We start from the raw sequence: 51,336 nt of genomic DNA, 5'->3' as shown, positions 1-51,336 counted from the left end.
AAAAAAGCACAAGAAATGGGAATAATGAAATGACCCCAAAGTCTCATGTTAGGCAATAACTTCAATCCTCTTTCCCTCTGAATATTTCATCAGCAAAGGCATCATGTGAGGAAGCTGTTACTGTCTTGAATTTCTGCCTCCTGTATTCCTCAAAGCAAATGAGCAGTGAAGTAGACAAGAGACCATAATTCCCATAGTCAAGGTAAGAGAAAGAAGAAAGAAACCCAAATAATTGACAAACTGGGTAAGACTGCACGTTCCAGTGAAAGAGAAATCAAGGCTTGAGGCAGATCAGTCTTTGTGTTTTTGTTTCACTTAGTACTAATCCCACTAAGTGGCATAGTGATGACTGAGTTTCTGGGCTATGGTTCTAAGATTTAAAATACTTATTTGTAGTGGTTTTCCCTGTGACTGTTTGTATCTTGGTCATTTGTACAATGAAGAGAAATGCTGTCCCAACAACATAGACCCTTGTCATAATGTCAGGAGCCTTAGGCAAGATGAGAAAAGGTCAGTCAGAAAAGGAAATAGCATCTATTATTGGACAAGGGCCAGATGTGTCAATGGGAAAATTGAATAAGACATTGCCATGGTGCCAAATCCTTCCCTTGGCTAATCTCATGTGAAGACATTGATTTCAAGTGCACGGGAATGAAGTGCAAAATGCAGCCATTTAGAGTTGCTTTATCCATCATTATCTCAGACTTCATGATGAGGCTTGTAAGCTTGGTGTAGGCATTAAACCAGTCCCTATCATTTCTATTCTACCACTTTCCTTGATTTCTTACTGGTTTAGCTGAATAATCTGGGTAGGAGCTCTCTTAGTATACCTGCTCTGTTAAGCAACAACCCGGTGCGAATGCCTCTAGGTTTACTGATTTCCCCACTCCCTAAAAATAAGATGATAAATACTACATTTGAGACCTGTCTTTATTTAGTATTTTGTTTGTTTATATTCTGGCAGAATATTCACATAAAGGGCCCCACAACGTGGAAGAAACTGCTGTATTGCATTTTGAACGCATGGTATTGATTGCCAGAGAATCAGTTAAATTGCAGTATGGATAATGATTGGCACTGGCCTTAACCCTTTTGGCTAAAATTGCTTGTTTGTCATCCTGGCTCATGGAAGAGATAAACAATTGCTTGCTGATGATCTAACGGATCAACTGCGAGTATCATTTGGCATGTCAGATGAGAGCTGATTTAATGAGCTGCAGTTCCTGCCAATTACCTGGGAACAAATCCCTCCACAAGCTATTCTGAACATCATCAAAATGTTTAACCAAATTCTCACTTGTGGCAGGTAAGATGATTGGGTGTTTGATTAGTCAACATGCTGTCGATATTATCTGGCATGCATTTGTCCTGTCTACTTATCCAATCACCTTCATTCTTTAACAATGACAAATTATAATATGTAGCCATCCAATTCTTTATTTTAAATTACTCTGTTTAGTATGTGTACTAACTGTAAAGCAGAAACATCCCATGTGTGTAGGTTTGTGAATTGCAGATCAGGTTATTTGTGTGGTGTGTGATCTTGTCAGCTGGCTGAAATAGGAAAAAGTGACTTTATTTATGCACAGTTTGAATGCCTATGAAGAAACTCTCTAGTGAGAGCAGGAAATCTGAACGAGCCTATGAATGGTTTCATATGAAAAGGGGGAATCTTTGGAAATGAGGTCTGTGAACTAGCATTAATAGGGCAAAAGAAAGAGATGGACAATGGGAGGATGGAGTGTGAAGAAAGGCAAGTACTAGGGCTGGGGGAAGGCAGAGGAGGCACATAGATCATCCGAGGGAGAAAGGAGGGGAGCAAAGGCCTGGATCACCCAGGACACATGAAGCCTCCCTGGTTGAGGGAGCTTCATGTATCCTCAGCTTCACCATCTTCCCTTCACAAATGCTCCCTGGGTTTCTTTGAGTTTCAGAAATTGCACTTCCCTGGCATCCCTTCTTGTCTCTATCCTTCTGTCTCTGGCTCTTGCATTTGTGTGCATCTGGGGCTCCAGTCCCACTGTCACATCAATGTAAACACGAAGCCCAGTGTGTTGAAATTAATCCACATGCACAAAGCATTTTGTGACTTCAGCAAGTTTACCTCCTGCTGTCCACCTTGCTATTGCCTCTACTCTTCCTTCTTCCTTGCTCATCCTTCTCTCTTGAGCAACCCATGCTTCCTCTGTTTCCAGAACAGGTCTGGAGGGCAGGGGAAGGGAAGTTCAGTAGCTTCTGCCCCAAGAAACCTTATCAGGGCGTTTGCGACATAGGCGCCTCTCTCCCAGAAGAGGAGTTCTCAGGGTGATTGCTAAGAGAACATTTTCACCATCTTTTACATTCTCCCATGAGAAAAAAATGTTTCCATTCTTGCTGATTTAATGTGCAAACTGTCTAAGGCACATGGAAGAAAACAGAACCTGAGCTGTTTTTACCCACAACGCCTCTGACACCAAATGTGTGGGGGTTTCCACACCCAGCTATTCTCTAATTCTCTGATGACATCAATGAGGTGTCATCATTTATTTCAATTCTGAACGAACTACCTGGAATTAGAGCAGCCTGTGCAAGTTTAAGGACTCAGTCCCACAAGTCTTCCCCTCACTTCAGATGCCAATCTCAAGTCCAGGGATTCCTGTACTTCTTGACAGCTGGTTATAAACTGGGGGTTCCCATGACTCCCTCCTCAGCTTCAACAACTAACAGAACTCAGGAAAACACTTTACTTCCTATTACCAGTTATTATAATGGATACAACTCAGGAACAGTGAAATGGAAGAGATGCAGAGGGTAAGGTCGGGGGGAGGAGGGTGGGAAGTTGGACCTTCCATGCCCCCTCCAGGTACACAGCTCTCCCAGTACCTTGATGTGCTTGCCAACCTGAAAACTCTCTGAACCCCATATATATATATTTAAATAAAGGTATCATTATATTGTCATTATTGATTAAATCACTGATGGTTGATGATTAACTCAATCTTCAGCCCCTCTTCCCTCCCTAGACCTCAGGTGGTGGGCTGAAAGTTCCAATCTTCTAATCATGCTTAGGTCTTTCTAGTGACCAGCCCTCATCCTGAAGCCACCTAGGGGCCTGAGTCACCAGTCATCACTTTGGAGAGCATACAAAAGACACTTATCACTTAAAAGAGTCCAAGCATTTTAGGAGCATACAAATGACACCCATCACTTTGGCCAGGATACAAAAGACACTCATCACTTTGGTGAGTCCAAGCATTTTAGCATTTCCTTTGTGCTAGGAACTAGAGACAAAGACCAAATATCTATTTCCCATTGTACCACAGAAATGGAGATTTATTTGTGGCATCTGTGTCTCACACATTTTTTTTTTTATTCTAAGGGACTGGGCAGGACTTTTTAAAGTCTGAGGTCTTTTGGGAGGTGTTCCTTTCTGGCTCTGCTCATCACCTAGGTATTTGGAGAGGGTGTCACTTTCTTTTCACTGACTTAGTGCCATGTACTGGGCCTCCTCCATCCCTACATGCAGGCAGTGGGTTTCCTTCAACAGTAGAAATCCTTGGTGGTCCACAGAGGGCTGGGACAGTATCCCTGGTGGCTGTACAGTGGTATTGGGTACTAGAAGTTTTACCATATATGCTTTGCCTTCACCACAAATTAAGGTTTTCACATCACACAGTCCTGGGAAGTCCTGTGTGCTTCTGCTTCTACTGTATGCCTGCCCCTGCTAGGTACCATAGCATCTCATCTAGGTGTGGGCTGACCCTATACTGAAGGCACATCATTGGGTTTTGTCTCCACAGCCGGCCCCTGTTGTGTTCTATGGTGTAGTCTTAACCACATAGGTATAATGTAGTTACCTCTTTCTCCTGGGATCCTGGTTTTTGACAGTTTGACCACTAGGAGGCTGAAACTTCTGCAAACCAGAACCTGGGTCTCTAATTTCAGTTCTGATGCTCTGATTTGTTCTCTGAGGACAGCCGATAACCTTGCTGCTCTTCCTCCTTCCAAATTAGCTTCCCAATAAGTGAGAATTCAGTGGCCTCTTGAATTCAGCAGTCTGTGCTTCCCCAGTAATGGTTCCCAGTATTGCTCCTGCAGCAATTTGCTATAACTGGGTCTAATTCTCCAAATTGTGACCACAGCCTTGTGCCGCTATAAAAGGCTTTCCTTCTCTTTTCCATTGGTATGATCAGAAAGTTAATATGTAAGTCCCAGCACCTCTCACATTATAGAAAGTTGAGTTCACACAGCAAGTCTTCAGCCCTAGTAACAGGTACATTGGTGGTTGTGATCACTTCTGAATTCCTACCCTGTTTTTTTTGTTTTTCCAACTTTTTGTTAATCTGCATGACTACTCCACTGTCAAGGTTTGCCACGTGTAACCTTTCATTCCTTTTCAGGAGAGTGATGTAGACAGTGCAGTTTGAACAAGTTCAGGGTCCCACTTGGGCAAGTATCAGCATCTGGGATGTGGGAGCTCTCCATTATTCCTCCTTTGTATTTCAAACTCTGGCTAGGGAGAAACAATAGCACCTTAGGGCATGGTGCTATTGTTTGTGAAATTAAATTCAGGTAATCCATAGTAGTAGGAAACACTGCTTACTATTTGTAATCAGCAGTCACCATTTGAGAAAGGGCAATATCAAGGGGAGATGGAGGCTTATGTGCACTCCCAATGTGCTATACATCTCAAAAGAGGGCTGTCCAATGAAGGTACAAACCTTAGATATTGACCAGGATTAGGAAACCATGATTTTTGCTCACAAAGCACTGTGCAAGTGTCCCCCTTTCCCTCTGCAGCCTCAGGCACTCTCCTCTACCTTCCTTAAACTGCAGTTCAACCTAATTCTTTTCAAGAAACCAGTTGAAAAGCTACCCAGGTGAGAACCACTGGATTAGGTGTAAGAATATAGAGTTGAACATTTTATGAGGCCAGCATCATCCTGATACCAAAATCTGGCAGAGATGCAACAAAAAATGAAAACTTAGGTGGGGCTTGGTGGCTCACGCCTATAATCCCAGCACTTTGGGAGGTCAAAGTGGGTGGATCACTTGACGTCAGGAGTTTGAGACCAGCCTGGCCAACAGTTGTCCTTACTGAAAATACAAAAATTAGCTGGGCATGGTGGTGCATGCCTGTAGTCCCAGCTACTTGGGAGGCTGAGACAGAAGAATCACTTGAACCCACAGGGGAGAGGTTGGAGTGAGCCGAGATTGCACCACTGTATTCTATCTTGGGTGACAGGGTAAGACTTTGTCTCAAAAAAAAAAAAAAAAAAAAAAAAAAAAAAAAAAAAAAAAAAAAAAAAGAAAAAAAAAAAAAAAGAAAAAAGAAAAAGAAAAAAAGGAAAACTAGAAAACTTCAGACCAATATCCCTGATGAACATCAATGGAAACATTCCCAATAAAACACTGGCAAACCAAATCCAACAGCATATCCAACAGCTTATCTACCATGATCAAGTTGGCTTTACTCTAGGGATGCAAGGCTGGTTCAACATACACAAATCAATAAATGTAATTAATCACATAAACAGAACTAAAGACAAAAACCACATGATTATCTCAATAGATGCAGAAAAAGCCTTCAGTAAAATTCAATATCACTTCATGTTAAAAACTCTCAATAAACTAGGTATTTATGGAACACACCTCAAAATAATAAGAGCCATTTATGGCAAACTCACAGCCAATATCATACTGAATGGGCAAAAGCTGAAAGCATTTCTCTTGAAAACTGGTGCAAGACAAGGATGCCCTCTCTCACTACTCCTATTCAACACAGTATTGCAAGTTCTGGCCAGGGCAATTAGGCAAGAGAAGTAAATAAAGTGTATTCAAAAAGGAAGACAGGAAGTCAAACTGTCTCTGTTTGCAGATGACATAATCCTATATCCAGAAAACCCCATTGTCTCAGCCCAAAACCTTGTTAAGCTGATTAGCAACTTCAGCAAAGTCTCAGAATACAAAATCAATTTGCAAAAATCACAAGCATTCCTATACACCAACAATAGACAAGCAGAGAGCCAAATCATGAATTCATAATTGCTACAATCCCATTCACAATTGCTACAAAGAGAATAAAATACCTAGGAATATAGCTAACAAGGGAAGTGAAGGACCTCTTCGAGGAGAACTTTGAGGAGAACTACAAACCATGCTCAAGACAATCAGAGAAGACACAGACAAATGGACAAAAACACAGACAAATGGAAAAACATTCCATGCTCATGGATAGGAAGAATCAATATTGTGAAAATGGCCATATTGCCCAAAGTAATTTAAAGATTCAATGCTTTTCCCATTAAACTGCTATTGACATTCTTCACAGAATTAGAAAAAACTACTTTAAAATTAATATGGAACCAAAAAAGAACCTGTATTGCCAAGACAATCCTAAGCAATAAAAACAAAGCTGGAGGCATAACGCTACCTGACTACAGTACAAGGCTACAGTAGCCAAAACAGCATGGCACTGATACCAAAAGAGACATGTAGACCAATGGAACAGAATAGAGAACTTAGAAATAAAACTGCACATCTACAATCATCTGATCAACAAACTTGACAAAACAAGCAAGGGGAAAGGATTCCCTATTTAATAAATGGTATTGGGAAAACTGGCTAGCCATATGCAGAAAATTGAAACTGGACCCTTTCCTTACACCTTATGCAAAAATTAATTCAAGATAGATTAAAACTATAAAAATCCTAGAAGAAAATCTAGGCAATACCATTCAGAACATAGGCATGGGCAAAGATTTCATGATGAAAATGTCAAAAGCAATTGCAACAAAAGCAAAAATTGACAAATGGGATCTAATTAAACTAAAGAGCTTCTGCACAGCAAAATAAACTATCACTAGAGCGAACAGACAGAATGGGAGAAAATGTTTATAATCTATCCATCTGACAAAGGTCTAATATCCAGAATCTATAAGGAATTTGAACAAATTTACAAAAAACAAACAAACAAACAAACCTATTTGAAAGTGGGTAAAGGACATGAACAGACACTTCTCAAAAGAAGGCATTATTGTGGCCAAGAAACATATGAAAAAAAGTTCAACATCACTGATCATTAGAGAAATGCAAAACAAAATGACAATCAGATACCATCTCACACCAATCAGAATGGCAATTATTATAAAGTCAAGAAACAACAGATGCTGGTGAGGCAGTGAAGAAATAGGAACACTTTTACACTGTTGGTGGGAGTGTAAAATAGTTCAACCATTTTGGAAGAGAGTGTGGTGATTCCTCAAAGACCTAGAACGAGAAATACTATTTGACCCAGCAATCCCATTATTGGGTATATACACAAAGGAATATAAATCACTCTGTTATAAAGATACATGGACGCATATGTTCATTGCAGCACTGTTCACAATAGCAAAGGCATGGAATCAACCCAAATGCCCATCAATGATAGACTGGATAAAGAAAATCTGGTACATGTACCCCATGGCACACTATGCAGCCATTAAGAGGAATTAGATCATGTCCTTTGCAGGGACATGGATGGAGCTTAAAGCCATTATCCTCAGCAAACTAACGCAGAACAGAAAACCAAACACTGCATGTTCTTACTTATAAGTGGGAACTGAATGATGAGAACGCAAGGACACCTGGTAGGAGAACAACACACACACTGGATCTTGTCAGTGGAGTGAGGAGAGGGAGAGCATTAGGATAAATAGCTAATGCATGCGGGGCTTAATACCTAGGTGATGGGTTGATAGGTGCACAAACCACCATGGCACACATTTACCTATGTAACAAACCTGCACATCCTGCACATGTATCCCGGAACTTAAAATAAAATAAAATAAAATTTAAAAAAGAATATAGAGCTGAATAAAATATGACTGTGTCCTTGAGATATTCGCAATCTGGTGGCTCCCCCTCTTCCTAGCTATGTGACCTTAGAGGAATTATTTAATCTCTCTGTCGGTACAGAGAAGTATAGCAATAATACCTACCTCACAGGAGTGTCATGAAGGCTAAATGGTTTAATAACTATGAAGTATATAAAAGTGTGTCTGGCACACAGAAAGCATTTAGTAGATATTATCTATTATATTTACTCAGGCAGACACCAGAGTAATTAAATCTGGTTGCTGTCTTACCCATCCTTCTCACTCCCCTCACACCTTATCCTAGCTCTGCCAAAGTTCTCTGACTCTTCATGTGATGGTGATCAAAGTGACTGACACTTTTGGGTAGAAGGCTGCACAGTGGCTGGAGTGGACCTGAAATTATGGAGGAGGTTACATGAAAGCTCATACTACTAATGCATTTTCTGTGCTCTTTGTTCAGAGTAGGGCTAGTACAGTGTCATAGGGGTTCAAAACGACAGTATTCAGTAGGTTTAGGAAGTGCACGTAATGCACGTCCCTGTGGTTTTTCCAAATCAAAGCCCTAAGTTGGTTATCAACATACTGTTTCTGAGAAACTATGTATTTGGAAATATTTTTTTGGAATTTCTGCCCTAGCACCTTCTCAAGTGTTCTTTATTCTCAGTATCCCTATGCCTAGAGATTATCTTATAATTAAATTGCCTTTGGATAAGGTTTTTTCATAAATCACCAATCACACTCTCTTGGACAGGATCCAAGTGAGACCTGTTTCTTATTGAGGTCAGCTCTACTGCTTTAGAAGGGATCAATCATATTACTGTTATTTCAAAACCAAACCAAACTAACCCCCCAAAACCTTTTTGCCTCTAAGTACGTGTAACTCTGGCACTGAAAATGTAGACATCGGCCTGAAGTGTTTAAATTATGGTTTCTGAGTTTACAGTCAGACTCCGAATTTTTGCCAGCACATGGAGGGACAGCTCCAAGCACCGTCTCCTCCTGTACTGTAGGAACAAATCTAGAAGCGCACCTAGCTCCAAGGCTTCCAGAATGGGCACATTTTCCATTTCTGCTGAGAGGCAGTGGTTCATAAATATGGTGAGAAACACAGAATGAAAAGGTTAAACCAGTACATTTTTGCTGGATGAGGTTTAATTAGGAGATGATTTGCGAGGACCATTATGTGTGTACTAAATTTACTGACCTTTTCCCCTCCTGTATAGAATGAAGCTCTGTGCTCTGTGCTCATTATCTTTAAATGTTTTCTTTTCTCTGTATCATCACCTCATTCATTTTATTTGGTCATTTTAAAATGCACTAATTTGGAGCAGTAGGCTTCATTGATTCTTGAGAATAGAACATTCAGTAGGCACAGCTATGTAGGCCTTGGGAAAACGTTTTATGGTCATAAGGGGCTCTTTGGCACTAAGATGGGCCCCTGGTCTTGTTGGCAAGGATTCTGACAAATACAGTCCCACTTCCCTGTAGGCAGCAGGCATGTCTGAAAGCCCTATAAACAAGTTTTAAAACCAAGTTTAAGTACTGACTTGCTAATTCTTGTCTATTTAGGGACAATGATCTATTTCGCTGATTAAGAAGAGTACTTTTCCATCTATTCTGTTTTCTTTGTCAGCCTTTGGACCAATTGCTGCTCTGTGGCAACGCTCCCAAGGGCAGGCAGGCAGGAAGATTTTAAGGCGAGGGCTGGGCATTCTAGAAGCACCTAACTCTGCTTTGTTTGAGCATCTGACCACAGGGTTCTCCAAAATGCAGAAGGCCTTCCTGCCTCAGAGCCCGTTAGGTCCACCCAGATGGCAGAAAAGAGCGTAGGAAGAGGTTGGGTATGAGAACGGGGAGCCTAAGCTGGAAGGACAGATTGGCTGGGCAATTCTGCTACTTCTAGGCTGAGGTTGTTTAGAGAAGAAATGAGTATGGAAGCAGAGGCTCCTCTTCAGCTTCTGTGTGGTCTTGTGTCCCAAGCTGCAGAGAATTGAAGACAATGAGAGGATCTAGATAAGGGTAGTAGAAGACCCAAGGCATAGGTGGGCCATCTCATTCTGAGGTCTCATGTTTATCCCTAGCTGTTTTCCTTACAATCTTGCTGCTTCTGGTCTTTATAATGTAATGATTTGAAAAATAAAGTTTGAACTAAAAGAGGAAACAGAGCTCTTTTCACTGTTGGACAACTTTCCTCCACTTGGTTCTGGCTAGAAATTCTGCTAAAAAATTACAAGGGGGTGAGAGAGGATAGAAATAAAACCTTAAATGAGAATTTGTGGTTTTGTTTGTGTTTAATTTATCTCTGTCTCCCTATCTAGTCTACCTTAAGCAAGCAAAGCTTGATTTAAAAGGTAATAATTTTAAGAATTCTAAAAACATATAAAAAATTCAGCATGTTCTAAAACACACTCCCTTGATGTGTTATAAATATGAACTAGGTATCAAGGAAGCAATTTGCATGCAACTTCTCAAGGGTATGTCTAATTGTGGGAAGTGAGCTACCTCAAGTTGTAAGGGTTGGCCACTCTGAATGCTTGCTCAAGCCTTTAGCACAAGTAGATGTTTGGTAAGTACTGAGTCCATAATCAGGATGTTTTCACTCATTGGGCTACTTTGAGTTGTTGAATTTTAAATTGCCACTTGCAAGCAAGGCAAAGTTGAAGGTGAATGCAAGTCCCAGGACCAGCAGGAGCTAGATGAGCTTTGATGGGACTAAGAAAGATGGAGTTTCCAGGCTTTTGACATTTCATTCTCTTGTTATATAGCAGCTATAAAAAAGTCACTAGCATTTTCCTGTCTTCCTCACTGATACATACCAGCAATGGGAGAAATGAGGGTCCCAGTCTCATGGCTAATTTGGTAGCTTAACTGGTGAAGGAAGCTATGAGATACCCAGAGCAGCAGGACTCATGTCAGCAGGTTCACCCAAGCAGAAGTTCCCTGCGGAGGTGATTGAAGTGGGGAACTGTCTCATGTGAAGGTCCCTTTCCTGAAAAAACCCAGTGTGAATGATTACTGAAGGCCATTTCTAAAGTTATTTCTCTAATGTGCATTTGCTGAAAGTGGAAGAAAATGACAGATGCTAATGTTTGAATATTATGAAGCTCGATGTTGTACACATCAGGACATTTCACATTTAACTTAATGAGTCACCCAGGTGTTCACTGAGCAGTTGCTTTCTTAAACTTGGAGACTGATTTTTTTTTCCTTGTGCAGTGGTCTGCTCTCTAAGTGGCTTTTTAAAAATATGTGGGATATTATGGCACTGAAAATATTACTGATGCAGATTTTATTCCCAGACCATTGAGTCTATTTAGGTATGTCACACTCATAAAAGCTCATGTTTATTGAAGAAGGTTACTAAATTTACTGTAAGGTTTCATAAAGACCCTTTTAGGTGAAAAATGCAGGTAGAATGGTTTGAATGGATGTTTTATATACCTTTTACGAGCCCCCCAAAATTATAAATGCAAATGTCTTATGTAGAAAGTAAAAGCAATTTGTTTTCCTCATTAGGTGCCAGACAGTCGGGTAACGTGAAGATGACAGATTTGGAGATCCGTGAAATCAGAGCCTGCTTTCTTTAACTGAGGACTCCTACCTGTTCACATTCTCTATCAAAATGAACATTCATTCCAAGGTTAGGTACAGACATATGCATGTCTGCCTGGTTTGGGAATGGTTCCATTTGAACCCCTGAGGTATTATTGAGAAGACTGCAATACATTTAGTTTAAAGCAGACACACACACACACACAATGTTACAGAATACAGTCCATAATTAAAGATATTCATCACTATGTTCATTCAAACGAATACAATAAGAGTATCTCACACTTCTTCTCTTCATTACTATGCAAGACCAGAGCTTGTATTTCTTGATTTGGAATGACGCCAGACAGTCATTTCAATATTTGAGCTATATGCATTATTATTAATCATGATGATCATGTACTTTTCAATATTCATGATGCTTTGCAAAATTTTTATTAGCTGCTTCTCCTAACAGTTGAAATCAGGTCAAATAAAATTACTTACTACTCTCTTGCAGGTGGAGAAACAGAGGCACAGAGATATGCAATGGCTTCTGTCCCATACTATGGATTGTTGGCATAGCTGGGATGAAAGTCCTCAGTCTCATATTTTTACCCTCTGATCCTGAGGCTCTTCTTACAAATTCTCAGTTTTGAGAATTTTTATATTAGAAGTTTCAGATATATTTGGGAAACTAAAAAATATCATTGAGTAATACAGCATTGGATATATAACAGGCTTTCAATAAATATTGGTGAAAGAAAAATATTAGTTGGAGATTTAAAGCATAAGAATGTTAAAATAATGCTTTGTTTGTGTAAAAGTAACATATTTTGAGTTAATTTGTGGGAATTGGAATAGGACACCAGTTAGTGGGTAAGACGGATATATTGTGTGTTTCGGACTAAGTGATGACTCACTGCAGGACAATAACAAGAGTATATGCCTCTAAGAGCTTTTCAGAAAATGCGTGATGTTCTAAATGTAAACTAGCAGACCAAGGAGACAGTGAAGATTTATTTCCCATCTGCTCGCTTAAATAGATTTCTTTCTTCAGCCTATTAATAATAACATGTTAAAAATGTTTATAAAATAACCTCAGTTAAAATTATAAAGCAAATATACTATAATTAAAATATCTACAAGCCCCAAAGAGCCATGACCATTAGTTTTAATATTAACAAGACAGATTGTGTTCCAGGAACTTAGCTGTTCCCTGTCTCTGGGGGAAATTTAACAATGTAATGCCATTTAGCTTGTGACCACTGACAAGAAAATCACATTATCCCATCCCTCAGTGTCTAAGTGTTTCACCACAATATTGCTCTTAAAATATCTGGATCTGGTGTCTTGGTAAATTCTAATTTAGGTGGTTTAAATATAGTTATTTCAATCTTTGTTCAAAAGATTTATAAAACATTCTAGGCCAGGCATGGTGGCTTACACCTGTAATCCCAGCACTTTGGGAGGCTGAGACGGGCGGATCACGAGGTCAAGAGATTGAGACTATCCTGGCCAACATGATGAAACCCTGTTTCTACTAAAAAATGCAAAATTTAGCCAGGTGTGGTGGCGTGTGCCTGTAATCCCAGCTACTCGGGAGGATGAGGCAGGAGAATCGCTTGAACTCGGGAGGCGGAGTTTGCAGTGAGCCGAGATTGCACTGCTGCCCTCCAGCCTGGTGACAGTGAGACTCCTTCTAAAAAAACAAACAAACAAACAAACAAAACCCCACAAAAAAACACACATTCTAAATGTTCTTTCTTCAAAGTTATGTCATGCAGTTATATCACTGTTCAAAGAAAATGTGTATTCCACAGAGGACTACTGAACACTGTGGTGCACAGGACAATGTTGATCATCGCTTCCTTCTGTCCTGCCCAGGCAAACTGGACACTGCTAATGTCATCCAAGGAAGGCAGGACAGACATTTGTCTCTGGTTTTAGATGGTCTATCAGATCATTCATCATGGAGCCCACTTTTTCAAACTTTTTGGATTTTGAATAATTTAGTAATATGAAGCAAACAAATATTCATTTTGTTTTTAAAGCTGTTATTATAGGGTGTCCTGAGAGTCAGAAGTCTAAGCTTAACATAAACTATGTTTATAAAAGGAAAATGTTTTCTAAGTAGACTTTATTGTTTGGACATAAGTCTTACCCTTTGCTCTGTCTGAATCATCTATGGCAATCAAACAAGCAGTAGGGGAAGGACTCTGCACCAAACAAAACAGCCTTGTGATGCCTGAAGGTGTGGCATATCCAGGGCATTTGAGATTGGCCTGCATTTGTGGGGAAATACTATGTAATGTCCACATGATGAATTTGAGGACTCACTCAGTCAATGCTTACTGGACACCTATTGTGGGAGAGACACAGTGCTGAATCTATGAAGATTCCAGAATAGAGTCCTCATGAATGTTAGAAGTCTTCTGTATTTTCATCCTTTAAATTTGTTTACCTGAGTTTGGGATGGCTTGAACCTAAAATCCTGTAGTGAAGATCCCATTCTGATGATTTGGCAGCTTGAGAAGAGCCACATTGAAATAGGGAAGCAGGGGTCACCCATAAAACAGGCATAACAGCACTCTGTTTATCATGTTCAGTAAAGTGTTGGGCAAAAGAATGTATCTAGGCTTGTGTGACAGCAGAGTCTACTTGTCCCTGTCACCATATCACCTGCTTTGCCAGCAATACATTTCCAATGACTGAGCACATTATTCAGAGTGAATGGGATTAGAATGTTTTCCAGAGTATTTAATGCCCTCTTATCTTGTGAATGGTTTCCTTAGGCAAATACTGATTTCAAAACACCTTTCTCAAAAATATAGTTCTTTAAGACATAATCAAATTGAATGGATACTGCAGCTTTTCTTTTGCCATGTGTTTAACCACTGTACCTGTATGCTCAAAAAAGAAAGTCACACACACACACACAAAACATAAAACTAAACCCCCCAAATATAATGACTTTAAAAATCTATTCATAGGCCATATTGATGTGAAGTAGTTTGAGTCACATATTCTCACAAAGACTTGCAGCAATTTGCAAATTTAGAATCACCACTATTCACTCATTTAATACAATTAACTATGAAGTAGGTACCATTATTAGTCCCATGAGGAAACTGATATACAGAGTGGTTTAGTAATTGTCCAAGATCACATAATTGATAAGTAACAGAGCTGTATTATGGACCCTGGCAGACTGTCTGACTTCCAAAGCTTTCATTCTTTACTATCAGACCATACCCTTTTGGTAAAGTTGTTAAATTGCTTTACTATTGAGAAAACATCCACATGCATGCATTGTTTCTTTTGGGCTTAATCTTTCTTGCTTAAAAATTTCCCTTTTGAATAAGGTAAGAAATTAAACCTGTACATGTAAGAAATTAAAACAGTGCAAAAGAATACAGTGAAAAATAAGTCTCTCACCCACTTCTGTTATTCTGTCTTCCCCTAGTCAGAGGCAAATCCTGTCCCCAGTTGCTTGCATATCCTTCTGGAGATATTCTACAGGGTATAAACAAGCGTATATTTCCAATAACTTTCTGAAAGAATGGTTGAGGCTGGGTGCCATGGCTCACGCCTGTAATCCCAGCACTTTGGGAGGCTGAGGCAAGTGGATTACCTGAGGTTGGGAGTTTGAGACCAGCCTGACCAACATGGAGAAACCCTGTCTCTACTAAAAATACAAAATTAGCTGGGCATGATGGCTCATGCCTGTAATCCCAGCTATTTGGGAGGCCGAGGCAGGAGAATCTCTTGAACCCAGGAGGCAGAGGTTGCTGTGAGCTAAGATTGCAGTGTTGCACTCCAACCGGGGCAACAAGAGTGAAACTCCATCTAAAAAAAAAGAAAAAAAGAATGGTTGAATTTTCTAAACCATTTTGAACACAGTCTGTCAAATCAATGACACTAAATGTGTCCCGGAAAGCCAAGCAACTCAGACCCTTAAATAATTATATTCAGTTGGGTAGAGTGGCTAGCTTATGCTGCCCCCAACTATGGGGAGCACAGCCGAGAAGGTTACAAATGTGACATGTTTAGTCTACTGAGGCCCAGGTAGACACTGTGTTCAGAGCCCTTGGTCATTTGCTGCTTGCAGCTTGGCCAAGTAGCACCAGTAGAACCTGCTTCAAAGACAGTCTGTCACAGAAGAAACACACACGTTATTCCAGTGGGGACACCAAATTCTAGTTAAGATGAGGACGTGTCTACGTGTACAAACCAATTAAAAAGTATGGGGTTTAAAAATCAACTGTGGGGAAAAAGTGTACTCTTATAAGTTTATCTAAAGAGCTACATGGATATTCATGACAACCATTTGGGAACAAACCTAAATAATCAACAATAAAAACTTGGTTAAATAAATTACATTATATATTAATGGCTATATGTAGCCATTAAGAAGATGATAAGGAATATCAACTGATATAGAAAGGTATTTACTAGATATGGCTTAGTGAAAAGCAGTATAAGAGAAGAATGTGTATACAAAATCATTATTTGTTATATATGGAAATTGTTGTAAGAGAGGACCTGGATGAAAGCTAGCAGAATGACTTACAACAAATATTAAGCCTTCTTTCTAGTTGGAAACGGGCAATTTTAATGGCTTTTTGGAAACTCTTAACTGCTTATTTAAAAGCTAAAAAATTTAACAGTGAATGCTTTTTGTCTGTGTGGAAATAAAACAAAAAACTTTTTTAAACTTAAGAATAATTAATTACAACCAGTTGGAGATTATTCACTAACCAGTTATTGAAATACTCTTTTCTTGGGTATACTCTAATATTTTTTCAAACATCTGCTAGTTTGTCTCTTACCTTTGAAATTGAACTCATTCATGATTCACTGATTAAAAGAACATGTGACCCCTTCACAATGGCTTTTAATGATTATCAGGCAGACAGTTAATGTTTTTAATTTAGATGTGTTGCCTGAGCTCTGTTGAACAGCCCTAGAGTCTTTCAGTTTCATCCTGATAATAATAATATTAGCTAATGTTGGCTGGACAATCATCTGTACCAGGCACCAGACAAAGTGCCTCATAAGAAAGATCTCACTGAATCTCTAATGGGAATGGACGATTAACTACCTCTTCTTTACAGATGTGGAAACTGAGGCTTCAAGAGGTTAAGTAACATGCCCAAGGTTATAGAGTTGGTGAAGTGGAGAAGCCAGAATCCCAGCATGTGGACTCTTCATCAGTATATAAAGCTATGCTGGCCAGGCGCAGTGGGTCACGCTTGTAATCCCAGCACTTTGGGAGACCAAAGCGGGTGGATCACCTGAGGTCAGGAGTTCAAGACCAGCCTGGTCAACATGGTGCAACCCCATTTCTACTAAAACTACAAAAAATTAGCTGGATGTGGTGGCAGATGCCTGTAATCCCAGCTACTTGGGAGGCTGAGGCAGGAGAATCACTTGAACCCAGGAGGCAGAGGCTGCAGTAAGCCGAGATCACGCCACTGCACTCCAGTCTGGACAACACGGTGAGACTCCATCTCAAATAAATAAATAAATAAATAAATAAATAAATAAATAAATAAAAAAGCTATGCTGCCATCTGTAAGACTGTTCCACCTCATATTTGATGATCAGACATTTTTAAAGTATCTTATAAATCCCATTTTGTAGACAATGAAATTGAGCCGGGAAATGGGTGATGTGTGCGTGCTTGGAAAGATAATCCATGGAGAGACTCATACAATCCAGCATCCCATGGGTCTCATCTCCACACTTAGCACTAACTCACTTTCCAGGAGAACATAAACCACCTTAGTGTCCTGCATGGCACTGTGATGAAATAATGGGAATGTGATTTTTGAGCCGCTCAATAATGGAAGAGATGGAAATCTTCCCACCTCATCTTGCTTATTGCTGATTGTACACACAACACTTGCCCATCAAGATCATTTTCAAAAGATGATTACTTCAGTGTGCCCAGGCCTGCAGGACATAAGTACGTGGGCAGTGATGGTAAGAGCTATAATTATTCTTAATGGGAAAATACGCAGGTAATGACTTGGATGATCATGTATCTGTAATGTATGAGTTCCAAAGCCCAATGAAGTAATTAAGCAATCTGCAAACATGCAGTGGGAAAAAGCCTGAAATGAAAAAGAACCAGAAAAGAAGAGCTCTTTTATCTATCTATCTATCTATCTATCTATCTATCTATCTATCTATCTATCCATCCATCTATCATCTCTCTCTCTATCTATCCATCTACCTACCTACCTATTTGTCAGTCTTGCTTGCCTGCTTGCACAGGCAAATATTTCCAAATCTCACAGTACTGAGTATTCATTGGAGGCCAGTTATTCCAAGTTATCATTTCAAAGGGTAGTATTTATTCTTTATGAAATGTGAATTTGCATGTAGTTGTATCTTTATTGAATGCATTAATATATATAACTCCATCTATTGCTCAAGAGCAACAGCAGGAGGCAGTAGAAATAGCCCTGGCACTGAATGGGGTTTCCTAGTGTGAATTCAACTGCTTGGTTGACCTTAGGTTAATCTCTAATTTCTTCTTTAGGGTGATTGATGCCTGCCTCATAGACAGAGTTGTTGGAGGATTCAGAAGAAGAGAAAGTGCTTTATCATGATAGAGCAGTGACATGCACACTTATTAAGTATAGCCACTATTATTATTATAAGTCTGCTATAAGGCAGGTTTCTTATTCCTGTTTCATAAACAAAAAATCCAAGGCATAATGAACTGTCCAAAGGCATACAACTGGTTGGAGGTAGAGATTTCATATTTTATGGTTGCCATTGAATACAGGCAGTTGGTTCTAAAAACAAAAATGAAAGACAAAGAAAAGAAAGATGATTTGGTGGTTGATCTTGGCAGTATAATGATAAGCCTGAAGTTATGTTGAGCATCAATAATAGAAGATTTATCAAAAAAAGAAATAGGCTCTTTCAAATGGGTGGATGTAGCAAAACTATTTATAACATGTAAACCAATCGAATCCAGTGGGTACTTCTGGGTAATGCTTACCAATATATTAGTTTTCTGAAGGATTTATGGAGTAAAAGGCAGGGAGGAAATGGCTAGATTAGGGCTGTCTGGGGAGCAATTAGCAGCACTTACCGACTATTAAAGCACTTTGTCCTCAGAAAACAACAGAGAAATTCAGAGAAAGGTTTCTTTTTCCATTTGAATTTGGGTCTCTGTGGCTGAAAGAAAAAATCTGTTGCTGCAAAGTTTGTAAGACGTTGTCATATGATTCATTTATGCCACTGCTTTTAAGTTTCTATATAGTAGTACCCTGGGCTATGCTGTTGTCACTGTCACTAACAAAGTAGCTTCAGGTCGAATCGAGATTGTTAAGGGGAGACCTGGAAAGGCCAACAAAAAATGTTGAAGGATGTTATTGGTGGCCCAGTAGGTGGCAGCCTCCCCTCTGAATTAATGCCTTGCTGTTCCCTAGCAAGATGCTTCGGGGTGGAGGGGCTAGGCCGAAGAACTCTGGCTTTACTTATTTAAAAAAAAAAAAACTTCCCCTTTTTCAGGTACACTAGAGAACCTGGGAAAATGGCAAATAAGGAAGACATGGCTTAAAACTTTTACCCCGTCTCTTTTCCATATTGGATACTTATTTATTGGCTTCTATATACATTTAGATCAAGTGCTTCTTATCTAAGGGTATATTGTTTTGTGTTATACCACGCCAAGATGATGCTGCATCTTCCTCCACTGTTGGATATTTTTATTATTTTGTCATCATTTTGTAAAAGGTACTGGCTTTCTTGGATAAAAAGACAAAGAGATGCACTACATGCACAGGCACAAACTCCTTTTTTTTTTTTTTTTTGGGAAAAATCATTTTATGAATGCATATTTCCATCTGGGTGAAAAAAAATCGCAAACCCCTCTCTCTTCCTACGAGCACCTGTGAAAACTGACCTGCAGTTTGTGGCTGCAGCCAGTCCTCATGGAACCTGATGTTCTTACATTTCATTCTGAGGCTCACATTCTCAGTCACCCTGCAGGAGAACACCTGCCCCATCCTGGGCCATTACAGAGGGGGTCAGTCCATCTGTTGCATCTGAGGAGGTGGGTCCAGCTTCTACAGTGAATCCATATATTTCTGTATTTCCTGAATAAGGAAGAGGAGAGGAGCTGAGCTGGTAGGGGAAGAAGAGCTAATAATAACAACTGACTCCTTATTTTGTACCAGGCACTGTGCTAGTTGTATATTTTATCTCATGTAATTCTTAATAAACAGTAAGGGGGTTGGGAGTGATAGGGACAATATTGATATTATCTCCATTTTAGGGTGAGAAAATGAAGGCTCAGAAAGGTTAAATAACTTGCTCAATGTCACTCGGTTGGTAAGAGCCAGGATATGAAACAGAAGTCTTACATTAGGGGGGTTCAAATTTATTTTCAATTTCCCTACTCCATTCTAAATATGTATTGGCATTTATCCTTGGGCTATGTAGAACAAGTGTTTTGTCACCAAAACACCTATTGTGAACTCTTTCTACCCTAGTATGATTCATGCATTTCATCTTCTTCAAATAAAAAACCTTTAAGAGCCAGGAATCTGCCATCCTGACTCTCAGCTTAAACCTCAGCCACTTTTACCCTAGAATTCAGACTTGTGTAGACATCTCTAGAAGACTTGGTGGACTAATCTTTAAGAGTTTGTTTGCATGAGGGAGGAAGAGGAGCCCAAATTTGCACCAAAGACATGCCTAGAAGTCGGAGCAGGAGGGTCAGCAGGAAGTCTGTCTCTTAGACTGCCTCCAGCTCAATCTGAGTGGTAGAAATCAGAGACTGAAAATAAATCTGGAAGTTGTTTGCAATCCTGGTAAGACATGGGGAACATAATATATTGGGGGCTGGTGTTAAAAATGAGGCTAGAACGGTATGGAGGAGAAATGTTTCCTAATTTCACTGCCGTTCAAAGATAGCTGGTCAGTGATACTAGTTTTGACTTTGACTCTGCAGTGTTGTTAGCAGATGAGAATGGATGGTCTTATCTTGGTGAATGGGCTGCAGTCAGAGAACTGTTGTCTCATAATTTTTATTATGGCTGAGTGCAGAGGCTCATGCCTGTAATCCCAGCACTTTGGGAGGCCGAGGCAGGTGTATCACTTGAGGTCAGGAGTTCAAGACCAGCCTGGCCAACATGGTGAAACCCTGTCTCTAATAAAAATACAAAAATTACCCAGACGTGGTGGCATGCGCCTGTAATTCTAGCTACTCGGGAGGTTGAGGCAGGAGAATCACTTAAACCCAGTATGCTGAGGTTGCAATGAGCCAAGATGATGCCATTGCACTCCTGCCTGGGAGACAAGAGAGAGATTCTGTCTCAAAAAAAAAAAAAAAAAAAAAAAAAAACCCAAAAACAACAACAACAACAACAACAACAACAACAACAAAAAACCTATAATTGTTATTGTGGAGGTGCATCAGAAAAACCCCAATTATCCAAAGAAATAATAGCCAAATATTTTGTGTTGAGTTTGGCATTTTAAGGCAGAGGGCCCTGTCTGGTATAGTCTCAAATGATACCATGAGGGCAGCCCTTACTTGAGCTACTCAAAAGGCAGCTCTGGTTCTCACCCACTTAATGGGTCCCTTGAGGTGAGATTCATGAAGAGGTAATGAACAGACAAGAAATCTTGCTCAATTAGGTCTTTGGTTGATATTAACATGATCTGTATTCCCTCACATTCCCCCTCCCCACCATCTAACTCATTTACGAAGAGCAGAGTAATTAGTAGAAGAAAAGAGGACAGACCACACCCAGTCTTGGTGATAAAAATATGAGTAATGCTTTTCCAAAAATAACTTACAGAGAAAGGAGGACAGGATTGTTGCTGCCTTCAAGTATTTGAAGGCCATTTCGTGGAAGAGGGATTAGACTTGTTTTATATGCCTCAAGAGGTAGAACTTGGGCCACTAAAAGTTATAGGGAGAAAGACTTCAGTTCAATGTGAGGGAGAATTTACAGACTATCAAAGCTCTGCAGAGATCGAAAGTGCTCATTTGAGAGAGAGTGAATATCCTGCCCTGGACATGTCCAAGCAGAGATCAAAAGCTGCCTGTTGGGATTATCTGAGAAAGTGGGGGTAGGAAGAGGTAGAATAGGTGACTTTTAATGGTCTTTCTAACCCTGAGATCCTGAGATTCTATGATCATAAACTACTGGATTTTATTGATTCAAGGGAAAAAAATTTTTTTTAAATAAAAAACTTTTTCCTGTAGTTAGAAGTGGTCCAATAGCTGAGACAAAGCAACAAAGCTTAGGCTTCCTTAACCCTGAAATTGACACATGAGGACTTCAAACCCCTATTTTATGGGGTTGAAGATCTCTTAAGCTTGCCTACGATTTCTGCTACTTCCCAATGCTATTTTGGTGCTACTTCTGAGAGCAGCTGTGCTGTTTCCAATCTCTTCCTGTATCACCCTCATGCAAAGATTAGCTGCTTTACTGATAATCCATTGACACCAAGCATTTTGTGTTTCTGTAGCATTTACTTAAGATCTGGAAGTTACAGGATGAAAATACCTTTGTATAACTCACAGCCTCCCTTCATTTTGTGCCTATTCTTCTCTTTACATTTCTTTTCCTTTTTAAAACTAAGACCACATTCTTCACATAGATCAGTTCTGAGAGTACCCAGACTTTTCAGGATCTGGTCTTCTAATCTGTATTAGTCAGAATAGGTGTGATGAATGTTTCATAACAAATTAACTCTAAAATCCCAGAGGCTATCACAACAAAATTTTATTTCCTACTCTTGATAGATGTTCAGTATGGGTCATTAACGGTCTCTGCTCCAAAGAGCCACTCAGGGAACCAGGCTGACAGGGGCTCCACCATTTCAACACATCAAATGCTCCTCTATGCTTCTATGTCAAAGTGACACCTGGTTTCACTTCTTATAGCTCATTGGCCAGAAGATGCCCAACATAACTCCACTAACCTTAAAGGGCTTGGAAATACAGGGAAGCCATAGAAAATTTGGTGAGAATTACTGCTTCAGGTTCATACCCAAGTAGGAATTTTCATAACAAAAGTGGCTCCCTCCCTGAAATGAATTCTTATACCTCCCACTAAAAGAATGATATTTTCTTCTTTGACTTAACATTCCTATTCTCAACTAAATTTTGCCACAATTCAGCAATAACTTCTGAGATAAATCTTAAATTATGAAGGTAAGAACTCTGCTTAGCTGTTATATTTATGTTTGTTGTGTAACTTAATGGGCAGTATTTGAAAGTTTAGATGATATCACAACTATCCAAATGCAATACATTAGATTAGCCAGTAGTCACAAATTATTTCTGGCTCAGAAAGAAAGTAATTATGAAGATACAGCCTTTATTCTTTTGGTTTTACTATGCCTGTATATTTTGAGCTAGGACTTTATTTAGTCCAATCTTTAATAGCATTGGTTTGCGTGTCAGTATTTCCACTACTCAAGAATGGATTATTTACTTCTAGTTAAAGATGCTTGAGGATTTTTATTACTTGTGACAAAATTGATGATAGAAGAGAGATATTTCAATCTAGGTTTTAATAGTTTCCCAAATTTAATCTGTCTTTTCAAAGACTGCAATTTACTCTGAAAAGCTCAGGTTTTAGATTTTTCATCTGTATCAGCAGTATGTTTACGAGCACAGAATATACTTTGCCTCTCACTTTTTTATAATTGCTATTTCTGGTCCATAATACCAGTTACAGTACTTTGTCTGTGAGGCACTTTATACCCCACTTTTAAAAAATTGCTTTTAATTCAGGCTGTCTTTCCTTGTCTGCTCTGATGCCCATTTTGGTAAAATTTTCTGAAAGATAACTCGTATATGGGCAGGGTGTCTCAGGCAATTCCTATAACATGGTTAATGTTAATACAAGTGAGAAATATCTTAGAAACATATGCTATCTCAAAACGCCATATTTGTGCCTCAAAGAAACAGAGTCTACTAAAGCAATCAACTAGATAAAACCAAACAAAGTATGAACATCCTCCAAATAAAAAATGTGAAAAAAAAAATTTTAAAACCTTTTAAGTTCGGGGGTATCCGTGGAGGTTTGTTACATAGGTAAACTTGTGTCATGGGGGTTTGTTGTACAGATTATTTCATCACCCAGGTATTAAGCCTAGTACCCATTAGTTATTTTTCCTGAGACTCTCCCTCCTCCCATCCTCCACCCTCAGATAAGCCCCAGTGTGTGCTGCTCCCCTCTGTGTATCCATGTGTTTTCATCATTTAACTCTCACTTATAAGTGAGAACGTGCAGTATTTGGTTTTTTGTTCCTGTTTTAGTTTGTTAAGGATAATGGCCTGCAGCTCCATCCAAGTCCCTTCAAAGGATCTCATTCTTTCTTTAGCTGCATAGTATTCCATGGTATGTATGTACCACACTATCTTTATTCAGTCTATCATTGATGGGCATTTAAGTTGAGTCCATGCCTTTGCTATTGTGAATAGTGCTGTAATGAACATATACTACATCTGTCTTTATAACAGAATGATTTATATGCCTTTGGGTATATACCCAGTAATGGAATTTCTGGGTTGAATGGTATTTCTGTCTTTAGGTCTTTGAGGAATAGCCACACTGTCTTCCACAATGGTTGAACTAATTTACACTCTTACCAACAGTGTGTAAGTGTTCCTTTTTTCCCACAACCTCAGCAGTGTCTGCTACTTTTTGACTTTTTAGTAATAGCCATTCTGATTGGTGTGAGATGATATCTCATTGTGGTTTTGATTTGCATTACTCTCATGATCAGTGATATTGAGATTTTTTTCATATATTTGTTGGTCACGTATATGTCTTCTTTTGAAAAGTGTCTGTTCATGTCCTTTTCCCACTTTTTTATGGGGTTGTTTTTCTTTTTATTGTAAATTTGTTTAAGTTGCTTATAGATGCTGGATATTAGACCTTTGTCAGATGCATCGTTTGCAGAAATGTTCTTTCATTCTGTAGGTTGTCTATTTACTCTGATGATAGTTTATTTTGCTATGCAGAAGCGCTTTAGTTTAATTTGATCCTATTTGTCAATTTTTGCTTTGGTTGCAATTGCTTTTCTCATCTTCGTTATGGACAGTGCCTATGTCCTGAATGGTATTGCCTAGGTTGTTTTCCAGGATTTTTATAGTTTTGAGTTTCACATTTAAGTCTTTAATCCATCTTGAGTTAATTTTTGTGTATGATGTAAGGAAGGGGTCCAGTTTTAATCTTCTGCATATGGCTAGCCAGTTATCCCAGCACCACTTATTGACTAGGGAATCCTTTTGCCATTGCTTGTGAAAAAACAATTTTAATATCATTTTAGTCATAGATGTTGAGAGTCTCTGACCCTGGCCTGTCTGCTAATGAGGGTGCTAACACTTAGCGGGGAAGAGACTCACTCAAAATCACAGAGACAAATCTAAGAGCCAAATGTGGGTTTTGTGTTAATTGATGAAGAAAACATTATGTCCCTCAAACTCATGTGTGGATGTGATGAGATGGCAGAGAGACAAAGAGCCAAGCAGCTTCCTGCCATGTTTACTCACTCATTTTTTCACTTAAAAATTTATAGAATTCCTATTTGTAGAATTCCTATTATGTCAGGTGCTCTACCAAGTACTAGAGACAGAATCAAGAAAAAGGCAAAACCTCTGTCCTCAAGGAGCTTGCTCTTTTTCTAACATTGAATAGACTTTCATTGTTTATTTAAGACTAGACCTCCAGACATCTAGACATTCCTCTTTATAGGTCCTAGGCTCTACAAGCTTATCTACTCCAAATGTGTTCCACGCTTCTGCCTGAAATGTTTATCATATATACGATATATCTTCCCTTATAATTGAGAAATCTTACCGTGGAAAAACATTTTAAGCTGCCAGTTAATTTGTAAATTATTTTGAGTACTGTAAGGTGATGATAATGATGATGTTAGAACTTTGTAACACAGTGTATTGGTGGCCTCCTGACTTTCACCCCTTGAGACATTCCATTGTTTAAGAGAAACCAATTCCCTGTGTTAAATCTCTTACAGGTTGAAAAACTTAGACCAGTTTCTGTTTGTTGTATTAAATCCTGACCTTTGCACTAGACCAGTCCACTTATAACAGCAGGGACTTAATTCAGTTCAGATGAATGACGTGAACTCTTAGAATTTACCTGAAAAGAGGTAGAAATTTGTTGAAACCCCAGAAGCATTGTATAGGAGAGTAAGTGATATTTGGTCTTGAAATTTTCTAAAAAAGGTGATGAGAGAATTAGTTTCAAATGATTAAGCAGTATTATTTAACAAAATGCCTGCAGAGCCGCTCAGAAAGACTATGCTCTGGAGATAATAATGCGTCAGTTATTCTTGAGTGCAGGAGGGCAAGAATGGAACCCAGGAGGCCCCAGGTTCAAGGAAAGTAGTCTGTGGGTACCCCAGAGGTGGCCAGCAGTGAGAGTTGGGTAAGTTTGATAGTTCTTGCATAGCATCACTGAACATGTTACCGTGGCTGGCTACAGCAATGGTGAAAGTCGGTGATGAAAGTGTTTGCATCACATTGCAACAGTGGGGATTTGCCAACACTGGTTTGACTGGCACTAAGCAGGACCTTCAACTCATCCAGAGTAAAGTGACCCATATGTTAGCTGACCCCAAGGGCAACCTCCATGATGACCTCCTCCTGCCACTCCTTTAAATTTATCATAAAAAATCTATTTGCACGAAAGCATTTGTGAACAATGCAGATTTTACTGAGGGTTTCATAGGAAAGAGTGAAGACAGGATTTACATTGTACAAACAAGTATATATGTTCCTAGACTTATGATTCTTCAACTTATAATGGTACACATTCAATTGAAAGTGTACTTCGAATTTTGATCTTTTCCTAGGCTGGTGATAAGAGGTACAATACTCAAGATGCTGGACAGTGACAGCAAGCCACAGCTCCCAGTCAGCTACGTGATCCTGACAGTAAAGAACTGATATTCTGTAGAGGACTGTGTTGCCAGATGATTTTGCCCAACCGCAGCCTGATGCAAGTGTTCTGAGTGTGTTTAAGGTGAGCTACACTAAGCTAGGGTGTTTGGTAGGTTAGATGTATTAAATATATTTTCAACTTAGGACATTTCAAATTACGATGGGTTTATTGGAACACAACCCTATTGTAGGTTGAGAAGCGTCTGTATCTCTCTCTCTCTCTCTCTCTCACACACACACACACACACACACGCGCACACACACATATACACACAAATCCCTTGAGACTTATCTCCCAAATTTTCACCTGACCTCCAGCCATAAATTTGGCTTCTCTCTCACTTACTCAATGCAAGCCATATTCTTGACAAGTCTGTTACAGGTATTGGTGAATACATTTAGAGATGGACAGAGAAGGATTGGGTCAGTTTATGACAGTAGTAGATTCTTGAATTTACATTAGGATGAACTCTGCAATCATCTTTTGCGACACGTTTTCTATATTATGGTATTTACATGGTAATGCCAAGACCTTTGTGTACTTTTCTTTGCAGTTGTGAAATGAAATAGCATTTTATTTTCATCTTCTTTTCTATATCCATTCTTGTCAGATTATCAGGAAACAATGTTCTATTTCTTGGCAAAAAGAAAGTGGATAGCAAAAGGTGGCTACCTTTTCTTTCCCTGCTTCAGTAATTTTTGTAGGTGAGAAATCATATTTAGGCTTCAGTTTCAATAGTCCGAGAGACTCAGGGTTCAACTTGTCAGCATCCAAGAACAATGGTTTCCCCACATAATTGCCACATATGTGCTTTTTGGGGCTCTACCATTTACGAATGTCTACCATGTTTTTACAAGTATTTTTCTCACTTAATTCACTCAATACACTTTAAGGTATGTATTATCAACCACATTTAGTAATTGAACAATCTGAAGTGGAGAGAAGTTAATTCATTTGTCTGGGCCAAGAGCTAACAAATAGAGGAACTTAGAGTCAGTCACAGGTTCCTGAGTTAGAAGCATAGCTCCGTGTGTATGCATGTGTGCATGTGTGCATGTGCATGTGTGTGTTGAGGAGGGCAGGGAAAAGACAGCAATCACAGCCTTTTAGCACATTCTTCAATACTGGTCCTTTTCCAACATTCAAAGCAAAAGGGAAATGCTAGCCTTACCTTGCAGTTGAGACCATGATGAATAGACAGAAGATGGAGCAGTGAAGCAAGACTATGAGATGTATAGAGAAAGTTATCTACTTTAAGTAAATAACTAGCAAAACTTTTAATTATTACAAAATCAGTGTTTTTACATTGAAGAAAGTTAGAAAATACAGATAAAAATAAGCAAAGGAAAACATCATGTTCCCACTACCCAGGGACTACTCCTGTTTATACCTTAGTCCACATAGTTCCAAGACAACACACGTATGTGTATATATGTACGTATTTTTGTAGAATGAGATCAAACTGTACACACTGCTGTGTAACTGCCTTCTTTCCGCTAACAATCTCCATGATTCCTTGACAGTACATTTGCTTGCTAGCTCCCACACCAAACTATGTATGTGTGACCCTTACCCTTGCTGGGACCTGCCTCCAAGCTTGCTCTCTTCCTCATAATATCAGAGTCTGCCTATGTTCTTTTTACAATAGCATCTTACTCATGAACAAAATCTTTCATCTTGTCTTTTTAGTCTAAAAATAAAGGCAATGGGATTTAAACAAGGATTAGATTTACATTATATATCATAAATTCTGTGTCTGGAGTCCAAACTGAGCCTGCGTAGGCATGCATGTGTCTGTACTGAAAGTTAAAAAGAAATAGATGAATGACAGACAAGTGGTCTGATAGCAGGATTCAGCCTATCTTTTTATAGTTCTGAAGTTACAGTTGTGTTCAGTGATAATGTAGGAAATGATGCTGCAGGGCCTCAAGATCTGACATGACTTCTGGATCATTACCAAAAAAGGATTGATGTATATCAGGGTTATTTTATGGTTAAGACGTAATTATTCTAGTATTGCAGATACTTAAACAATGTTCCACTACCTTCTTGCATTACCTCCTGAAAAGCTGAAATGTTTCTTGTTGTGTGGATCAAGCTCCTCTCTGTGAGGTGAAGCAAACATAGAGTCATTACTTGGTTTTGATGTTTTACTTCACACAGCATCTTCGAGCATTTTAAAATTAATTTTATTTTCACATTGCTACATAATGGATATACTTATCTTTGGGACACATGTGATAATTTAGCACATTCATATAATTTGTAAAGATCAAATCAGTGTAATTGGGATATCCATCACCTTAAATATTCATCTTTTCTTTAGGTTAGGAACATTAGAATTATTTTTTCAGATATTTTGAAATACACAATAGATTACTGTAAACTATAGTGGACCATTGTTTTTCTTCTTTCCACATGGTACCCTACTTTGTTAGACTTTATTGATTGAAAAATATTACCTCCAAAATTTGGTTGTATTGATGGAAAAATTTGTCGTTGTGAAATTTTTTTTTATGTTAAAAATCTTAGCCCGTATCTCAGCTGGGCATTCCCATGCTTGATAGATGGTGTGCTGATGCACAGTAATTGACATTTGATCCTCTTTATTATGTTTTCAAATATTTAACTATTGATATTTCATTGAACAATGAATGCATGAGGCCTGTTAACTACTCTTGCAATTTTTTCTTTTTTTTAAGCACCTGAACTACACACAGGACAATTTTTTCTTGAAGTCTTTGTAAGTTTGTTGTATTTCAGTTCTTTATAAATTAGCAAGAATAATAACAATGGGCATAAGAGGGGATAATAGGACGTGCGTAGCGGGGGAAGAGGTTTCCTAGGGAATAAACTGAGACATTATATACTCAGTGTTTAATGTGCAGCTGGTCAGAGAAGGTAATAAATGTTATAGGTGAAAAATAAGATGAAATAAAAGACTAAACGGCACGTGCAGGATCCTCCAGTTCTTGGGTCCCACGACTCCCAGGTTAGTGCTCTTTGTCCTACTATGTAGGTTTTGCTACTGTCAGTTCTTTAAATTTTCTCTACAAATGAGTGTTTGGTAATGATGAAAAGTGTTGAAATGCAATCTTGAGGGAGATTGCGGAACTGCCTTCCCAACTGTTGTAAAGATTGGCTCTGCTTTGTGCATCTGCAGTACTTCTGGATGCTCTTGTGTGTTGGGAAGGGGTGGACAAGTGGGGCTGTAGATCCTGAGATTTCTCTCCAGCCCTGACAATCTGTTAAATGTGACACAAAACTCAACCAAATGAGAAACCTATCTCCTCACTGGGAGTTGAATAGATACTATCACCCTTTCAAACCACAGCTTTAGGGAGTAAGCAATATTTTACAGGTAAAGATGTAGCTGAAAAGACCAAATTATTTTGATGATCATTTCTCTTTGACACAGTTCATAGCAGCCTGAGAAACTACAACATGGAAGTACTGAAAAAGTGATTCTAATCTAGACGAATGTGTGTTGTTTAGTATTTACTTTTGTCAGTACATTAATCATGTCTTATTACGCTTCACGCTAAAGTTATATTTTAAAAAAGCCCTGATGATAACATTGATGCATTGTCCTTTGTTGTGAGTATAAAGACTTAATTTGATGAATAGAAGTTAAGAAAATGTTTAATCTTCCATTATAGTATAATGATTGAGATTCATCCATCTGTTCCACAATAATAATAATTTATCATGAATGAGCAAGCTTATAAAATGATGGAGGCATATAACAGAAATTGGATTTTCTTCCTTAATTTAAAAATTTTGACCTTGTCCTCTTTGAACTCATCCTATGCTTCTATCTTTAAGGTTATTCATTATATCCCAGATTTCCTCCTTCTACATTTTTCAATGTTCCCATTGAAAGGAACTGGGAAATAGAAGAAGACAGAGACTTGTAAACATCCCAAGCACTAAAATTTCCCATTTCTGTCTATTTAGCAGCCCTGTAGAAATGTGTCTATTTCTTTTATTTTCCGTTTAGTGTCCTTGAATATTTTTCAAAGAAAATTTAAATGTTTGCTTTTCTGTATAGCTAACCTTGACCTGATGTTTCAAATTAGAGGTAAGTTTCTTGGAGGTTGAACTAACTATAAAGAAGATGTAGCCAGGCGCAGTGGCTCATGCCTGTAATCCCAGCACTTTGGGAGGCTGAAGCAGGTGGATCATGAGGTCAGGAGATCGAGATCATCCTGGCTAACACGGTGAAACCCTGTCTCTACTAAAAAAAACACAAAAAATTAGCCGGGCTGGTGGCAGGCGCCTGTAGTCCCAGCTACTTGGGAGGCTGAGGCAGGAGAATGGCATCAACCTGGGAGGCGGAGCTTGCAGTGAGCCGAGAGGGTGCCACTGCACTCCAGCCTGGTTGAGATAGGGGGAATCCTTCTCAAAAAAAAAAAAAAAAAAAAGAAGATGTAAGTGCATAGTTGGGGTAAGCCAGGACAATACACTGGGTTTTCATTAAGCAACATAATGTTTCAGGTTTTTAATCTAACCTTGAGATAGCACACAGGCGGTGACAGAATGGACAATCCTATTGAGGTATTTTGGCAACTTTAATGTCTACTGAGAGTAAGATCTCTTCTTCAGCTTAGGCAGAAGACAATTCTCTCCTAACCAAGAGAATCAAATGGAAACACATGACAGAGTCATTAGTGATCTGGATTAGAGAACAAACAGTACCTTCACAAACTGGCTGATGGAATTAGATGGAAAGGTGTCATGACACCCTTGGGGACAGAGGCAATACCTAAGAAGAATAAGCTCTACTGGCAGAGAAACAATTCTGTCCAGACATTGATGAGTTAGTTTAATTTGGAAATGACTTTCAGTTCTCTGAACAAGAGGACTTGAGGACAGAAAGAACTTATTAGAAAATAAAATGCTTTTCCTGAACCCCAAGCTCCTTCGCGATTGAAGAATTAAAGATGTTAATGATCATAAAAGAGTCTAAACAGAAATGTTATGTGAGGAAAAGCCTAGCTGCCCTGCCATCTATATTGTGAAGATGATTAAAGAAAGCATATGTACAGAAAGTTCAGGGAATTTAAAAAATATTTGAAACGTACAAAACTCAGGGAATTAAAAAAACCATGTGTCTACCACAGTAATAGTTGCCATATTTTTTCATGTCTAATTTTCAATGTCACAAATTCTTACAGATGCAGTTGAAACCCCTATTTATTCCTCCCTGATTGGCCTCCCCTCTTCACAGATAGCATTCTTGTGAAATTAGTGTGCATGCTTCCCTTCTGTATTTTTACTTTTACTGGGAATGTATGTATTTGCATATAGTCTCAACTCCACATAAATGACATCATCCTGCGAACACATCTTTCGGCAACTTGTTTTTCTCACTCAGCATTGTTTCCAACTTTTACCTGGTTTTAAATTTTTATTTTTTATTTTTAAGAGACAGAGTCTTGCTCTGTCACCCAGGTTGGAGTGCAGAGGTGTGATCATAACTCACTGCAGCCTTGAACTCCTGGGCTCAAGCAATCCTCCTGCTTCAACCTCCTTCAAGTAGCTGGGACCACAGGTATTTGGCACCATGCCCAGCTAAGTTTTTAATATTTTTTAGAAATGGGGTTTCATTATGTAGTCCAGGCTGGTGTTGAACTCCTGTCCTCAAGCTATCTTCCTGCCCCAGCCTCCCAAAGTGCTGGGATTACAAGCATGAGCAACTGCGCCTGATCCAACTTTTATGCATGTTGATACACAAAGTTCAGCTTATTTATTTTAGCTGTTGTATTATATTATATTGTAAAAATATATCTTATTTATCTATCTCCTGATTGATGAACATTTCAATATTCATCAATTCATATTGATATTCAATATTTATCCAATATTATGCTTTTAAAACAAATACGTAGTGAACATCTTCTGCTTGTCTGCTTGGGCATTTATATGAGATTCTTTCCTAAGGTATGTATGTTAGAAGTGGAATATGTGGAGCAGGGGCATGTACATATTTCAGTTTTCTATATATTGCCAAGTCGCTATCCACAATGTGTGAACTACTTTATGTCCCTACCAGCAGTGTATTTATATTTTGCCACATCCTGCACGTCACATTTTTTTTTGGTCAGTTAATGTGGTTCTCTAAGGTTTTTAATATCAAAAGAGTCCTAAATGGCTTTTTTCAGGTCCAAGAATCGATTCCCAATACACAGAATTGTATTCCACTATGATACGTCTATTCTACTCTAATTAAATTACTATTTCGTTAGTGCTTGACTTTAATTGTAGCCTGGTACTGCACCCATCTCAGGTTTTTAAATGTTGATATTTAATTTCTGGTCAAGGAATAATACAAAATTTTATTATTTTCAGATCTTTAATGTCAGATACATAGAATTTACAACTTGGCAGGAATGCCATGTGTAATTCTTGCCATCTGAATAAAAAATAGTTTATGGCATCTAATCTCTGCAAGACAGAATATGTCTTTTGTGGGGCCCCTAGTCTTCTGCTAAGGGGCTTTGGGAAAATTAAGGAAGCCAGCCCCACCCTGGCTTACTTTCTGGGAGTATAATGGGCTCTGTAGTCTTCTCTGCCAGTCCTAATTCCAATTATCCTACCTACCTCTCCATGGTAAAGAGGGAAATTCAAAGGTTCTATAGACTTGAAACAAGCCCCAAACCTGGTAACCTAACACACAAACAGAACCATTTCTGGATTCATTCTTCCCAGGGTAGAGAGAAGTGCTCTTAAGAAATGACATCTTGCAGAAAGATGAGTCTCCACAAGCCATTGTAAACTTGAGAAAAGAACTTGAATTTGAGAACGCAAACCTGAGGCTAAACCAATACATTTATCACCCAGCTGAGAAGCAAATAGAAACAACCTGATTTGGGTGAATTAATGAATTAGTATCTAATTATATGTGCTTATTTTAATAGAAAGTTGCAGTCATATGAAGAATAAAGAAGTAACATATGACACAAAAGCGAAGCCAAAATAACCAGAAGAGCTCCCAGCAAGGTTATGTTGCAGAATCCTCATCCTCTGTGTCTCTTTCCAAGTGCCATAGTGGTTGTAACCTGCCGGGAGGGCTTTTCCTCCCTTAAGCTTCTTCGGTAAACAAAAGAGTTGAAATAAAAGCTGCTGAATGAAAATGAATACAGGTTTATGGCTAGAGAAGCCTGTCTGGGTAGATGAACTTATCTTATAGAGAGTCCCCCAAAAAGAGAAACAGTGGACACATTATTGCCAAGTAAACCTGGCTTTTTAACACCTTTCCAGATAAGCTCAGCCAAGAAACAGGAAGATCTGTCCAGTGTCAGGACAGGGCTTTGGAATTTAGAAGAAATTTTGCTTTTACAAAATGGAGGCAAGGTGGCCACTGGGCCAGAGACACTGGAAGGTGGTGGCTCATGGAGATTCACTCTAGGTCAAGTCCCTTATAAAATTATAGGGACTCCCTTTCCCCATTTCACACTCACAGAATGACTGTAAAACTTATGTTTATTTATATTAAGCCGTATTTGCATATGCCAGGACATTTATGTATATGAACTCCTTCAACTCTTCCAAAAATCATATCTATTTTGCTGATGGGGAAACTAAGGCACAGACAGGTTAAAAAACTAGATGAAGACTGCAGAGCGGGGATTTGAAGTTGGGGCTGCAGTCTATATTCTTAACCACTGCATTTTAGTGCCCCTTGCTTAAAGCATTGTTTACTGCCTCTTTCAAGATGTTACATAAATAAGAAACATAAAGCTGCATATTTCTCGAGTGATCCTTTCCACTTGGTTCTGTTATCTTCTAACCAGTTTAATGAACAAACTCATCAACAGAAAAATTAAGTTTAAAAAAATTGTCATATCCTGTTTAGTTTAATGGCAAAATACAATTTTAGCAATGCTCTTTTGATGTAAACATAAAAATATTGAAAGCATAAATAAACTATCAGGTCAGCCAAATAGTAATTATTTTGACATTAAACAAGATATTCATCTGTTTTCCTGAGTAAATAATCTCTGATAGCATCTAAAAGACAATAAGGCCACGCAGCATTCAGGCACTAATGTACTCACTACATGGGAATAAAAGAAGCAAATGTTGGTGGATCAAAGGGGGCTCAGAGCAATGAGTAATGTAACACTCATCTCAAATTAAACAGCCATCTCCATGATGTAATGCAGAGTTTTGTCTACCCCACTTTCCTTAGCAGCTGGAAGAAGAGAAGCAGTATTCCTGGGAGGAAGAGAATTAGGGAGGAGAGTATTCATGACCTGAGCAGGGTGGAGAAGGGGAAATCAACAAAAGAATAGAGGAGGTCACCTTGTGTTCTGGCTCCTACTCTCCTCCATGAAATGGACGAGGATTCATCCATCGCACCCCATTCTAATTTGACGGCACCTAGAGTCCTTTACCTTAACCCATAGATGTCTGCCTTTTGTAGCAGTCATGTTTAACATGTGCTACTGTGAAGGGTCTTGCTCTAATGGGAACCCAGAAAACTTCATCTCACTTGACAGTCTCTATCATCTGGTTAGTAAAAGCCCATGTCTTCGTAGGGTGCCACAGGCAGAAATATAACTGCCTGAAACTTATTTATTTATTTATTTTTGAGACAGTCTTGCTGTGTGGCCCAGGCTGGAGTGCAGTGGTGTGATCTCAGCTCACTGTAACCTATGCCTCCTGGGCGCAAACCATCCTCCCACTTCAGCCTCCTGAGTAGCTGGGACTACAAGTGTGTGCCACCATGCCCAGCTAATTTTTGTATTTTTGGTAGAGACAGGATTTTGCCATGTTGTTCAGGCTGGTCTCGAACTCCTGGGCTCAAGTGATCCTCCCACCTCGACCCCCCAAAATGCCAGGATTACAAGTGTGAGTCCTATGCCCGTCCCCTTGAGCATTTATATTTAATCATGATAATCATCAATAAGCACTTTGAAAACTATTGTTCCTTTATGGGTGGTTTCCTTATAGCTGGTTTACCCCAGCTATAAGATGGGGTAATAGTGCTGACCACATGAGTTTGTTGTGAAGATTTAAGCATAAACTACTGAAAACAGTGTCTGGCATACAGTAGGTACTCAACATTATTTTTGTATTGTAATTCTTTTATATTACCCCCCTAAAAACTCCGTGGAGTAGTGGGAGGGCAGATTGTTACCTCCATTTTCCAGGCAAAGAAACTGAGGCATGGTGAAGTCTTTTCCCCATGAGCTTGTGGCAGTTCTGGAAGTAAAAGCTTCCGATTTTTGTTTCAGTCTCTTCATTGACCCAGAACCTAAATTAATTTTTCTTCCTTAATTCTTAAAAGTCCTTTGGGAATTCCTAGTAGGGTCTTCTAGGATCACTTTTCTAACCCAAAGATTCCCTTACCCTGAGCATGGACCTTCCTGTAGTAAAATCCAGCTTCCTCAGTTCACTGTGAATTTGTGAAGAATCAATGAACAGTTGGGACAGATGTGACACAATGGGGCTTTCTGCGGGTTTACAAACATTCTTTACTTGAACTTGGGAAAGTGAACTAAGCTAAAGCAGAAGAATCCTTTGGTTTTCGTCAAGTTGCCTTGGAGAAACAGGAAGTAGGATAATAGTTCATAGGAAAAGCGGAGTATACTGGATGTGATGCTGCGTTGGGGTTTGTGTCCTCCTGCTAAATGCTAACTGATGCTAGCATTAATGCATTACACTCACTTGGCGCTTTCCAGTTACAAGACATGTTCATGTGTATTAGCTTACTTAATCCTCATGAAAACCCTGTGAAACTGATGAGTCTACAGATCAGGAGATAAGCTCTGAGAGATTAAGTGATGAGTCCAGGATTGTACAGCAGGCAAGTGACAGAGAGGGGTCAAGCCAGCTCTTACACCTTCAGTCAAAGGGCCTGCGTTCCGGAGCTGGAGGAGAGGGGCCAGAGGGAGGAGGCCTGTTGGAGGTCCTGGGTGATGTGAAAAGAGCTTTTTCCAGCCGCTAGGAAGCCAGGGCGCCCAATGTTGGGGTCAGTAGATAGCAGGAGGCCAGCTGCCCTGAATGGGACCTGCTTTGTACTCAGGGGATGCTGAGATTGCCCTATGCTCCGTGTGTACAAGGGCTAGACTTGCGCATCAGACTATTGGGCCTGGTTCCACTTTGTTTTTCCTTAAAGAAGGAGGGAGGGGAAACCCAAATTTTGGTTAGATTCAAAAGATCAGACAGGGGCAAAATCACTCCCTGTGGTGGTTGCTTCCAGTAGTGGTGGGAGCAGCAAAACCAGCCCCCAAGAGTAGTTTATGAAAGATAATGTGATCTGTGGGAGGAAGATCTAAACATGCAGTGTTCTTCCGATGCTGTTCTTACCCAGTATGGAAGTCGTTATAGCTGTCATCTCTGTAAATGAACTTCTCTCTCTCTCTCTCTCTCTCTCTCTCTCTCACACACACACACACACACACACCCCTATTATTTATTTAGCTCTTCTTTTCTCTAAGCCAGGGACTTTACAGTCACTAGTTCATTTAAGTTTGTTGTTGTGCATTATTAAGCCCAGGTAACAGATGAGAAAACTGAGATTCAGAGACATTAAGTAAGTTTACCAAAGTCACAGCTTATTACTGATGGTACCTGGACTCAGACTCAAGTCTGCCTTCAGATTCCTAGCTCTTACCCACTATGCTTTGCTGGCCATCATGGGATGCTTCACTGTTAATATTTGCTAGCACTAATGCTGACCCTGACATGATATTGTCTAGGACAGCAGATATGCATCAGGGTCATGAAGATACTTCGAAAATCAGATTCCTAGTCACCTACCTCAGAAACATCAAATCGAAATCTCTGAGTGTGAGGCCCATGAATCTCTATTTTCAAAAATTCTTCCCAGGCAATTCTGACGAAGACAGCTCAGTTCAAGTCTGTGAACTGGCATCTGTAAACTGCTGCTCTAGCGCTTTTACATTTTTTAGCTCTGTCTTATATGTAACTTTATTTGCTTCTGAGAAACAACACACATAAGTAAAGAGGCAGGCACAGGAAGTATGCTGGCTCAGCGCCATGGTTCAGCTTTGCCACCCAGGACAGAGAAAGGAAAAACTAGTTGGGGACTATCTCTGGACAAGTTCTTATCCAACGTGTATATACTGAATTCAGATGACTGTGAGGAGACAGTGTCAATTCAAAATTGAGAAAGATGAGAGAAAGACTGAAGGCCCAGGCCATAAAAGAGGCTGCTTTTCCAAGGAAATATGGTGCAGAGAGAGAATAGCTTAAACTGAGCCAGTTTAACAGAATGAGAAGGTCAAGATTATGCGTTAGTATTACGTTGGTGCAAAAGTAATTGCAGTTTTTGCCATTAAAATAGCAAAAACTGCAATTGCTTTTGCACCAGCCTAAATATGTCACCAGCTGCTGTAACAGTTAGAACCCAAAATATAACAATGGTCCAAGCATAATAGAAGTTGATTTCTCATCCAGACAACAAACCAAGAGACATGTTTCAGGTTGATAGGTGGCTGTCTTCCAGAAGGTGGTTCAAAGACCAAACCTTCCATTTTGTGGCTCAGTGATCCCCTAAGGCCTCACTGCCTCCTGCCAGTGGAAGGAGATTGAGAGCATGCAGGGGACATGCCTACTTTTTAAAAGCCTTAGCCTTCTAGCCACAGCCTAGGAGATCTCAACTACCCGCCCACCCCTAATAGAAGGGGAACTGGGAAATACAGTGTATTTGTGTGCCAATAAAGAAAGAGAAACAAGAGTATTTTGTGAACACTATGTTCAGCTGGTCTTTGCTATATCATGTGAGAGTCCCCCTCAAAGCCTGCCATGGCAGTCCTCTTAGTGGCAGGTGAAATAAAACAGAATAATCCTGGACAAGGCAGAACAGTGCTTTACATTTAAGTTTAGCCCAAGCTAATTGAGTAGTATGAGACTGGATGTTTGTTACATCTCAAGGAAATTCTGCTGAAACTCCAGTGTCACAGGAAGGCACAGAAAAAGAAAAGCAGAAAATGACTAGTACAAGGCTTTGCCAACCAAACAAGGTAGAGGACTTTTTCTTTTTTCTTTTTGAGACGGAGTCTCTCTCTGTCGCCCAGCTGGAGTGCAGTGGCACAATCTCGGCTCACTGCAAGCTCCTCCTCCCGGGTTCAGGTCATTTTCCTGCCTCAGCCTCCCGACTAGCTAGGACTACAAGCGCCCGCCACCACACCTGGCTAATATTTTTGTATTTTCAGTAGAGACGGGGTTTCACCGTGTTAGTCAGGATGGTCTTGATCTCCTGGCGTCGTGATCCACCTGCCTCTGCCTCCCAAAGTGCTGGGATTACAGGCGTGAACCACCCACACCGGCCAAGGGCTTTTTCATAAAAGTTGTTGTTCTTATCTTTCCTCTAATTTTGCCTGAATCAGTGACAAAGTCGTCAGAGATGAACACCTGTCCAGGGCCCACACACAACACTTGGAGCAAATGCTGCCCCTCACAAAATATGAGATATTACAGTGCTCTCAGTAGACCCTTGGTGGAAACTAGTGTCTTTCTTCTATCCTGCAAGGGAAAGGTAGATTTTTTTTTTTAAATCTCTCCCATATATCCCCAGAAAATAAAAACGTTTCAACCTCTGGATCTGCAAAGTCATGACACAACCTCCCTGTTTTCTTCTCAATGTCCAAAACCCAGTGATTTAGTGTACGGCCTATTCTGAGAAGTGAAAACTGTCAAATTCCATTATTGGGTTTCTTTTTCATCCAAACGCCAGGATCATATTCTTCCTTCTTGATCAGAATAAATAATAAAATCTGTATTTAGGAATACCTAGTGTCACACAGATATATGTTAAAAAGATCCGGCCAGGCGTAGTGGCTCATGCCTGTAATCCCACTTTGGGAGGCAGAGGAGGGTGGATCATGAGGTCGGGAGTTCGAGACTAGCCTGGCCAACTTAGTGAAACACCGTCTCTACTAAACACACACACACACACACACACACAAATTATCTGGGCATGGTGGTGTGCACCTATAATCCCAGCTACTCAGGAGGCTGAGGCAGGAGAATCGCTGGAACCAAGGAGGCAGAGGATGAAGTGAGCTGAGATTGCGCCATTGCACTCCAGCCCCAGTGACAGTGAGAGACTCCCTCTCAAAAAAAAGAAAAACAAATACAGTAGTTTCGGTTGATGACATCTTACATGAGGCAATAGTATAAAGAGCCTTCTAAGTCAAGCTGCATTAATAGATGGGGCCCAGATCATGATAGGTAGTTATTTCACGATTCTCTCCATACAAGAGTCCTTGTTCAATTTTGAGTAAACATGTTAAATGGATCATTCTAAAACTGCAGTGGTTCCTGAAAAAGAATGAGTGATGATGGGAAGGATCTGAGCATCAAGTCCTGTGGAAAATTGCAGACAGAAACTACGATCTGTATCATGGGGAAGAAAAGATCAAGATGAGTCTGATAACTGAGGGCCAGGAACTAAGGAGTGCTTAGTGTTACTTTGAATACCTCTGGTGACAAACCAAACCAATGTTAAAAATTTTNGGAGCATTAGATTTAAGCCCATATATAAAGAAGAATTTTCTAATGATTTACAGTTTTCTAAAATGAAATAGGCTCTTTAGTGACATAGAGGAGCTTTTTGTTAAGAATTGTATAAAGGGGTCCTTGCTCTGAATGGGAGGTTGTCCAAGATTACACCTTTTGGTTCTGACATTTTCTGAAGCGGTATTGGATTTTGGGGGAAAAGCAAGCTCTGTGCAGGAGCAAAATAGGCACTCCCAGGAGACGCAGAATGCTTAAAGACACCAAATAACGTAAACGACAGGCACAAAAACAATGTATCTTCATCGTTTGCAGGCCATCAATGTTAATTTTGACTGTTTTAGCTCCTGCTGTTCCATTATCTGACATGCCCTTCCTTCAATTAATGCATGTTTAAATCCCACCCAACCTTTCGCCTAAGATTTCCCTAATTCCCAGGATGCAGGGCTTATCTTCTTTCTTTGAATTCCTGTGGCAAATTGTGTGTACCTCCTTTTAAAAAGTATTAGAAGGCTTCCAGTAATAAGAACTAATACATGTTTATTATAGGACACATATAGTCTTGCAGCCAGATTGAATTCAAATCCTGGCTACACAACCTAATAGCTGTGTGATGGGAAATTTACTCTAAGTCTGCTCTTCACTTTTCTACAAAGCAGAGATAACAACATACCTAACTCAAAGGGTTTTTGAGAAATTAAGTAAGTTAAATGTATACAATGCTTAAAATAGTGTCTCATTAGGTGTTGCTATTGTAAAAATAGCCGTCATCAAAAAATATAGAAAAGTAGAAAGAAGTCATCCATAACTCCGCCACCCAAAGACAACCACACTGTTTTTCCTATTTTTTTAAAGATAGCTGTTACCATACTGCACATATAATTTCGTGTTCCAGGTTTTACTTAATATTACAACATAAAAATTTGTATAGCATATAAAATTCCTCATAAACCAAATATAAATGGCTACACAATGATTTACCATGCGTAATGCTATGACGTATTAGTAATTATATTTGTATTTGTTACATAATTATTTATTACATAATTATTTTCCAAATTGAGGTTGTTTTCAAACTTGACTATTAAAAGTGATGCTATAATGAAAGTTTTTCCTTTGATATCTTTTATTCTCCACCCCACCCTCCATACATTCACTTTCTTCATCATTGGTGTGAGCTTCTTGAGGCCAGGGACCAAAGTAAGGCCTTAGTCTTACTTGGTATCCTTACACATATGATGTCCTATACACAAAATGAAATATCCTGATCAATATGTCATGTGTCAAATATCATTAAGCAAAGTTAAAAGTCAATTAGTGAAAATATAATTCTTTTGGTTTCAATGACAGTTTATTTTCTCACAGTTCTGGAGACTCGGAAGTCCAAGATCAATGTGCTGGGTGATTCAGTTTCTGGTGAAGGCTCTCTCTTTCTGGCCTGCAGATGGCTGCCTTCTTGGTATGTCCACATATGGCAGAATGACAGAGAGAGAGAAGAGGAGAAGAGAAGAGAGGAGTAGAGAGGAGAAGAGAGGGCAGAGAAGAAGACAGTAAGATCTCTAGTGTCTCTTCTTATAGGGACATTAATCTCATCATAAGGGACCCACCCTCATTACCTCATATAACCTAATTATCTCCCAAAGGCTCTACCTCTAAATACCATCAAATTGGAGCTCAGGGCTTCAGTATATAAATTTGTTGGGGGAAGAATTCAGTCCATAGTAATAGTACACATGGCCAAAAAAGAGTAAGGGAGTAATTTGAAGTGATACTGGAAATCACTGATTTTATAAATAACCAGGAAACTTAATTGTTTCAGATGCATAGAGACCCCAAATTAATGCTGACCACATTTCCCCCCAATAATTTCAGTATTTATAAAGATGGAAATAATTTGCAGTGAAAAACTCTCTCTCCTGTCCCTGTTTTCTTTTCTTTTTTCTTTTTTTTTGAGGCGGAGTCTCGCTCTGTCGCCCGGACTGGAGTGCAGTGGCCAGATCTCAGCTCACTGCAAGCTCCGCCTCCCGGGTTGACGCCATTCTCCTGCCTCAGCCTCCCGAGTAGCTGGGACTACAGGCGCCCGCCACCTCACCTGGCTAGTTTTGTATTTTAGTAGAGACGGGGTTTCACCGTGTTAGCCAGGATGGTCTCGATCTCCTGACCTCGTGATCCGCCCGTCTCGGCCTCCCAAAGTGCTGGGATTACAGGCTTGAGCCACCGCGCCCGGCCCTTGTCCCTGTTTTCTAGCCACCCATTTCTTTCCCAGATGCTATGGCCAGTGCTTTTGTCCCTTCCAGAGACAGTATATGTGTATTCAGACCTCTTATGGACACATGGGTTTCAGAATTCAGAACACTCCGGGTTTAGGCAGTAATAAGGTGCACATAGCATGTATTCCATAACACCTCAGGCTCTCTCCAGGATGTCCAGTCATCCCTGCTTGCCCCAGACTATGCTGGCTTCAGCACTGTATGTCCATCATCCTAGGAGCCCTCTCCATCCCAGGCAAAGTAGGCTCTTTTGATGACTTTTTAATTTATCCAAGCTTTTATGAATGGCTTTTCTTTTGCCTTTACTACTTCTTAACACCAATTCAAAATTGTTTTAAAATCACTTTATTCTTCCTTTTCTGTCCTTTGGTTTTCAGACTTTCTCTCTCTTTCAAACCGTTAGGCAAAACATATTCTGACAAACATGAAATTCCACGTCAAAGCAGACCCAATTTTAATGCTCGTTAAGAATTAACATCAAAATAATTAGATAAATAAAATTAGCCGGATTATCAGAGGATAGTATAAAAGGCAATTGCAGAATTCTTTCCCTGTTCTTTTTTGTTATTGCTGAGAACATGCTATTACAACATGTTTCTTTTATTTTTATCATTAATTTTCTATTGATACATAATATTTTATATATTTATAGGGCACATGTGATATTCTGTCACATGCATAGATTGTGTCATAATCAAGCCAGGGTATTGGAGGTATTCATCATCTTGAGTAGTTATTTCTATGTATTGGAAACATTTCAAGTCTTTTCTTCTAGCTATTTAAAAATATATAACATATTGGTGTAAACTACAGACACCCTACTTTGCTACTAAACGTTAGAACTTATTCCTTCTATCTAACTTCATGTTTGTAGCCATTAATCAATCTCTCTTTACCCTGCCCCCCCCATCCATACATGCTTCTCAGCCTCTGGATACTATCGTTCTATTCTCTACCTCCATGAGATCAACATTTTTAGCTCCCACATATGAGTGAGAACATACAATATTTGTCTTTCTGTACCTGCATTATTTTCCTTAACATAATGATCTCTGGTTCCATCCATGTTGCTGCAAATGACATGATTTCAGTTTTTATGGTCAAATAGCATTCCATTGTGTGTATATGTACTACATTTTCTTAATCCATTTATCCATTGATGAACTCCCATCCGTTGATTCCATATCTTTCCTATTGTGAACAGTGCTGCCATAAACATGGGATGTATGTACTCGTTTGACATATTGATGTTTTTTTCCTTCAGATAAATACCCCATAGTGGGATTGCTGGATTGTACGGTAGTTCTATTTTTCGTTTTTTGAGAACTATTCATGCTGCTTCCCATAGCGGTTGTTAGTGACAGCCCACTAACATGTATAAGAATTCCCTTTTCTCCACATCCTTACCAGCATCTGTTGTGTTTCATCTTTTTAATGATAGCCATTCTAACTGGTGTAAGATGATGATTAGTGATGTTGAGAAGTTTTTCATATTCTTGTTGGTCATTTGTATGTCTTCTTTTGAAAAATGTCTATTTGTGTCCTTTGCCCATTCTTAAATGGGATTATTTGTTTATTTTATTGTTGAATTATTTGTGTTGCTTGTATATTCCAGATGTTAGTCCCCTATCTGGTGAATAGTTTTGCAAATATTTTCTCCCATTCGAGAGCTCATCTCTTAACTTCGTTGATTGTTTCTTTTGCTGTGCAGAAACTTTTTAGTTTGATTAAGTCTCATTTGTCTATTTTTGTTTCTGTTGCCTGAGCTTTTGGGGTCTTAGCCATAAAATCTTTGCCTAGACCAATGACCTGAAGAATTTTCCCTATGTTTCCTTTTAGTAGTTTTGGATTTTATGTTTCAGGCTTTAATGCATCTTGAGTTGATTTTTGCATATAGTAAGAGATAGGGTCCAGTTTCATTCTTCTGCCTATGGTTACCCAGTTTTCCCAGCACGATTTATTGAAGAGGACATTCTTTCCTTATATATTCATGATGGCTTTGTTGAAGATCAATTCGCTGTAAAATATGTGGACTTATTTCTAGGTTCTCTATTCTGTTTTATTGGTCTATGTGCCTATTTTTATAGCAATACCATGATTCTTTGTCTATAGCCTTGTAATATATTTTGAAATCAGGTAATGTGATGCTTCCATATATTTTGTTCTTTTTGCTCAGGATTTCTTCAGAGATTCTGGCTCTTTTTTGGTTCCATACAAATTTTAGGATTGTTTTTTCTGTATTTGTGAAAAATGACACGGGTATTTTGATAGGGATCGCATTGAATCTGTAGATTGCTTTGGGCAGTATGGTTGTTTTAACAGTATTAATTTTTCTGATCCATGAGCATGAGATGTCTTCCTATTTGCTTGTTCTCTTCAATTTCTTAATCAGTGTATTGTAATTTTTCTTATAGAGATCTTTAACGCCTTGGTTAAGTTTGTTTGTAGGTATTTCTACTTTGTAGCTATTGTAAATGGGGTGGCTTTCTTGATTTCTTTTTTGGCTATTTCATTAATGGTGTATAAAACACTACTGATTTTGTATGTATGTATCCTGAAACATAACTGAAGTTGTTTATCAGTTCTAAGAGTTCTTTGGTGACATCTTTTGGTTTTTCTAAATATAAAATCATGTCATTTGCAAAGAAGGACAATTTGGCTTCCTCTTTTACAACCTGGATTCCTTTTATTCATTTCTCTTGCTTGATTGCTCTGGATAGGACATCCTGTTCTGTGTTGAATAGCAGTGAAAATGGGTCTCCTTGTCTTGTTCCAGTTCTTAGAGAAACGGCTTCTAATTTTTCTCCATTCAGTATGATGTTAGCTGTGGGTTTGTCATAAATGGCCTTTATTATGTTGAGATATGCTCTTTCTATGCCTTGCTTGTTGAGAGTTTCTATTATGAAGGCATATTGAACTTTATCAAGTGCTTTTTCTTCATCTATTGAGATGATCAGGTGGTTTTTGTCCCTCATTCTGCTGATATGATGTATTATATGTATTGATTTGCTTATATTATATAATATCCTTACAACCCTGGTATAAATTCCAGTTGTTCATAGTGTATTATCTTTTTGATGTGCTGTTGGATTCAATTTGCTAGTATTTTGTTAAAGATTTTTGTCTCTATGTTCATCATGGATATTGGCCTATAGTTTTCTTTTGTTGTTGTTGTTACATCTGTGTGGTTTTGGTATTAGAAAAATGCTGGCCTCATAGAATGAGTTAGGGAGAATTCCCTCCTCTTCAATTTTTTGGAATAGTTTGAGGAGAAGTAGTGTTAATCCTTCTCTGAAGTTTGGTAGAATTCAACTGTGAATCCATTTGGTCCTGGACATTTTTCCTTTTTGAAGACTTTATTAGTGATTTAATCTCATTACTCATGATTGGTCTATTCAAGTGTTTTATTTCTTCCTGATTTGATCTTGGCAGGTTGTATGTGTTCAGGAATTTATCCGTTTCCTCTAGGTTTTCCAGTTTGTTAGTGATCTGTGATAATCTTTTTTATTTCTATGGTATCAGTTGTAATGTCTTTTTTTTTTCATTTCCGATTTTGTGTATTTAGATCTTTTTTTCTTAGACTAGCTAGCAGTTTATTATGTTTTCATCTTTTCAGAAGAAAACCAACTTTTCATTTTATTGATCCTTTGTACTACTTTTTCAGTTTTTATTTCATTTAGGCGTGCTCTCATTTTTTAAAAAAATTTACTCTAATTTCTGGGATACATGTGTATTATGTGCAGGTTTGCATAGGTATACCTATGTTTACATAGGTATACATGTGCCATGATGGTGTGCTGCACCTATTCATCTGTCGTCTAAGTTTTCTCCCCTTGCCTCCCACCCCACAACAGACCCTGGTGTGTGTTGTTTCCCTCCCTGTGTTCACGTGTTCTCATTGTTCAACTCCCACTTATGGATGAGAACATGTGGTGTTTGGTTTTCTGTTCCTGTGTTAGTTTGCTGAGGAAAATGGCTTCCAGTTTCATCCATGTCCCTGCAGAGGACATGATCTCATTCTTTTTATGGCTGCATAATATTCCACAGTGTATATGTACCACATTTTCTTTATCCATCTATCATTGATGGACATTCAGGTTGGTTCCATGTCTTTGCTATTATAAATAGTGCTGCAATAAACATATGTGTGCATGTGTCTTTATTGTAGAATAATTTATATTCCTTTGGGTGTATACCCAGTAATGGGATTGCTGGGTCAAATGGTATTTCTGGGTCTAAATTCTTGAGAATTTGCCACACTGTCTTCCACAATGGTTGAACTAATTTACATTCCCACCAACAGTGTAAAAGCGTTCCTATTTCTCCACAGCCTCACCAGCATCTATTGTTCCTCAACATTTTAATAATTGCCATTCTGACTGGTGTGAGATGCCATCTCATTGTGGTTTTGATTTGCATTTCTTTAATGATCAGTGATGTTGAGCTTTTTTTCATATGTTTGTTGGCCGCATAAATGTCTCCTTTTGAGATGTGTTTGTTCATATTCTTTGCCCACGTTTTGATGGGGTTGTTTGATTTTTTTCATGTAAATTTGTTTAAGTTCCTTGTGGATTCTGGATATTAGTTCTTTGTCAGTTGGGTAGATTGCTAACATCTTCTCCCATTCTGTAGGTTCCCTAGTTTCTTTTGCTGTGCAGAAGCTCTTTAGTTTAATTAGATCCCATTTATCAATCTTGGCTTTTGTTGCAATTGCTTTTGGCATTTTCCTCATGAAGTCCTTGCCCATGCCTATGTTCTGAATGGTATTGCCTAGGTTTTCATCTAGGATTTTCATGGTTTTGGGTTTTACATTTAAGTCTTTAATCCATCTTGAGTTAATTTTCGTATAAGATATAAGGAAGGGGTCCAGTTTCAATTTTCTACATATGGCTAGCCAGTTTTCCCAGTACCATTTACTGAATAGTGCTTTCCCCATCGCTTGTTTTTGACAGGTTTGTTGAAGATCAGATGGCTGTAGATGTGTGGTATTATTTCTGAGGTCTCTGTTCTGTTCCATTGGTCTATATGTCTGTTTTGGTACCAGTACCATGCTGTTTTGGTTACTGTAGCCTTGTAGTATAGTTTGAAGTCAGGCAGCGTGATGCCTCCAGCTTTGTTCCTTTTACTTAGCATTGCCTTGGCTATATGGGCTCTTCTTTGGTTCCATATGAAATTTAAAGTAGTTTTTTCTAATTCTTTGAAGAATGTCCATGGTAGTCTGATGGGAATAGCATTGAATCTATAAATTACTTTGGGTAGTATGACCATTTTCACGATATTGATTCTTCCTATCCATGAGTATGGAATGTTTTTCCATTTGTTTGTGTCCTCTATTTCCTTGCACAGTGGTTTGTATTTCTCCTTGAAGAGGTCTTTCACATCCCTTGTCACCTGTATTCCTAGATATTTTATTCTCTTGGTAGCAATTGTGAACAGGAGTTCATTCATGATTTGGCTCTCTGCTTGTGTGTTGTTGGTGTAAAGGAATGCTTGCGATTTTTGCCATTGATTTTGAATCCTGAGACTTTGCTGAAGTTGCTTATCAGCTTAAGGAGTTTTTGGGCTGAGAGGATGGGGTTTTCTAAATATACAATCATGTCATCTGCAAACAGAGACAATTTGACTTCTTCTCTTCCTATTTGAATACCCTTTTTCAATTTCTTTCTCTTGCCTGATTGCCCTGACCAGAACTTCCGTTACTATGTTGAATAGGAGTGGTGAGAGAGGACATCCTTGTCTTGTGCCAGTTTTCAAGGGGAATGCTTCCAGCTTTTGCCCATTCAGTATGATATTGTCTGTGGGTCTGTCATAAATGGTTCTTATTATTTTGAGGTATGTTCCATAAATACCTCGTTTATTGAGAGTTTTTAACGTGAAGGGATGTTGAATTTTACTGAAGGCTTTTTCTGCATCTGTTGAGATAATCATGTGGTTTTTGTCTTTGGTTCTTTTTATGTGATGGATTACATTTATTGATTTGTGTATGTAGAACCAGTCTTGCATCTCAAAGATGAAGCTGACTTGATCATGGTGGATAAACTTTTTGATGTGCTGCTGGATTTGGTTTGACAGTATTTTATTGAGGATTTTCACATCGATGTTCATCAGGTATATTGACCTGAAGTTTTCTTTTTTTGTTGTGTCTCTTCCGCTTTTGGAATCAGGATAATGCTGGCTCCACAAAATGAGTTAGGGAGGATTCCTTCCTTTTCAGTTGTTTGGAATAGTTTCAGAAGGAATGATACCAACTCCTCTTTGTGCCTCTGGTAGAATTCAGTTGTGAACCTGTCTGATCCTGGGTTTTTTTTGGTTGTTAGGTTTTAATTACTGCCTCAATTTCAGAACTTTTATTGGTCTATTCAGGGGTTGGAATTCTTCCTGGTTTAGTCTTGGGAGGGTGTATGTGTTCAGGAATATATCAATTTCTTCTAGATTTTCTAGTTTATTTGCATAAAGGTGTTTGTAGTGTTCTCTGGTGGTAGTTTGTATTTCTGTGGGGTCAGCTATGATATCCCCTTTATCATTTTAAAAAAATAATTACTTTAATTACAAATTTCCACCAATTCTTGCCAATCATATTATTGTGGATATCACAAATGAATTCTATAACAGTATTACCTTATATTCATCTGCATGAAACTTAAGAGAAAGGAGAGAAGAAATGTATATGTTTCTGAGAATGACACCATAAAGCTCATATTTACAGTATGGTAGTCTGTAAACATACAGTATGGTAGTGGGCCTGCCAGTTAAACCCACTCTTTTTATCATCACCTGCAGCTGCACGACCCTGAGCAAGTCATTTGCTGCTCATTTAAAAATCATCATCACTCTGGACCTTCTCTATCTATAAGAGTAACTGCTGAATGCAAATACCATGGAAAAATACCATGCACTTAATAAGTGTGAAGTAGCACTGAAAGTGACTTATATATTACTGGGTCTTCCTATTTTAGAGTAATAATATTCTATACAGGTAAAAGGTCACATTGCTATGATCCTTTAAAACCTCCTAGGTATCAGCGTACTGACAATCTGATTATCCTGAAGCCAGCATCTCAACTCGTTGGAATGAATACATAGTCACAACTGAATTAATAACTAATAAAATAAAATACCGCCTTTGATTCTCCAAAATGTAATAATTCAGGAGTAAGACGTCAAGATTTTGGTAATACCCAAACTAAGAGAAAAATGCCCCACCTGGGCTGGTTAAATGCTTAAGTCAATGGTAAACTATGGTGACTGAGACCACATTTAAAACATAAAAAATATTTATTATTACAAAATCACATTTCCCATGAATTTCTAAAAATTAAAATTCTGAGATTTTGTGTCTGAGAAACTGCTTCTTCAGCAAAATATTTAGCACTGGCACTGACTGCATCATCCCAAATCTATGGTATGGCCAGGTGTTTAGGTCCTTCAAGCAACATTTTTAGAAAAGGTCCCATTGCTCTTTACTTGCAAAATGACTATCTCTAGGGCCTCAAAATTCAAGAGACAACCTATATATTTATAATGTTATAAAAGGGAAGACTTTGGCATGTGAACCAGAACTACGTAATTGTGAATATCTGGCAAATTGATCTCTATGTGTATATATAAGGTATAGCTGACATGATTATTACAAGTTTTTTGCAAGCTTGAAGGCCAAGGAAAATAATCTGCAAATATATCTTGCTGATTTATCAAGTACTGAGATGTTAATGAATTCTTCATATTGTTACTCATAAATCAGTTCTTTAGAATTTCTCAGCCTTTGGGTACTCTAAGCCTTGGATGGAACCATTTAGGGAGTAGCCAGATATATGCAGATAATATTATGATTTAGAAACATTTCTGCTTTATCAAAGTGAAAAGATAAATATTGTAAACACTGAAAATGTGAAAATAAGATTCGAGAGAGCTGCCAACTCTTTGGGTACCAGTTAGAATGTATCTTTGTCTGATTCATCACTCTTGGGTTTGGTAAGTCTTTCTAGTTCTTCTCCATCCCCACTGGAACTCTCCCAAAGATTGCCACTTAGATCTCGGATCCTTTCTTGCCTAGGTGCGTATTCTGGACATTGAGGCTTGTTGGCATTATAAATAAATATAGAGACAAGGACTGATGGGGCTTCCAAGAAAAATTCCAGGGAGGGCCTGAAGTCAAAGACCAGGACAGACACTGTTGTGATAATGACAGTGGTAACCTGGGCCCTTAAGACATGGAACATGTCCAGGAACTTCAGAATGAAAACCACTGAAAGGCCCTGGAATGCAGTTACAAAAATAAGGGCTACTGAAAATGCATTGTGGCCATAAAAATTCCACAGTTCTTAATCTGATCACAGTTACTCCTCTGAAGGCCCAGAGTCAGCCCATTAAACAGAATGCCAAAGAAACAGAGTTTGCTGTTCTGTATGAAGATGCTTTCAGTGAGCTGGTTCCCTTCCTTCAATATCTTTTCATTATAGATATTAGCCATTGAAGAAATAAAACACTGGACTATAATAAGAACATGGCCCATGCCAAGATGGATGTGACTGAAAACCTTGACTGTGGTGTTCCATTTAGCTTCAGGAAAAGTCCATTCCTTTGTTATACAATTGTCTTTTCTGGGACACTCACTTCTGAAAAGAAGGCAGGAATTGGATGGGCTGAAGAAGGCATCATGATGAAACCCATGTCCTGCCAAGTTGTGCTGTAAAGTTTTAGTCCCAGCAGTCAAGGCCAAAATAGACAAAAACAAAATCAGGAAGGAAGTCCACTGGATCCAGTTTAGATGCCTCTTCAGCACTATCCTGAATAGAAGAGCTGTTGTTATAATGCTAAAATTTGAGAAGACAACAGCCATGGCCTTTCTTTATGACACAGAATGACACAAGCACACAGAAAACTAGCTTCACCAGTTCTGAGCACACATTCACAGTAGTTGGAAGATAATCATACTTCATTGGCAGCATACTTCATCAGTAATATGTGCCTTGAGCTTAAAGCAATGAATATGGCACCTAGCAGGAATGTATATATTGTTGACAAGGGGTATATTATAAGATGACTACAGCACTGTTTTCCCATTCCATTGTTTTTTAATTGCATCCTAGAGCTGAGACAGTAACTGTCTGGCCCTATAGTGTAGCAGCAGTAGCCTTTAGGGTCCATAGGTGGAGAAGTTACAGTAGGTATAGGCAAAAGAGCCTCTGCTTCTAAGCCGCCTATTGCGGAACCCCTTTATCTTTTTTTTTTTTTTTTTTTTTTTTT

At 38.9% G+C, this 51,336-nt stretch overlaps 1 long non-coding RNA gene and 1 pseudogene across 2 annotated transcripts; one reads left to right on the top strand and one right to left on the bottom strand.

Annotated features, from left to right (window-relative positions):
- Nucleotides 1-17,271: 17,271 nt before the first annotated feature.
- LOC108527109 (uncharacterized) lies at nucleotides 17,272-33,422 on the top strand. The gene is made up of 3 exons (XR_001884694.1): nucleotides 17,272-17,357; nucleotides 26,241-26,410; nucleotides 33,250-33,422. It is a non-coding gene; the product is annotated as an uncharacterized LOC108527109 (long non-coding RNA).
- A 15,200-nt stretch (nucleotides 33,423-48,622) lies between these two features.
- LOC108527108 (probable UDP-sugar transporter protein SLC35A5 pseudogene) lies at nucleotides 48,623-50,929 on the bottom strand (annotated as a pseudogene). The gene has a single exon (XR_001884693.1). The product of XR_001884693.1 is annotated as a probable UDP-sugar transporter protein SLC35A5 pseudogene (transcript).
- Nucleotides 50,930-51,336: the final 407 nt, after the last annotated feature.

The sequence above is a fragment of the Rhinopithecus bieti genome, unplaced genomic scaffold, assembly GCF_001698545.2.
Source record: "Rhinopithecus bieti isolate Rb0 unplaced genomic scaffold, ASM169854v2 scaffold_3062, whole genome shotgun sequence".
Taxonomy (NCBI): Eukaryota; Metazoa; Chordata; class Mammalia; order Primates; family Cercopithecidae; genus Rhinopithecus; species Rhinopithecus bieti.
The sequence above is the reverse complement of the archived record's forward strand: the minus strand, read 5'-3'. Positions and strand labels throughout refer to the sequence as shown.